This window comes from Enhydra lutris, unplaced genomic scaffold, assembly GCF_002288905.1.
Source record: "Enhydra lutris kenyoni isolate GAN:26980312 unplaced genomic scaffold, ASM228890v2 scaffoldscaffold72, whole genome shotgun sequence".
Classification (NCBI taxonomy): Eukaryota; Metazoa; Chordata; class Mammalia; order Carnivora; family Mustelidae; genus Enhydra; species Enhydra lutris.
The window spans coordinates 927,087-999,175 of NW_019154156.1; positions in this window are offsets into that span (position 1 = coordinate 927,087).

The window sequence follows — 72,089 nt, forward strand, 5'->3', positions numbered from 1 at the left end:
AGTTTTCACTTGATATCGCTACTAAAATAAACTTCCCCTTTAACTCCTCTTCCCCCAGATGCTTTAAAATACTTACACACAGGGAAGGTTTGTTTTTCTCCTGTTTTTCCCTTATCCCACCAATATAGCATCAAAACATAACACCAATTGCTTTGGTGATGTTAAAAAAAAAAAAGTAACGTTTGTATCTAAGTAACCCTGTTGTCTTTCCATCTGAGCTCCTCTTTTAAAGCTGCTTAGTTTTGTATGAGATTTGCTCGTAAGTCAGGTTTTATGAATCAAGAAAACTCTGTATGGTCTTGCTAAAGCAGCATGTACTGCTAATTTCTTTTTACACTGCCACTCTCTGAGACACATGCACACACTTGTGGGTATAAGCACATACCCTATTAGCTTTTTATACTTAATAGGGCCCTTGGCATTTTTGAGTCTTAGACTAATTTGTTTTATTCTGCCTCCCTTCTGTTGTAGTCAGGAAAGTGAGTTGCCTTAAAGTTAAGTGCCCCGTGATCATTCTGCATGAAGGGTAAGACACAAGTCCTACTGTCTGATTGATTAGGTACTCTCCTCCCTGATCTGTTCTCTTGGCCACTGGAATTTAAAGAAGAATGGGACTTGGTTTGTTATTCACAGGATATTTTGGCTGTGCCTTTATCCTCCCCAGCTCATTAAGCTCATAGCTCTTATATTCTTCAACAAATATTTAAAACCAAGGGGGGTAATTCATTCATCAAGGGAGTTTTGCCAAGGTGGTCTGTTGTATCTCTTGTATAGCATTACCACATAACCAAGTATTAAGAGTCTATCTAAATAAATACCTTCCTCGAGATTCTTACATCAATGCTAAAAAGAGGTGGTGCTACTACATCAGATCCTTGGAACTGAAGAATGATTAGATTGTGTTTTTCTCAATAGAATGTGAACTGAGGTCACATTTTGATGACAAGAGTCAATAGTATTTAGTAATCTCCCCACCTGTCAGGTGTTATTTAGAAGTTCTACCTTGGTTCTCCTTGTCATCTTTAGTGGCTTGAAAAAGCTAATTTAGTTCCTAACATAAGGAAAAGTTATGGTTTAATCATCAGAATAAATTAATAATAGAGTTAAACTAGTACAGGATGTGCCTACATTTCTGTCAATGTTGACCCATTGAATTGTGCATTTGTATAATCAATATACAAATGGATTATAATATGTGAATACCACTGTGTGTGTATCAAGGTTTTATTTTTAAAGCACTTCTATATTTATGTATTTTATGTATTTATAACATATTTTAAAAATAATTCATATCAGGTCAATGTGTCATAGTACATAACATATTTATTATTATTGGGACTCATTATTATATTACTAAAATACAGGTTATTTCTGCCTGTACATAATTTTGCTGTTATTTTTATGAAGAAATATGCTTTAGTAGCTTAATAATACTGTGCTTTCAAATCCATAACTAAACAGTGAAAACTTCATTTGTACACCAAGGTCATTTTTTACAATTTGAAAGTAATGTGTATACATGGTTTGGCTATGAGAATCCCAGATCAAAGTGTATTAATTCATTTTTGAAAACACTTGAGTTTCTGTCTTTACAATATTCTCTTTTAAAAACCACCACTGGCTTTCATTGCTCTTTCCCTAAGCCTCATACTTCACATTTTTTACTGTGAGATTCTCCATTCTGTTTCCCCTTTCCCTCCTTTTATTCCAGCCAGCAGTAATTTTATCTGGACCAGTTCTTCAAGTAAAAGATGAGATTATACATCAATTATAACAACCAGCTCATTTCTTCCTAAAGCAAAAATTAGGCATTCCTTGTAAACATGGCACCCTATTAGATATTTTTTAAAAGATAATTAAATAAAGGAATTATTGATTTCGAGGGCTCTAATACATAACTATTACCCTTCCTTCCCAGTAATTTTTAGAACCTAAAGCTCTGAAATAATCTGTACTTGCCATTGTAACAAAGTAGGTCCCTTCTTGAAGAGTAAAGCAACACAGGAATGAAGATGTATCTATCTCGAATCTTCACCATTCTGTAATGTGTGTTCTGTGTTCTGTGTTCTGTAATGTGTAGGCTTCTGTGTTCTAAAAGAGTTAAACTTTGTTGTATTGAAGTGTAGAGGGCCTCTCATCTGCTCAGACTGATCTAAATTTTCTAGACTAGATTTGTCATGATTTCTGGGCTACAGAGAAGGAACCAGAGATAAAGCCAGTGAAATTTTATGAACTTGACTTAGGAGCATCTGGCTAACTACTGAGATCAGGCCTCATAGACTGCTGGGTCCAGAAATGCATAATTATTTGAATACCTGGAGACTATGAGACTCCAACGGACTGAGACACATAAATTAACTTCCACAACATTGATATTAAACAAAAATAAGAATGTCTAGATTTGTTTAACCTTCTAAGAGAACATTGTTACCATAGTGATTTTTTAAAAAAATATGTATTTGAATTCTCAACATGCATTCACAAACAAACTTTGAAACTCTTAACTACTCTGATTTTGGTGTTCCCTTCTTTGGAATGTATATAAATTTAATATCTCCCCTATAGGGTTATGCAAGGATGGTATATTATATATAAAGTTATATATATTTTATTATATTTATATAATCATATATTTAATATACTATATGATATATTCCCTATATGGAGAAAACATATTTATATATAACATATTTACTATATAATGTGTATTATATATAATTTCAGATAGTTATTAATTCAAAATATTTATTAAACTTTTATTCTATATGTTGGATTCTATTCCAGAAGATAGAAATGCAACTGTGTACAAGACAGAAAAGGGCCTTCCTTCTCTGGAGCATATGGTTAAGATATGGAGATGGAAAATCAGCAATTAAATAAATAAGATGATTTCAGACTGTGATAAATATTGCACAGATAACAAAACATGAAAATGTGAAAAGAGAGACTCAAGTGGAATTAAGACTATTTCAGACTGGGTGGTCAGGAAAGGCTTTGGAGATGAGATCTAAATAATATAGAGAAGCTTATCATATGGACATCCTGGGACAGACTGCTGCTACTGGGAGAGAGGACAGGAAGTACAAAGTTCAGAAGTCATATATGAGCGAGGTGTGTCTGGAAGGAGGAAGGGCAAGTGTGACTGGTGTCCAGCAAGTGAGGGGTAGAATAATATTCTACAGCAAGTGAGGGCAAGATAAATTCTTGGAATTTCTATGATGCAAGGGTCTGAAGTCATGGGTTTTCATTCTTACTACAATGGGAAAGCAGTGGAGAGTTAAATAGGGAAGAGATGTTATCTGTTAAAGATCTCAGGGAGGAAGTGGAGGGCTGCAGAAGGGAAATAAGCCTCAGTTATGAGGCCAGTTCAGTCATCCAGGTGACTTGGACTACGGTGTTATTTGAGTAGAGAGAAGTGGACAGATTAAGGATATACCTGTACCTGTGGGAGACAGGGAGGAAGATCAAGAATATTCTTTCGTTTATGACATCGTCACCTACGCAAATGAGGATTCCCATTTACTGAGATAAAGCCAGTTGGGTCTTAACTCACGTGGAGATACATGTCACCCATCTAAGTGGAAATGATAAACAGTTGGATATATAAATCTTTGACTGAGGACTAAAAATGTAATAATGTATGTAATCTGAATATAGATAGTATTTAAAACCATAGGTCTGAATGAGATCGCCTAGAAAGAATATGTAGATAGAGGGGAAAAAAAGAGAACAAAGTAACAAGCCTTAGAGAATCATTTTATTGTGAGATTGAGATTGAGCAGTAAAAAAGTCGGCAAAGGAAAAGGGAATGAAACAGCCAGTGAGACAAAGAAACGCGGAAGGAAATGTGTCACAAAAAAGAGAACGCCTCTAGAGGAAGGAAGTTGAATACTGCTGAGAGTCCAAGTCAAGGTAAGGCATAAAATTGATTTGACAAGACTGAGCTCACTGGTGACTGGAATAAGAGAGCCATCATTGGAGTAGTGGGGATGGAAATCTACTTGGATTTATTTTTCTCATTTCTAAAATATTTCTGCATAAAGAACCAGGATTGAGCAAGTAAATGTCAAGAGCCCTCGCTCCTCTAAAAACAGGAAAAATTCTTAATATCAAAGTATCTACTTTGTCATTCAAAGTGGTGTTAACAAGGTGTTCTAGATTGTTATACAGATTGTGGCTTTCTTCAATATTTTAGTTATGTCTTTCTGACGTGGTATCTTAGTGAGTTAAGGATGATACTCTGGAACCTTAACAGTTAGAAATGGGGAATCCCCTATTCTCATCAGCAGTATATTCAAGATGAGTTACTTCTGCAGATGGCAAAGCTTATCCTTTTTTATGTTGATTCTTATTTGCCTCAATTTCAGATGGTGACATTTGCTGAATTTATTCCCGAATTCTGATGAGCTTTCTATTTGTAGCATGTAGCCTGATTACAATGAAAATAAAGCATTCTTGACTTTTGGGGGCCCTAGTTTGGATGGAAAAGACATTGAGAATTTTTTGAAACTTGCTTGGTATCACCTCTACTCCTGTCACCTTTCTCTCATGCTGTCTTTATATATGAAACAACAACCATAAGTTACCTCCCTCTCTGCAGCCCACATGTTCCTCAAAGCTGTTCCAGTGAGCTGTGTGTTCTTTCTCTGCCAAGTTTTCTGTCCCTTCCCGTGCTCCTGACATAATTCCTTTCTTCAGGATATTTTTAAAAAGGCATTGGAGGAAACAATAAATACTAGGTATTATGGAGTAAGTATTTAGCTGTTGATGAAGATAACGTCAGGTTGAATTTTCCAGAAATAGTGACTGTCTTTTAACAAGAGAACTCTAAAGAACAATCACTTTTCTAATTGACCAAGTTGTGTGCCTCTAACTACTGCATACATTAAGTTGAAAATATAAGCAATTATCAGAAATGCAGATTTCAATATTCTTTATGTACTAAGTTTTCAACTTCTGCTAATTTCTCATAAAGGGAGTAAACAAGGAAATAGATATGTTTAGATGTTAAAGAAAATAATCTTTAGAACCATATTATAATAATTTGAGTTATTTTAGTCTTCATTCAATAATATCTTCAGACAATGCATACACATTTTATTCAAAGTTGTACATATTTTAAAAATTTACTCTACAATACTGTATGGGAGATAATAAAAATATTTAAAGTAAGCAACCCACATTTATGCTTAAAACATAAATTTTGGACAGCATTCTATATGCTGTACTCAGTAATGGTAGATTCAATTAAAGCTGTTTTGCAGAAATCCAGTGACAAAATATAATTGAGCTATGACTATGCAAACTTGTTCATCTGAGTAAGTGTTTCTAATAGTTATTTTAAACTAGAGAGGTAGGAGGTTTATGACCTAAGTTATGCCACTTTGAAAGCCCATTGAGGCAAGGTCAGTTTTTGTCTACATCCTTTTATACATTCCCTGACACAACAGCATATGTTATAAGCTCTTAATAAATTCATAAGTATGGTGATGCTGTGTGAGTAGTAGACGGAGTCAACATGAGATAGATCAGAGCATCCACCAAAGCCTTGCTGTGAGTGATTTCCTTCTGTCCTGTGTTTACATTCCCTCAACCTCAGAGTTGCAATGCCTTACTCACTGTGGAGGCCTCATAAATATATCCTGAATTAGTTGATAGACAGTATGTTTAAAGAAGACTTTTGCCGTATTCAGTAAGTCATAGGGTATCTTTTATATTTAGTTAAATTGAACAACCATTTAATTTTGCTTGTGTTCCTATATGATTAAGACACACAGAGATGTAGTTATTTCTTTCCAAATACTCTAAAAGGCTAGATATTGGAAACTCGACAGCTCAGAACCTGAGATGGTAAACTTTGCTGGGTCTATTAATACTTTTGTTCCTGTTTCCTCATTGATTAAATGAGGGTAAGAATTCTTTCCACATATTTGTTAAAAACAAATAAAATCCCCATTAAAATTAGGGTGAATAGGCCTAAACCATTGTTTCTAGTCATATAAGTGACTTTAAGCTTTCTTTCATGCCTAGAACATTTTTCTCAACTTTAGACTAAATGGGTTGATGATACCCAGCCCACAGTGTCAAGAAACTTAGCTTTGCTGGGTTTCAGAGCAGGCCCTTGATTAACTGTGGAAAACATAACCTCATTTCTGTTTTCACCAAGTTCAATTCTCTTTAAGATTTATTGTCACTGAGAAATAATAGAACCTAGTATTTAAAATATCAGTCTCCAGGCTCTGATGCACATCTCTGTCATTTTTCTGGATGTTTGGCCTTTGACAAGTCTTCAGACCTCTTTGATCCTCTTTCTTGGAATAGAGAGGAAAAATTATGTTCACTGCAAAAATTTGCTCTCAGGATTAAATGACATAATGCAAGTAAAGCACTTAGTGTGATTTCGAGCACATGGGCAATACTCAATAAGTATCAGTCATTGGCATTATTGTAGATTTACTTGGTATTATAAAATAAACTCTTAGGAAGTTTAGCCACCATATTTAAGTAGAAAAAATAATCAGTGAGGTTCTCTTTTTGATACCACCTAGTTCTCAGAGATTTTCAACAAGATTTACCATGAAGAATATCTGAGTCATGGTGTGGAGGGCAGAAAGGTGGTGAGCCTTCTTTATAAAAAAGAATATAAGTGGGGGGATGCCCACAGCAGTGACCACCAGGCTCCAGTTTCTCCTGACCCTACAGTCAGTGATGAAAGCATGGTGGTACAGTTTGGAAAGATTCTGTGGGAAGTGAGATACTAGAGCTTGTAAGAAGTAGATGATCTAATTTATTTATTTATCTATTTTTAAAAATATTTTATTTATTTATTTGTCAGAGAGAGAGAGAGAGAGAGTACAAGCAGGCAGAGTGGCAGGCAGAGGCAGAAAGAGGATAAAAGCATGGTGGTACAGTTTGGAAAGATTCTGTGGGAAGTGAGATACAAGAGCTTGTAAGAAGTAGATGATCTAATTTATTTATTTATCTATTTTTAAAAATATTTTATTTATTTACTTGTCAGAGAGAGAGAGAGAGTACAAGCAGGCAGAGTGGCAGGCAGAGGCAGAGAGAGAAGCAGGCTCCCCGCTGAGCAAGGAGCCCAAAGTGGGACTCGATCCCAGGACCCTGGGATCATGACCTGAGCTGAAGGCAGTGGCTTAACTGAACCGCCCAGGGTAAAATGGAGAAGAAATGCAGAGCCACAGAGAAGACTCAAAATGAAAGAGGATGAATGGTGTGTGAAAGTCCAGAACCAGGGGTAGAACAACATCAATATAAAGCAGGGGGTCAAAACATGTTATTAAGTAAGTTTGACTGTATCAGGTGGTCAGGAAAAAAACATTTACTAAAAAATCCTATTTCCTGTATGGATCCCACGCTCTGGATTTGTTTTTGTTTTTGTTTTTCCACCTTTTGTCAAAATCTTGGGCAGCCCCACTAGCTTTTCTGCCCTCCTTTAGTTGTAAAAACCTATTTCCCTAATTAAAAATTTCCATCCAGTGAATACTTCCATCTTTTATCCAACTTAAATGTTCTTCCTCCCACTGTTCTTGACTTTTCAGGCAAGAAGACCTGCAGTAAGGGGGCATGGTGGGTTTCTTTCCTTCTTGTTTTCTTAGTCTCTCCTCTACCCCATGGTTGTTGTTAGATTCCATCCAAAGTTGGAATGAAAAAGAGGTGAAGTAAGGTCTCACTGGATGGATAGGGTTGTAATGTGGCTGTGTGACCTGAATGCACAGAAATGTGTCCATTCCCTTCATCTCCCCAGACTCGCCTTGGTGTGGGATGTCTCTCTCAGAGCTCTTCTCTTTGAAGGTGGCTTGTGATTTTTCCCTCTGCTTGCTAGATTCTCAGGGACCACTCCAGACTGGTCCATCCCCTCCAGAGAGACTTCTAGGAAAAACTCCTTTTAAGGCAGAACAATCTGATTTTCCTTCCATAGAGTCTATATTTGGTCCATGGGAGATTAGCCCCTTTGCCCTGTCCTAAGTGGCAGAGTAGCCAGTTCTTCATGTAGCCCTCCCTCTCTTTGATCAGTCATCAGAAAGGGACAGCTTCAGTCATACTCTCTCATCTTCAGAATAAACTGTCACGAGTCAGAGACTACTTCCCATGCCTTTCCAACTCTATGCATCACATGTCAAGCCCCCTCACTTAACTTGAAGTGGGGGGACACCACCTCTCCTTTTCCCTGTTGTGGGAGTATGGGGTGGGATGTAATAACACACTGAACAATTCTCCAAAGAAATTCTCACTCTCAATTATTTTATCTCTCCAATGAATTTTTTAAATTCTCCTATAGTTTGAAAATGGGTGGTAGGCTAGTTTTGGCAGAACTAATATCATAATCTCTTCACACATCCTGTGTAGATGGTCTAGCATTTTCGTTGAAAATGGAGGGTTATTTAACCCCTGTTGTTTGTCCTCAGCAGCATCATATCCTTCTTACACATTTCACGTCCTCTCAGCCACACCTGTTTCTATACCAGGGCACTGCTGCAAGCCGGGCTGCGTGAGCTCCAAGAAACTTCATGCAGAAGCAGGTTGCCATGGCCTCAGCACAGGCTGAACTGAAGCCAGGTGCTGGCCCTGCCTAATCGACATGGAGGTGTGAGAAACCGGGGAACCCCATCACCACTCATGCATGTGTTGCCCTACAAGGCAGAAGTCAGTGGGAGATGTTAGACAAACTCTTTCCCCGTTTTTCATCTTCCCCCACTTGAGACAGTCTACCCTGAGATGCAGTTTACCCACCTTAGAGGATAACTTTAAAAAATTGTTTATTTATTTGAAAGAGAGAGAGCACAAGTGGTGGGGAGGGGCAGAGGGAGAAGCAGATTCCCGACTGATCAGGGATTCCCCATGCAGGGCTTGATCCCAGGACTCTGAGTCAAAGGTAGACGCTTAACCAACTGAGTCACCGAGGTGCCCCAACTTAGAGGACAGTTTGAAAGGTGAGATAGTCTGTTGCATTTAGCAATGGCCAGCTTGCACTGGCTCTTTCTCATTTCCTGCTTCACTGCCATTTTCCTTACCTCAGCACCCTAATAAATACCACATAAATCCTCAGCCTGTAGTTCTGCTTCCTGGGGAACACAGACTAGGTCCATGGCCTTCAAAACCTCTGCTGAAATCCTGAGAAGCAGAAGAATTGTATTTAATATGCTGGTGCGCATGCTTTCTGGGCTAGGGGGAGTCATAGCTTTTTCTTAAAGAAGGAGAGACATGTTGTAGGAGAAGATTTAAGTAAAAGTATAGGGGCTTAGGATGAACAAGTCTTTTCTGGTCTTGACTGAAGTTATGGGAAGTCCAGAGAGATGAGGTTTAAGAAATTAAAGGAGGTTAAGTAACCTGCTGAAATGGTACTTAGATTTTTTTTTTAAAAGATTTTATTTATTTATTGACAGAGAGAGATCACAAGTAGGCAGAGAGGCAGGCAGAGAGAGAGGAGGAAGCAGGATCCCTGCTGAGCAGAGAGCCCAATGCAGGACTCAATCTCAGGACCCCAAGACCATGACCTGAGCCAAAGGCAGTGGCTTAACCCACTGAGCCACCCAGGCACCCTGGTACTTAGATGTTAAGTGTGGGTTTGGTTTGACCAGATTTCATTTTCTCTATGTAATGGTGACAGAAACTTTGAGTGAGAAAAGAGCTTGGTGCACAAGTACAGTTTTAGTTTAGAGCCTCAGGGTGGGAAAGAGCGTTGCTGAGATCATGCTATTTGTTAGTGACATCGCTGGTTTATCCTTATGTAGTCTAGTGCCCCTTTCACAGTCTGAACATTACCATACACTTAAATATTTCAGTGAATATATAATTAAATGATTATTATTTAAATTATTCCCAATACCCAGCCATACCTTGAATGATTTCATTTACAAAATATTTAATTATTTTATGTTTGAAAATTTTCATATTGTTCTTTATATACTTTTTTTTGAGAAAGAGAGAGAGCATGTGGTGAGGAGGGACAGAGGGAGAAGGAGAGAATCTCCATGCTCATGCTCATGGGTCTCGATCTCATGACCCTGAGATAATGACCTGAACCAAAATCAAAGAGTCTGTTGCTTAACCAAATGAGCCACCCAGACATCCCTTTATATACTCTTTTTTTTTTTTAAAGTCCTGATGTCTAAGTGATAGGGTACATGATAGACAGATAAGCAAAACAATATGTTTAACAAAATAAATGAAAAATTAGTGCTTAATTGTAATAGTTTAGAGATGACTGGCTATATTGTGGAACAATATTTTTTTTAAAGTCTAATGAGTTGTATGTCTCCCTAATAAATCTTAGGTAAACTGTTAATGATTCAGACTGTCAAGTTATTTGATTGTCTTTTGCACTTAAATAATCTGGGTTTTTTTTCTGGTAGATTTAAATATATACCAATCTATACACACACACACACACACACACACACTTTGTAAAAGTTTATGGTATTATTCAGGTTTGAGCCTATGATTCTCTTAAAATTAATTTTAGTTCTTTAATCAGATATTTCTGCCCAAACCTACTACTTAAAGCTCTATTCTCTTTAGATTAGGAAGAATGGAAGCACAGTTCACTTCTGTATGGCCTTTAATGATGTAACTTTTATTTTTAAGACCGACCCAGCATTCCCTGAAAGGTGTTCAATTAGAAAAAACTGATGTGAAAATAGATGTTCTTGGGACAGGCAACAATTACAGGGAAGGACTATTGTAGATCAGGAACCGTGGTGAATACTTTGCCAGTTCAGGCTTCGAGGAAAATGATTATCACATTTTGCAATGAAAATCCCCTCAATTTACAGTGGGCATAATTTTTTTTCTTAATTTTCTAGCAAACATTCAGAAATTCAGTTGTTTTCAAAGAACCTATTTTCTCACTAAACATTTTTCTAATTCATGAAAAAGAATTACTGAGAATTGCCTGACTATGTAGTAGTAATCATAGACCACCCAAGCATGGTTTTTACAAGGCCAAATTTAGAAAAGAATGCTGCTGCCTGAGGTTATCAGAAGGAAAATAAGTGGCTGTTTATTAAGTTATAACGATGAAAAATAAAAGTGGCCAGTCGTTCTGGATTTCATTGGAATAACTACACTTATCTATGACTCATGATCCTTTTTACCAAAATATTTAATGAGCTTTTCAGTGTTATAAATGAAGACATAGATGGGTGAAAACAAACCAGCTCTGCCTTGACTACAACCCCATATGCTATAGGCAGAAGGAGTTATTCATTTCCACTGAAATGCATAGAAGCTCAACCATAAATCTAACACACATTGCATGTTTTCATAGGTGCAAATTGATAATCGGACATCAAAACAATGAAGTTATCCCATTGCAGAGGTGCAAATTAGCAGTCAGTTTACAGATACCAGCAAGGGAGAAGACAAAGGGAAAGGCGCACATGGTAGAAACTTCTATTGTTGCTGTCTTCCAGAGAGCCTATATTTGAAAAAGGAAACACCATAGAAAAAAACAGAAGACATTCTAAGGATTATATTTCCTATGACTGCTCTCTATGGAAAGCATGTCTTTTGTCTGTAGTGTATGAATTGAAGGTATATCTCAACTCTCCATTTTAAATGGCCCCAAGTAACTACAAAAATTAAAGAATGAAAAGGATAATGTAATGATATTATTGGGTAAGCACTTATACTAAACCCTTCAAAATGAGTGAGACTGAGGTATTAGCTTTGATAATTGCTGCAAGAGTGGGTGCCTATTTTGGAAATAAGTTTTAGAAATTGTGATGTCCTCATGTAGTGTTCACATTCCAAGGAGGCAAGAGTGCTTTGGTAGCTTTATACTGATGTGTTAAAAATTCTACCAGAGACTTAGAAAACTTGGGGTCCAGTCTCATTATGACAGAATTGGTCTTTTCATTAAATTATATATACAAGTAAAACATGAAGATATGGAAAAAAAGAAAAATATATTGGACCCATCTAGAAAAAAAAAAAAGACGACTAACCCTTATACCAACAGGAAGAGGCTGAGCATTACCAGAAAAACAACTATAAAGACACTGTAAATCAAACAGCATAGAGTTTAGAACATCAAAAACTCAGAAATTTTCATCTATTATTAATTATGATAAAAAATTCTATCTCAGAATATTTTACACAGCAACTGTTGCAAAGAAAATCTACATCTTCCTGAGCTGAAGAAAGTTGGAAATAAGAACTAAGGCTCTAAACTTCCAATGAAATTGGATGGCCATTAATAAAATATTTCAATGTCTTTGTACATTTTTCTTTCAATTAAAAAGCCACATTTTAAAAGAAAGACAATTTATTATTTCAATGGCACTTGAATTTTTAATGGAACTACAATTAGAATCACCACATGTAATGCAATAATTTAGTGTAGGTTTCTAAAAAAATTATTTTTGCAGTTAAATTGTATTTTTTCACTTATGTCACATGTAAGTGTACCTATGATAGAAATTCTTTAAAAAAACCTCAGAAAAAAATTGATATTATAGGCTTTATTCTGACTTGAAGATAAAAGACCTTTATTAACCTCTCTATTAATCTTTTTATTAACCTTTTAAGTAAGCTTATTAGCCAACATAGGCAATGGCAGAGTAGACTTCCTCACACTACCTTCAATGGTCTTGGAGGAACTAATTAGTAGAGTGCAGCACAACTAGACTTTCTTTTCTGTATCCCTTCCACATCAACAGACTTTGTATCCACTGAACAGCTGTATTCTAATTAACATCATAACCTTATCTTTCCTGTATCCACATCTGTAACTGAGATTTTTCTGGTAATGGAATGATGAAGGAGCATACATCAGGGCCATCTCAAAAATCCAGGAAAATCTTTCAATCTTTGCTTTGGCTGCAAAGCCCTATGTGGAGTTGAGTTTTCTTATGTGATGTAGATTTGAGATTAGAAGGGGAATGTATACACACACACACACACACACACACACACACAGAGGAATATAGATCTGTTATAGTATAAGTAGTTTTGCCAAGAATTCAATGAGTATGATTCTTCTGGATACAAAATCAGTAGCACCAGGGATTCTAGAGGTAGTAAGTTTATAATAAATGGTTGTTAATGGGGCACCTGGGTGGCATAGTCAATGGGACATCTGACTCTTGATTTCGGCTCAGGTTATGATCTTAGTGTCATGAGATCGAGCCCTGCATGAGCTCTGTGCTCAGCATGGAGTCTGCTTGAGATTCTCTCTCCCCCTGCCTCTCCTGCTTGTGTGCGTGCTCTCTCTCTCAAATAAATAAAATTTTAAAAAATCGTTGTTAACTGGAGGGTAAAATCTTAGTACTCCAACTCAGAGCATAGTTTTTGAGGAACCCTATAAAACTAGAGCTCCCCTGGGCTGACCACACTGTGTTGGGAAAATCACTAAACTTCCTAAATTCACAATTTCCTCATATATAAACAGTGATACAAACACTATTGATAACTACTTAGCTCAACCTTTCAGTTTCAGTGACTTACATGTAAAAATGGGATAAGATTTACTTCATTCAGTTGCTGAGAGAATTAATGAAGTGTCTAATACAGTGTAGAAAAGTCTTAGACATTCAATAAATTATAATTTTATTAAAGTTCCTACAAATAGTTAAAAAGTACTTAAATTGTTAACACCACATTTATAATATATATTTCCTATACTTGGCAAGATCACTACCCTTTTTAAAATTGCTCTCTACAGATTTTATCATGGAAGAATAATGATACTCAAGAGAATATCATCTTCCTAATAAATTAGTGGAATTAAATTTAAAACTGAACTTTACTAAGCAAAAAATGATTGTGGAATACAGGTGGAACTATCTAACCATTTAATAATAACATAAGGCATAATCATTTAATAATGTATTATTATCAATCCTAATAAACATCCATATCAGGATGTAAAAATTTTATTATAATGATTTATCCATATTATGGAAATTATAATAAAAAAGCTAGAAAAATCCATTTTAAATTTACCAGATCAACTGTATAAATGGCTCAATAGTAAGTTTAATGTTACCAGTAAAATGTGAGGCAAATATGATACAAAATAATTTGTTTAAATTGAAAGGAGAGAAATAAGGGCAAGAGTAAAAACTTACCAAAAAAAAAAAAAAAAAAAGAAAAAAGAAAACCTGTTCTGGAAGTATTTTTTCAGTTATTTCACCATTTAAGATTTAAGCTTCATAAAAATATAAGGATATGTACAGAGGTGTACTGGATTTAGGTCTTGGATTTGGGTAATCTCAATGGGCACAATAAAAAAGAATGCAGATAAACAGAGGCTCTTGGGAAAGTCCTGATAGTGTTTCATCCCCCTGAGTTTGATGAGTAATACTGTATGTGTGTATATATGTAGGTGTGTGTGTATTCCATCGTTAGAACAGCCACATACAGGAATGCCTGAGTAGCTCAGTCCGCTGAGTGGCTGACTCTTGATTTCGGCTCCCGTAATGAACTCAGGGTCATGGAATCAAGCCCCATGACAGGCTCCATGCTAAGTGTGGAGTCTGCTTGAGATTATCTCTCCCTCTACCCCTGCTTGTGCTCTGTAAGTATGTAAGTAAGTAAGTAAATAAATAAATAAATAAAATAGGGATTCCTGGCTGGCTCTGTGGAAAGCCTTTGCCTTTGGCTCAGGTCATGATCTCAAGGTCCTGGGATTGAGCCCCGCATCGGGTTCTCTGCTCAGCAGGGAGCCTGCTTCCACCTCTCTCTCTGCCTGCCTCTATGCCTACTTGTGATCTGTCTCTCTGTCAAATGAATAAATAAAATCTTCTTAAAAAAATAGAATATCCATATACAATGTGAGCATTTACATTTATATAGAATCTGTGGTTACAAAAAACGTTAAGTTTACCTCAAAACAATTTGCAGATAAACAGCTAGCCTGTTTGTGGGGGAATTTATTACTTTCACATGTCATCTCAGTTAAGGACTGAGCAGTGAATAGAATCTCCTCAAAGTTGGTCTAATGTGACCCTGAAGGCAACAGTAGTTACTTTCACGGACTAGTTTTAGGTGTTAACCAACTCAGAGGTAATGAGCAGCCACTTCTGGCAATGCACTGGCCCAGACCTTGAGTAATTCTAATTTTTTAGATGACTTTCTGAATGACGATATGGACTCATATATAAAGATAATGCCTTGTCATGTATAACACTTCCAATGTTTAACACATATTTATGTCCATTACCTTATTTAACCCTTGTAACAATCCAGTGTATAGGGAACATAAGTGTCATCAGGTTCACTTTACAGAGAAGGAAATCAACATGTCCACAGATGGAGAGACTCACTTCTAAGAGACCTAGAATTTCAGTTAGAGCTGAGTCCTGGCAACTCCTAACTGTACAAACTGATCAAACTTGTACACTGATCAAACTTGCTTTAATCTCAGCATTTGTAGCTTGGTTACATGTAGGTTTTTATTTATGTAAATTGGTGTGATTCAGCTTATTAAATGACTAAAATATAAGATTTGCAGTTTATTCATTCAGCTTCTCATATGTCTGTCTTAGGACATAAAAATACTCTGAGGGGCTGTTAAAATAAAATTTCAACACTAACACTTTGCCTCAATTTATTTTTCATTGGGCTTACTCTTTTTTTTTTTTTTAATAATTTATTATTTATTTTTTTGACAGACAGCGATCACAAGTAGGCAGAGAGAAGGAGGCAGGCTCCCCACTGAGCAGAGAGTCCGATGTGGGGCTTGATCTCAGGACCTGAGATCATGACCTGAGCCGAAGGCAGAGGCTTTAATCCACTGAGCCACCCAGGCGCCCGCATTGGGCTTACTCTTTAATCATTCCTTCACCCAATTCTTTCTTTTCTTATGCAGTTAGAACATTTATTTCACCCTGTTGTTAACATATTTAACTCTCTGCCAAGATGGCGTCCACCTTCAGAGCACAGGTTACATTTAGCCTTTTTGGGCACATTCAGTGAATGTGTGGAATAAGTTAGTAGCTAGTGCTTACTATGGACCAGTCACCGTACGTAGAAATTCTGAATGTGTTATTTCACCTGATCCTCAAAACAACTCTTTGAGGTAGCTACAGTGATTAAATCCATTTACGGCTCAGTCAGCTGACACATAAAAAGGTTCTCTTCCTTGCCTAAGATCAGTTATAGACAAAGCTATGACACCAAACCAGGCAGTCTGACTCTGGGTCCTCTGATGGTTGAATCAAGGGTAATAATAAGAAGAGCTAATGCTTTTGTAATGCTACTATGCCAGGTACTCTTCTAAGTACTTTACATATATCAACTAATTTTTTCCAAATATGTCCACATTGAAGTGGTTGACATCTTCAAGTGTTATTGAGGCATCATTTTCTCCAATGAGACCAATATGCTTGCAACTTCTGTAACCTCTCCATCCATGACATTGAGTGGGCAGCACTGTTACTGGGCTCTTGGGAGTATTCCTGGACCGTTCCTACGCCAGGATGGCTAGCAGTGCCTTAGATATACAGAAAAGCTCCTGTGAACACTATACAAACATAATCTATTATCTCCAACTCAACTTCCCTTAGTCAGATCCTCAAAATTTCTGAAACCACTCCAAAGCTACTCAAATGATCAGAAAGATATATGGAGGGTGTGAATAGAATAGAAAAAAGATAGCAGTCTTAACCAATTGCTCCTAAATAATTCATAACTTTGCAAACTTTACATATGATAAAGTGAACACATTTCTAGGGTCACTTTCAAGGCCCTGAAGGGTCCAGTGTAAGTGAGAGGTCTTAAAACTCAAAACTCATCTTCATGGTAATTTTGCATCCATACTTTTAGTTAGGTGGACTTTTCTCATCTTATGTTTCTACCTTGTATTCTCTTATGTACCTTCTATAACAAGTAATAATATTTATTTATTTATTTATTTATGATTTAGTTCATTTATTTGACACAGAGAGACACTCAGAAAGAGACACACAGAGATAAGGAACACAAGCAGGGGCAGAGGAAGAGGGAGAAGCAGGCTTCCTGCCAAGCAGGGAGCCTGATGCGGGCGGGACTCGATCCCAGGACTCTGGGATCATGACCTGAGCCAAAGACAATGGGGACTTTTGTAAACATGAGAGCAGCCTTACGAAAGGTGGAGGAAGCAGGCTAAGTTTGGGTGCCAGCTACCCAGTGAAGGTGCATATCACTGTTGATATACCCAAATCCTTTATTCATGTAAAGTAGGAGCACCAAGTCATCCAAGTGGTGTGCAGGACGGGCTTAGGACAGTGCCTGCCACTGGATAAAACACTAATGTAAGTTGAATAAATACATTATTGAGAATTACTATTGTTAAAGTTGACTACAAAGTTTTCATGAGCACGAAGTTGCCAAGATACTGAAAGGCCAAACATAAAACACAAAATAGGGATGCTTGGGTGGCTCAGTCAGTTAAGTGTCTGCCTTCAGCTCATCCCAGGGTCCTGGAATGGAGACCCAGGTTGGGCTCCTTGCTCAGCGGGGAATCTGCTTCTCCATGTCTGCTGCTCCCCATGCCTGCCTCTCCTGCTTGTGTTCTCAATCTCTTTCTTGGGCAAATAAATAAATAAAATCTTTTTTTTTTTTAAAGCCCACAAAATAGGTGGCAACCAGGAAGACTAATGCTGGAACAATGAACAGAAGCAGCAGGAGCTGCAATGAGAAATAAAACACAAAGCACAGGGGGCAAATGGGGAGAAAACATATGAGAGTGAAAAGAAAAAGTCAAAGTTAGGCCTGAAAAAGGAGAAAGGTTTATAAAGTTAGCTTCAAAGTACCCTTTGGATGAGAAAGAAATTACAGCAGACAACATACATATTAATGAAGCTGAAACAATATTGAACAACAACCCATTATCATTACCTAGATTAGAAGAAAAGACAAGATTAACACCTCAGACATCACTGGGATGGAATAAGAATCAGGCTTATCAACAAGCTCTCACCTTCCTCCCACTTTCTGCATCTTCCCTAGAAAGGCTGAGAAAAAGACGTTCAAGAAAATTAACTCTGAAAAACTGTAGCTGTAGTTATAAATTTTGGTAATTGCAGTGAAATGAGTAAGAGCATTAGCTTAGGGTAAGGGATAAAATGTGTGTAAAATCTCAAGGAAGTACTTAAATGCTTCCAGAAAACCGGAAAGCAGGACCGTAAATGGGTAAAGGGTGAGGAGTAAAGGAATTGCAGAGGAAAAGGGCTGTGATCTTTATTCCTTTCCTAAAGAAAAGAGAAAAGAGCCAAATATCTAACGTTCTTTTACTGAAATTCGAATGCTTAATCTTCATTCCTTTCTGTGCCTTTTCTACCAATCTCTTAAATATTTTGTGATAAGCCTAAGAACAGAGATTATATTTTTCATCAGATAACTGTATTCAGCCTTCTCAAATTGCTGTTTCCTTATAGTGCAGTCAAATTTAAATCTTCCCATATTACAGATCTCAGTGGAAAAAAATAAATTCCAGAGGGAAAGACAGGAGGAGAGTCAGTAGAACCAGAGCCCAGCCAGATGAACTGAACCAACTAAGCCCAGCCCAGATCAACTGATTCCTAACTCATCCGCAGACAAGGGACTGAGCTGGACCCCATCACAACAACCCAGCAGAGAGGCCAGCCTAGAGCAGCTGAGCCCAGCCACCATGTCGATGAATGAGCTACACTGGTGCCTTTTGGTGTGTCCCATTTTGTCGTTATGACTAAACTTACCTGGTGTAATACTAAACTATTTCCAAAGTGTTTATATCAGTTTAAACTCTCACCAGCAATGCATGAATGAATGTTGTCATTGCTCTAAATTCTTGACAACATTATCACTATCTGTTTAATTTGAGGCATTTTGGCTTGTAATAATTTTTATTTGGGCTTTATTTTCTATCTTCTATCTGACAACAAAAGAGCACCTTTTCGTACCTGTGTGGCCATTTTGACATCTTTTTTTGTGTGTGAAGTGTTGTTCAAGCCTCTTGCCCATTTTTCTGTTGCGTTGATGGTCTTATGGTTTTTGAAATTCTTTTTTTTTTAATGGTTTTATTCATTTATTTGAGAGAGAGGGAGAGAGAGAGGGATAATAAGTGGAGTGGGGGAGGTGCGGAGGGAGAGGGAGAAGCAGACTCTCTGCTGAGCAGGAAGTCTGATGCAGGACTGCATCCCAGGACCCTGGGATTATGACCTGAGCAGAAGGCAGATGTTTAACTGACTGAGCCATCCAGGCGCCCTGGTTTTTTGAAATTCTTCATATATTCTAGACCTAAGGCTGTTTTAAGTTGTATGTATTAACAAATATCTTCCTTTCTGTGGTTTGCTTTTTCACTCTTGATTTGTGTCTTTTTGTGACCAAAAGTTCTACTCTTACTATAACCTAATTTAATGATCTTTTTGTTTATGGTTAGTATTTTTTAGAATTATTTTACTGTGGTGTGGGAGTAATGGTACTTCTCTGTATTATCTTTAAGAAACTTTGATATCCTTTTATATTTAGGTCTATAAAGCAGCTGGGTTTCATTTTTGCATGTAATTTGAGTGGGAGTTGATGTTCAGTATTTTTTGTCCATTTTCTATCCTATTGTCTTAGCTACATTTTCTTAATATCTCCCACTGCTCTACCTTTCTGTACTCTTTTAATAAATCAGTTGTTCATATATACATAGGTCTGTAATCTGTTCCATCGATCTGTCTATTCTTGCACTAATATCCTATTGTCTTAATTATTTTAGCTTAAATTGACAGCTAGCAGAAGTTCTTCCACTATTTTTTCTTTTTCCATAATGTCTAATTAACCTTGTTTCTTTCAATTCACATACACGTGAGGATCGACTTGTCAAATCACACACACACACATGCACGCACACACAACCATCTTGAGATTTTTACTAGAATTGCATCAAATCAATAGACCAACTGAGTCTTCTAGCCCATGAATATTTATTTAAGTTTTCTTAGATTTTCTCAACAGTATTTTCTAAAGTTCTGCGTAAGGATTTTGTACAACTTTTGTTAGATTTATTCCTAGATATTTTACTTGGTGAAAGTTTATTTTAAGTGGATTGTTAAAAGACATTAGTTTCTAATTATCTTTAGCAATATTATTAAGCTAGCATTGTTTAAAAAAATTATCTATAGGTTTTACTGAATTTTCTCTGTGTTTGATCATTTCATCCGAAAAATGATAACACAATTTTTCCCGTTATAGTCTTTCCCTATATATATTTTTCATTTTGCAGAATAAAAAACATTGTTTAGCTCTTGGTATTTTGATAGGGATTACATTAAATTAAATTTGTAGAATGCTTTGAGTAGCATAGGCCTTTTTTTTTTTTTTTTTTTGAGAGAGAGTGAGAGTGCATGGGTGTGCAAGTAGGCAGGAGGGACATAAGGAGAGAGGGAGAGAGAAAATTCTTTTTTTTTTTTTTTTAAATATTTTATTTATTTATTTGACAGAGAGAGATCACAATTAGGCAGAGAGGCAGGCCGAGAGAGAGAGAGAGAGAGAGGAGAAAGCAGGCTCCCTGACAAGCAGAGAGCCCGATGCGGGACTCGATCCCAGGACCCTGAGATCATGACCTGAGCCGAAGGCAGAGGCTTATTAACCCACTGAGCCACCCAGGCGCCCCGAGAGAGAGAATCCTAAGCAGGCTCCACACTCAGCATGGAGCCTGACATGGGACTCAATCACACAACCTGAGCCAAAATCAAGAGTTGGACGCTTAACCAACTGAGCAGCCCAGGTATCCTGTGGGTAATATAGACCTTTTAACAATATTTGTTTTCCAGTCCATGAGCATGGAATGTCTTTCCATTTCTTTGTGTCATCTTCGATCCCTTTCATCAACGTTTTCTAGTTTTCAGGTACAGGTCTTTCACCTCTTTCATTAAGTTTATTCCTAGGTATTTTGTAATTTTTGGTACAGTTATAAATGGGATTGTTTTCTTAATTTGCCTTTCTACTGCTTCATTATTAATGTGTAGAAATGTAGTGGATTTCTGTACATTGATTTTGTATCCTGTAACTTTACTGAATTCATTTATCATTCTTAGTAGTTTTTTGATGGAGTCTTTAGGATTTTCTATATAGAGTATCATGTCATCTGCAAATAATAAAAGTTTTACTTCTTCCTTACCAATTTGGATGCCTTTTATTTTTTTTTTTTCTTGTCTGAATGCTGTGGCTAGGACTTCCAGTAGTATACTGAATAAAAGTAGTGATAATGGACATCCTTATCTTGTTGCTGAACTTAGAGGGAAGTTCTTGGTATGAGAACTGTGGGTTTTTCATATGAGGCCCTTATTATGTTGAGGTATGATCCCTCTAAACCTACTTTGTTGAACATTTTTATGATGAATGGACGTTGTACTTTGTCAAATGCCTTTTCTACATCTATTGAAATTATTACATGGTTTTTATGCTTTCTCTTATTGGTGTGATGTATCATGTTGATTGATTTACAAATTTTAAATCACCCTAGCATTCCTGGGATAAAGCCCACTTGATCATGATAAATATTTTTAAAATTGTTGGATTTGATTTGATAATATTTTGTTGAAGATTTTTGCTTCTAAGTTCATCAGAGATATTAGCCTTTCTTTTTTGTGTGTGGTGTTTTTATCTGGTTTTGGTATCAGGGCCTCATAGAATGAATTTGGAAGTCTTCCTTCCTCTCTCTCTCTCTCTCTTTTTTTTTTTTTTTGAAAAGTTTGAGAAGATTAAGTATTAACTCCTTTTTAAACATTTGGTAGAATTTACCTGTGAAGCTGTCCTGAACTTTTGTTAATTGGCAGTTTTTGATTATTGACTCGATTTCATTGCTGGTAATTGGTCTGTTTTCTATTTCTTCCTGCTTCACTTTTGGTAAGTTATATGTTTCTAGGAGTTTATCCATTCCTTCTAGCTTATCCAGTTTGTTAGCATATGCTTTTTCATAATGTTCTTCTGCAATAATTTATGTTTTTGTACTACTGGTTGTTATTTCTCCTATTTCATGTTATTTTTGTTTTTATACATTGTTATAACTGAGAATGGTCCCACTTTTTCTATCCATTGAAAGATTTTGTGTGCATTCGACATTATTTCTTACTTAAACATTTGGTAGAATTCACAGGTGATCCTATAATGTCCGGAATTTTTCTTGTGATCAACTTTACAGAGTCTGTTTCACGAATAGTTATAAGAATGTTCATGTTTTCTCCTTCCTCCTGTATAACTTACATTTTGGAGCTGTTTCTTTCAAACTGCATTTTAAAAAATTCAGTCTGAAAACTTTGCCTTTGAATTGAAACATTTAGTTCATTTACATTGAAATCAAATATTTTTTTTTTTGCTTCATTTGTGTCAACTTCTATTTTTTTCCTCACTCCCCTTGCTTTCCTATTTTTACAATGATTGTAAAATTTATTCCTTTCCTTCTTCCCTCTTTTAGTTTGGAAGTTATGTGCTCTTTTACTTTTTTTTCATAGTTACCCTGCTGCAAGGTGCATCTTTTTCTTTTCATAATCTATTGTTATCTGATGCTTTTGACCTTTTCCCAGACAATAAGTAATTTAAAATACCCTATATCAATTTACTTTTTTCTGATTTATGTGATATTTCATCACTTATTTTAATTCTTATGTATATTAAACTGAATAGGGAAGTATATTTTTTATTTTATAGTTAATATTCATTTTATTTACCCTTTACTCTTTTTTGCTTTTCTTTATGTCTGGCTTTATCTTCAGACTTCTTTCTGAGATCATTGTCTTTTTGTTTGAAGACAACATTTAGGGCAGTTCTGCTGGTGAGAAATTCTCTTAGATTTATTTTTGAAAACATGTTTATTTTACCTTTATTCTTAGAGATTTTTTTTTTTCAGTGTATAATTTTAGGATGGGAGGAATATTTATTTCTGGCTTTTGAAAAATACTATTACATTCTTTTCTGGCTTTGTTTCTGTTGCAAAGGCAGTAGTCAATTTAAATGTTATTCTTTTGAAAAAATCTTTGTTATTCCTTTTAACTACTTTTTAAGATTTTCTCCTGTCTGTGATGGACTTGAAAGTGACTTTCTTAGAATATGTCTTGCTTGAGGTGCCTTGTGTTTCTTGAGGCTGTGGCTTGACGTCATTCCTCAGTTTTGTATCAGCCACTAAGTGTTCAAATTATCCTTGTGCTCTATTCTAACCCTAAACCCTGCTCTTCCACCAGTATTTCCTTTTTGAGTAGTAGCACTACTCATCCAGATGAAGCTATTCTTGATTTTTCGGTTTTTTTTTTCTTTTTCTTTTTTTTCTTTTTGTCACACAATATCCAATCTATCAGAAGCTTTGTTAGTGCTATTTAAAAATTACACTTGGGACCAGGTCATGTCTCTCTTGTACACCTCTCCCACCTTAATCTATGATACAGTTGTTTTCACTGGGACAACTGCAGTGGCCCCACCAGTCTCTGCTTTCTCTCCTCCTGCTCTCCAATATTTCAACCCTTACACAGCAGCCAGAGGGAGCCTTGTTAAGTCCAAATCATATTATGTCACTCCTGTGTTCTGTCTTCCACTGGTGTGTGTCCTGTCAAACTTAGATAGTCCTTATCACAGTAAACCACGAGAGCCTTCATAGTTTGTCTTCTGGCTGGTTTCCTTTCCATCCTTCATCCAATCACATCACTCCAGACACGTAGGATTTCTTGCTCCACCTGGAAAGTATCAAAAATGTTCCTGCCTAAGGCTTTTGTAGTATGGCTCCTTCTGCTAAAGCACTCTTCTAAGATTTTTGTGTACCTTAAGGCTTTCATTCATTTCCATGTCTGACCAAATTTCACTTCCTGAGAGATGCCATCATCATCATTCTTTATCCTCTGCTCTGTTTTTCCTCTTGGCACTTTCATTACCTGATGCCTATATTTTGTCATTGGATTATTTCTTTTCCTAAATATTTCCATTAAAATATAAACTCCATGCAGGCAACAATACTATCTGATTTTGTTTTTCTTACTTGCTGCATCCCCCAAGGTCTAGAACTATGCTTGATACATAGTAGGCAAATAAATATCTGTTAAATAAAATAATTAGTGGCTGTTGGCATTTTTCCTCAACAAATATGAACCAATAGGAAGAAAGTATTGGAGTAAGGAGTTGGTTGCAATAAGATAGTTCAATAACTTGGATGGAGTTGGGAAGGCTGTAATTGTGGAAATAATATTGAGAACTTTTAGTTGATTTTTAAATCCTTTACTTAAATTTTTAAATCCTACACTGACATTGAGGGTTTGAATAAATTGGGGATTTAACCATATTAAGTAGAGAACTTTTAATTTTACCATGACACAAAGTATTATTAAAATGATCTGAAATTAAAATTCAATAAGGAATTTCTAATTGCAGAACTTTAATGACTGTGTATGACTTTCTTTCCAAATAATCAACTTATCAACACTCTGTCTTGATGTGTATATGTGCATCACTCATCATTTAAAATAGTTATGCCTGAAATGAAGATATGTGACAGTTGTTTAACAGCCACACAGCAAGTCAATACAATTGATTGAAGATACTGTTGGAAAAAACCAAGAGAGCCCAGAAAGATATAAGATATTATTTTTAAGTGGGCATTTTCAAAGCTCTTATTTTTTTGAAATTTGGCCTAATATTTCATTTAGTTTTTAATGAAATAAATATAGATCAGAAGTTGCTTTAAAGTCATTAATCTATACGAACCAATCCCAGTTTATGCTTTGTTACCACAAGAAGTGAAAAGACAGATAAAGGCATCTTCTTAAAGATTCTGAATAGATATTGGTTATAATTTTATTTGAAGTTATTTATTGATTATTATGAACTTATTTGTAAAAATTATTGTTATCTAATGATTGTTATAGTTTGTTATCTAATGCACACTATTGTGTACTAAGACAGAGAAAAGAATTCTCTTTGGGATTTCTAAGTGGTAGGTTTTCACCATGAGTAAGAGTTTTTACTTCACAAGAATTTCCATTGGTGTAATTTTTTAGAATATAAACATGGTGAATATGAAAGTGTGTTTGTGAATTGCTGTTCAGTCTATAGATAACTTCCCTCAATATTGCATAAAGGAGTTGTCTGAGAGATTACTGCTCACTGTTATTCATTCACGATTTTATTAATCCAACAAACATTAAATGGCCACTCTCTGAGAGGCACTATATTAAGAAGTAGGGGTACCAAAATCATTAGACACCTGTCTTCTGTGAGTTTGTGTCTAGCAGAAGGTGGAAAAAAGACCATAGTCAATTTTATCAATGAAATTGGGTCATTGACCTGGTAACACATGCTAACTGGTTGGGAGTTCATTCTACTACTTTATCTAGGTTGGGAGTTCATTCTACTACTCTACCACACAAAGACCAAGAGTTCCTCAAAACTATAATTCTCTCAGGAATCAACATTTGTTAAGTGTCTACTATTTATAGAGAGTAAAATAAAATACAAATGGAATCTTAAAAGTGTTTAAGAAGTCTATAGACATATGCAAGGAAACACGGATCTTCACTGAAAAGTAGAATCAAACATATAATGAATGAAAAAAAATAGAACAGCTTTACAAACTGGCATTAGAGAGAGATCATGAAAAGAGAACATTTAGATCTGAACAAAGAAGAAATTTGCAAGCCTGTTGTGTCTCTGCCCGGTGTGGACAATATGCAACCAGCTAGTATCATTATAGGTATGCACTCCAGGACTGGTCAGTGACATTTATGTTCACATGGGTGTTTATAAACTGGAGTACAGGTTATAAACTGTGTTGACTGTTCTTTTTATTATAATTCCAAGAACAATTGAGACCACTTGGAAGAGTTGAGAGAGACATGTCAACAACTATATGCTATGTGCTGTGTAAGTTGCTGGGGATACAAAGACAAATTAGACATGTGGTCCTTTCATGAAGATTAAAATCAACTGAGAGAGACAGATATGTAAATAAGAATTCATTTAAAGTTTTCTAAATGCAAAAATATGTTTTTTCATAGGACGTTAAGACAGTGCACCAGAATCACACCTAACCCATGGCAGGGGGTTTGGCAGTACTTCCCACACTTCCCTGCAAGCTAACTACTGAGCTGAGTCCTAAAATGTGACCATAAGTTACTCAAAGAAAGTGAAAGATGAAGAGAGATATCCATGGACAGGAAGAATATGTTCAATGATAGGGGAACAGAGTGAACAGGAGAGGGTGTGACTGTGGGAGTGGAGGAGAGCATCACTGGACATGAGATATTATAGGAAATGAAAGACTAGGATTTGGGATGTGTTCACAAAAATTCTTAAGTTGCCAAAAATGGTGAGCCAGGAGATACCACCTTCAGGGAATGACTAGGAATGACCGGAAGAGACTATACATGACAAAAATAAAGATAAGCAGAGAGTGTGCAGACAAGTAATGTTAGAATAAAAGAGAGAGAGAGAGAGAGAGAAGCAGCACTCTGAACCACACCATGGAGGTGAAATGGTTTGGAAGTAGGTGGCATTGAGAATTAGAGGGGGACAACATTCCCACTTCCCAATCTTGAATTTTATAAAGTATGAGAGAATAAACAAACTGAAAGACTAACCAGAGACATGTTCTCCTCAGAGATTACTTAGGATTCAGATAATTTAGGAAGTTGGAGGGATCCTCAAGGCTGGAATAGATGGAAAGCAGATTGAAAACACGAAGACATCAGTGACTATGTCAGTTAATAGGGAGTATGAATAGAGACAGAGGCGGAGTTGATCAATGGTGGAAAAAAAGAAAAAGAAATGTCACAAAGGCCAGCAGCTATCAGAAAGCACCTTCCTGAGATGTTATTGCATGGAAACCTTTAAGAATTACAATTCATAGCAAGGCTTCAGTCATTGTGCTCAATTAAGATATGTAGAACAGAGAAGTTGAATCTTCAGCTGATTCTATTATGCATTTGAGTTACTTAGCAACTCCTCTGCACTGACTTTATGCTTATTGAACAAACATTTGGTTGTAATTGGACTTCTCATGTGGTTTTCCTATAGGGAGGGTATATCCTGGTCACACTGATGGGAATATTAGAGTTACAATTTAATAAAATGACCTGGTGTACAGGTTTTATACATCAGTTTGATGATAATGGTTTATTGTAAGGCAGCTCCTGAGGAAATAAGCCTTCTGAACCTCTAAGGCCAAAGGGCAGAATTTGGACTCAGGGAAATTCATTAGGCATTACTTACCTGCTATCCTTCCCAGGTGTTACCTCTTCTCTCTTGTTTCTCACTTGCTTTGTTTGTTTGTTTTGTTTTCTTTTGTTTTTTTAGTGTTTACAATGCTAACTATAGAGGATGCAGAAAAAAGAGAAATTTGAGGATGGCAGTGGGTTGAGATTCAGTAATGGATGATTTGATAAGCAGGACAAGAGATGTAACATGCAATTGAAATAGAAGTTGGAGACATGGGCTGGAGACATGGATTTGGAGTCATCAGCACATTGAAGAAAACAATAGGATTAGGGAAGATCCCTCAGAGGGAGTGAGTACAATGGAAAGACAAGAGTCAAGCTTCAAGGATAGCTGACATCTAAAAGAAAGACCAAGGAGGAGATAAAGAGGAAGAAAGAGTGAGCTGACAGGGAGGAGTGGATTTCGGCACCATAAAACAGGAACAAGAATGTTCCAAAAGTGAGGTAGTCCAGAGTATGGAAAATAAGTTAAAGAATATGAAGTTAAAAGACTTCATTGGATTTAACCAAAAAAGTTGTTGATCTTGAAAAGGCTAATTTCAGTAAAGTCATGGGGCAGAGGCCAATGTGTAGGGATTTGAGACATGAATAAAACTTGAATAAATGGGAGAATGAGAGTGTGGAAGTGGATGAAGGAGGTATTAATGCCCTGTGAATCTTGAAAGTTCCAGGCCAGTAAATTAATTAGTGGAATTAATTAATTAATTTCAGAATAGAAATGACTAAGATGTGCTGTCAAAGTGTGAAAGGTATTGAGTGATTTTTATACTTCAATTTCCACTCACAGACAAAGCAGCCTTTCTCAACTTAGATTTGGTAAGAATTCAGCCTTCATGTACTAAGGATTCCCATTGTATGTGATGAACTTCTCTCCTGTATGTTTAGAATGGTCCTATTGTATTCTATCCTTGGAATAATGTAGAGAATAGTCACTCAAATAGCTTTCTGTATTCTGTGTTCTGATGCATTAGTATCACCTGGGAGTGTGCTAGAAATGCAAAATCTCAGGGGCCATCCAGACCTGCTGGATCAAAATCTGTATTTCCAATATATACTCTTGTGATTTCTACCCATATTACAGTTTGAAAGGCACTACTTTAGAGCAATGGTTCTGAATCTTAGCTACACTTTAGGATCATCTAGGAAGTTAAGACAGAGTACCGATGCTTTGGATTCACCATCAGATTTTCTGATTCAGTTGGTCTGAGATGTGGTGTGGGTATGGCTATTTTTCAGTAATTCACCAGGTGATTCTTGAATGAGGCCAGAGTTGAGAACAACTGGACCTGGGAAATAAGAGTCCAATTAACAGGATGTTTGAGCAACATTTGAGACAGAAGTAGATTGACCACTGATCAGTAAAATGAGGGCAATGGTGCTTCCTGATTCCTTGGTTCAGCAGGTAGGAGGAAGATAAATTATATAAAATCCATTAACTGCTTTGAGTTTCATAGAGGAAAGTTAAACTTATAAATGTTATATAATATAATTATATGGTAATGAAGACAAATATGCAAATGCCTAATTGAAACATAGAGAATGAGATACAAAATGAAACAGACCTTGAGAAAGCTTCTTAGAAATTGAAGAGTAATAAAAAATAATAAAGTGCTTGTCAGGGAAAATACATTTAAACTCTAACTCCCAGATGAATTTAAGCAATAAATTTAGTACCTATCCTTCCAATTTTTATTCAAGAGCATAGATACAAAAACTTCTAATGTAAAATATTTTTAATCCTATAGTAGTTTTGGTAATTATTGAAGACCAATGGGTTAAATGAGCTTTTTTAAAGGTTTTTATCTATATTGCAATGGAAATAGAGATTTGCATAATTATCTATCCAGTTAAGGACAATCTATGCATCCACAGGAGCAAGACTTGCCTAGTCCACAGGAAGGTATTTCAGTTGGTGTGAATTACTAGTACAGCTTAGTCATCTTCCATATTCATGGGGGACGTATGTAAACCTGAGGTCATTACTTCCCTCATTCTGAGAATGAGTCACAGCTCAAATCTTTTTCCCAGGGGGAGTCAGACATTGTTTGCTTGGCTGTTATACTTTCCTTTTTCCTAGGTCATAGGCCTCCACAGTTTTGATGATGGGTTGTTCTAGAATCTTTGTTTCCTGTTATATGATTCTCATTTGAGCCTTCAGAAAAATATCCACATGATATTTATATGATGTTTTAACAACCATTTTCTCATTTGAGACTCACTAAAATTATATAATGTATACAGACCAGAGGTTATGTTTTCCTGTAAAGGATGATAAAATTGATTGGTGTTCAAAACCATTGAGTTCGTTCCCTAATGTCTCAGTGCTACTTGAAATCACTATTTATTGCTAGTTATAGTCCTACTTCTGTTGAAAATATCCATGTCTAGAATCTGGATTTTGTTCAGAAATCCAAGTGTTTCTTTTCATTTCCTTTCACTTAACATTTTATCTTATAAGATATATCTTATAAGATATATCCTTATCCCCACCCCCATTTTTCATTCTTTCTCTTCTCTTTTTAACTCTTTGTAATTTGTCAGTTGTTGTCTTATTTCCCCCTTGCTTTATATTTCAAAGTTCTAGTTTCATTCATAGCCTTGTCTACTCTAAATTGTAATTTTATGCATTCTTATCTATTTCATGGTAATAGTTGAGTTAAAAGTTTAAGACTAACTAAACTATTGGTGTTTTGTTATTGGATGAAATAACTGGGGAGTAGAAACATTTTGGGGGCCATTGGCAGTTTTCAAGCAGTGTCTTATATATTACACCTATTGAAAAGGAGATACCAGGCCTGAAATAGTCACTCATGCTAAGCCCTGCATCAGCAAACAAAGACTTAATGCATAACCTAACTGCAGTCCTACCCCCTATTCCTCCAGAAATGTGACCTTTAACCAGCCAACCTGGAATTTCCTGGTCAACATTAGGAAGTAATCCACTTTTAGACCCCTTTTCTTCCCCTTAGGAGGGTGACCTTGCTTGAAACAACACACTTTTTGCTAATAATTTCCTTTTTCCCCCATCCCATCTCTTTCTTTAAAGCCTTCCATCTTCTACATATCCTTGGAGCTCCTTTCCATTTATTATATGGGATGTTGCTGATCATGAATGGTTTAATAAAGCTGATTAAATCTTCAAATGTACTTATTTGAATTTTTGTTTAACGGATTTGGTGGAAGCAATAGGAGACTTCCAATGGAAGGAGACTTCCAAAGACTCTGGGGACAACAAGAAACACAGGTGTGGTACCTCACAAACCCTTTGAGTGCACTGGCTTGCCATTTCTGAGAGCTGTGGGTAAGTTCTTTCTCAGTTCTGAGCTCTGCTATCTTTGCATTGAGCTGCCCATCTAATTGGCTTTCCTTTACAGGGCAGGTTCAGCCTGAGCTGGCAGATGGTTCTGCCTAGAGTTAAGCTCCTAGCCTTTCTGACTGCAGTTCCTATGTTTCTGAGTGCAAAACTCAGCCATTGATTCTGCCCTCAGATTTCTCATTGGGGACTGACTGTTGGTGGTTTAGTATGCAGTTCTCCATTTGTTTGGAATCCTTCCCCAGATTCCACAATGGAAACTGTTAGTTTTCATTTTGTTTGGACTTAGTCCACAGCCCCCATTCCTTGGGTTTTGCTGGTTCAGATCTTTCCCTAGTCCAATGTCCAATTGGAACTGGTGGTGGTATGTATAGGGTGCTCTCTTGGACAGGACACAGTAACATCTATTGGTTACAGCTGATATACTAAGGTGTACAGGTTTGTCTTTTTTTTTTTTTTTAATCTAGATAATGGTTATTTCTAATAGGGATCTTGGAGGTCCAAAAGCTGTGAAAATTGATGGGCATAAGTTGAGCACTTAAGTGTTAGAGTGTCACTTAACCCAAAGACTCTTGTATTATAATAAGTTGGCTATGGAATGGGTCAGATTGATATAAGGTCACTTGTCAACCTCAGGGAAATTTTGTGCAACAAAGTACACTGTAAAAATGCACAATCCCCATGGGGTATCTGGGTGGTTCAGTTGGTTAAGCATCTGCCTTTGGCTCAGGTCACAATCCCAGGGTTCTGGGATTAAGCTCTGTGTTGTGTTCTCTGCTTGGGCAGGGAGCTTGCTTTTCTCTCTCCTCCCTACTCGTGTTCTCTCTTGTTATCTCTGTCACTATCTCTGTCTCTCCTTCTCAAATAAAAGACTTAAATCTTTAACAATCCCCAACTCTATGACACATTAATCTTCGGTATTAGTTTGGCTCTGAGACATCCAAGGCTTAGCTAAATGAATAAATAGATAGGTAGATAGATAGGATCCTTAAAATCCAAAGAGTTAAGCCTGTCACTTTCTAGTACACCTGCTTATTTTGTCTAAAAACGATGGTCCCAGAGCTATAAATATCTACCAAAATGACAAAATCTTACAAGACAATCTAGGATTACAATGGCCATTGTGGGGAACATTCCAGTTAGACAAGGTCATCGATTTAAGAAGTACACTTGAAACTAAGAGTTTCTGAATTAAAAAATGTGATACCTGTTTTAATTGGTATGCAAAATCTTCCAAAAGGCTTCAAAATTCCAATATAGTTTCATTAAAAGACTCCTTACAAAAAACTAATGAAAAATTAGAGAGACCAGAGGTACCTAAGCAAAAGACAGTAATACTGGCATAACTCCTACTCTCTCCTCTATCCTTCTTCTTTTTTTTTTTTAAAGATTTTATTTATTTATTTGACAGACAGAGAACACAAGTAGGCAGAAAGGCAGGCAGAGAGAGAGAGAGAGGAGAAAGCCAGCTCCCCTTGGAGCAGAGAGCCTGATATGGGGCTCGATCCCAGGACCCTGGGACAGTGACTGAGCCAAAGGGCAGAGGCTTTAACCCACTGAGCCACACAGGCACCCCTCCTCTATCCTTCTTTACCTGAGTACCCATGTTTTTACTAATGCTGTGTCTGAATAGCCTTTCCACTCTGAAGTGACTATACACAGTTATCTTTAAAAATAAAACCATCTGAGATTGTAGCAATCTTCCTCAGATAGTTTTTACTCTTTGGTCAAAGATGGAACTAAGGGCTACAGTTAAAGGTTTTTCTAACCTCAGTGAGAATCCTCAAACATTTTTTTTTTTTTTAAAGATTTTATTTACTTGAGGGAGAGAGAGAGTGTGAGAGCAAGCATGACAGGGGAAAGGGCAGAGGGAGAGGGACAAGCTGATTTCCCAGTGAACAGGGAGCCTCACAATTTGGGGCTCTATCCCAAGCCCCTGAGATCATGACCTGAGCCAAAGTTAGATGCTTAACCAATTGAACCACCCAGGCGCCCCTCCTCAGAATTTATTGGAGTTTAGAAACCTTATTGGGACCTATGACTCCAGGCTATCAGATATTTATCATTTTGTGCATGTGATTGTAGGATCTGGGGAAGCCAAAAATGGATTCAGGAGGCAGAATGGCATAATCCCAAAGATGACATGTGAGATCTTTAATCTCCAACAGGATCCCTTAATGGACCAGAAAAAGCTCACAGTATAGCAACTGACATTTTAAAAGCCATTCCTAGGGTCTTCCCTCCCTGTACTGATTAGTCTATTACTGAAACATGCAGACAAAAGAAAGATGAATCTGTGGCTGACTTCAAAGCCTGTTTGGAAGTTCTCCTTCTATGGCATTTTGGATGCTGTACAGTAAACAAGGCCACCCAACCTGCTCTAGTTCCCCTATTTGAAATTGGATTATCTTTTGGGATTACTGTGTTAATAAAAGACAAAAACTAGGATGGGTAGTCATCAGTCTTGCTGAACTCAGGACCATAGCTGAACATTTTGGAAAAACTTTAGAAGATCATAAGCAAAGGTCCACTAAAATATTGGCCTTATAGGTACAAAGGCTCCAAGGCTAAAGACCCAAAAGAAAATAACACCTGGATCTCCCACATAACATCTTCCTAGAGGTCCACCATCAGAATAGTGGCCCAAAGATCAGTGTTTCATTTGTAATCAACTGGGACACTAGGGGAAAAAATGGTCCTCAAAAATCCTATGCAAATTCTTCAAGGGGAGGATCCCCATACTGGGTCTTCCCCCAAACTCATGGGACTTCCAAGGACCCTCCTCTAACTTGCTACCAGAAATAACCTTAAGTAGCCAAGTAGAAACTTTTAAAATTAAAATTAGTGGAAAATCTAAGCAGATTCTGATAGATACTGGGGCTACACATTCTTCTTTAAATCCCCTCTTCATAAGACAACAAATCCTTCAGGGGTATCTATTAAAGTTTAGAGAGAATTTCTTCCTCAACAACTACAAATGATTCTGAGAACTTTTACTGAAAAACATTCATTTTTGCTATATGATATAGCCCCAGTCAATCTATTAGGTAGATAATTCCTTTCTAAAAAAAAAAAAAAAGCTAATATGTTTTTGCTTCAGTGGAAACCTCCACCTTGAAGTTTCCTGGCCATCTCAAACCTGATCTTTTATGTTCTTTACAACCTATACTTGACATAGAAGCAGAAGAATTCCAACAAAAATCTCCCAGTTCGACTGACATGCCCAAAATCTTGAGCTACTTCTAATACTGACATTGGGAGTATAAAAAGTACAGAGCCCATAAAAATTCAAATAGACATAACTAAACCTGTTCCTAAATTGCCTTGATATCCATTAAAGCCTGAGGCCATATAAAGCCTCAAACTAATAATAAAAGAACTAATTGCCCAGGGGTTAATCAGTCCCTGCACCAGCCCCTGTAACACATGAATCTTGCAGGTCCAAAACCTACTTGGTGGGGATAGGGATATGTCTAGGACTTAAGAGCAGTTAACAAGGTAGTTATTCTCCATTTTCCAGTCTTTCCAAATCCAAACAGCACATTCCATCAGACTCAAAACGGTTCACTCTTGGAGACCTTGGTTCAGCTTTTGTCAGCATCGCTGTAGACCCCAACCACCAATATCTGTTTGTTTTTACTTGAAACAATCAATAATGTACTTGGGCAGTTATGCCTCAACGGTTCACTGAGGCCCCTTCTTATTTTTCCTAAGTACTCCACCAAGATTTAAGCACCTCCAGTTCCCCAGAAATTGACCCTTTTACAATACCCTCTTGCTATGCTCAGTTTCCAAAGAGGTGCCCATAAAAGATTCAATTTATTTACAGCAACAATTAGCTGGAAAAGGACCTAGAGTCTCTAAGGAAAAATTACAATCATATCTAGATACTCTTCGTTATCTGGGTCATAATTTAAGTGCCAAAGGAATGCAGTTGTCTTCAAAAAGAGTTAAGCTAATCCAGCCATTTCCCAGGCCCACAACTAAGTGACAGTTTTGTAGATCCTAGTTCTGGCTGGTTATTGTAGTCTGTGGGTTCCTAACTTTTCTCTTCCGGCTTCCCTGCTCTATGAGCTTAACTAAAACTTCAGTCCTTGAACCCCTTCCTTGGGAAGAGAAACATGAGCAGGCCTTTATAAGACTAAAACAAATACTATAAGAACCACATGCCCTAGGGCTGCCTAACTATTCAGAACTTTCCCCCTTATTTGTGCATCAAAAAGATAACTAAGTCTAGGAATACATGGAAGAATCTGGTAGTAAACACAAGTCTATTGCCCCTTATAACATACAACTATAGCATACAGTTGCTCGTGCCTATCTCAACTGTCTTTAGGCTACAGATGCAGCTGCAAAGTTAGTAGACGCCTCAGAGGATTTAATCTTAGGAAATAGCGTTTCTTTACAAACTCCACACTATTCAAAGTCTTCTTAACCCAGATTCACTCAACATTTCTCCTTAAGCATACTAACCTCCTGTGAGACGCTTTTGCTTTCACCACCTAATCTGTATCTTAAATGTTACAATGTTCTTAATCCTGTATATTCCTACCACTGCCCAAGGACCAGAGGAAGGCAAGTCCCATTACTAAGAAGCAATAACATCCTATGTCGTGACACCATGTCCTGATTTATGAGACACTCTTTTGAGTAATCCTGATCTAATTTTGTTTGTTGATGGGTCATGTGGTAAAAACAAGAAAGAGAACTTTCCTTTTTTTTTTTTTTTAAGATTTTATTTATTTATTTGACAGAGAACACAAGTAGGCAGAGAAGCAGGCAGAGAGAGAGGAGGAAGCAGGCTCCCTGCTGAGCAGAGACCCCCGATGTGGGACTCAATCCCAGGACTCTGGGATCATGACCTGAGCCGAAGGCAGAGGCTTTAACCCACCAAGCCACCCAGGCGCCCTAAGAAAAAGAACTTTCAAGCTGGTTATGCTGTTACTACCTACTATGAACTCTAGAGGGGAAATGTCCTCCAAGCTGAATCAGCCCAACAAGCTTTTGTGGTTGTCCCTGATTTTAGGATATTATGGAAACAATGGGGTTTTCTTGTGTCCACTGGGATCCCAGTCAAAAATGGGCAACAAGAAAATGAACTTCTTACTGCTATTCTCTTACCTTCTGAAATTGTTGTTACCAAAATCAAGCTTCACACTAAAAATACTGAACCTGAGTCTTCAGTAGATGCTCTAGCTGACTTTCATGCAAAAGCAGCCAAACAGGGGTGCCTGGGTGGCTTAGTGGGCTAAGCCTCTGCCTTCGGCTCAGGTCATGATCTCAGGGTCCTGGGATGGAGACCTGCATAGGGCTCTCTGCTCAGCAGGGAGCCTTCTCCCCCCCCCCCCCCCCCGCTTGCCTGTCTGCTTGCTTGTGATCTCTCTTTCTGTCAAATAAATAATTAAAATCTTAAAAAAAAAAAAAGCAGCCAAGCAAAATCTATAAAGACTGAGGCGCATGTAGATGAAGTTCAACCTGCTTCTACAAAAAAACGACCTCTTGTAGTCAGATTTTTGCCATCCTGATGTCCTTGTGACATGGCCATGGTCTCCTGAATCAGAAAAACTATGATGGGCAAACAGTGGTTGTAAACTCAGTAACTGTTGGGCTATGGAAAAATCAAGATGGCCATTTAGCTCTTCCTGCCTCCCTGACAAACCCCATTTTTCAGTTTTTGCAGTCTTTGCCCCACCATGGTGCATTCAAGATGACTCAAAATAAGGGTGCCTGCCTGACTCAGTTGGAAGAACATACAACTCTTGATCTCAAGGTTGTGAGTTTGAGCCCCACATTGTGTGTAGAGATTACTAAATAAATAAATAAATAAATAAACTTTAAAAAAAAAAAGATGACTCCAATTATGAATACCATTGGTGAGGAGACCTCTATAAAACTGAAAAAACAGTGCATCTTCAATGTCAGATCCATAAACCAACAAAAACTATTTTTGTTCCCAGAGGCCTCAAACTATCTGGACCCTTGAACACCTACAGTTGAACTTCATTCAGTCACCACCAAGTATGGGTTATCCATATGTTCTTATTTTGTATGTATGTTTTCTGGAGGGGTTGAAGCCTTCCCCTGCTGTGAGGCTGATGCAGTGCAATAGCAAATACACTGTTGTGTTTTCACTTGGGGTGTATTGTTTTCACTTGGGATATACCTTCCATAATCTCCAGAGATGAAAGCACCCACTTCCCTTGGCAAATCATACAAACTTTGAGGAAAGATTTAAAAATTTCTTGGAATTATCACTTTTCCTATCATCCTCAACCATCAGGCAAAGTTGAAAAAAACAAAACAAAACAAAAAAAACCTAATGGGATCCTCAAACATAACATTTCTAAACTTGTTGAAACTACTAGACTCTCCTGGCCTAAGGTGTTGCCCCTGACCTTATGATTCACATTACCTATTGTGGGAAACATTAATCCACTTCACATGAGATAGTCACTGGTAGGCCAATGTCTGCTGGTGTACAACTCTCTGCTAATCCCTGGTTCTCCCAAGCTAATATAACCAGTTACTATACATCTTTAATGTCGTATGCTAAAGCCTAGTATCAACAGCTTAAAGAAGCTTTCCAGGATCCCAGTTCAAAGGATCCTCTTATTCATAGCTTGGAACCTGGTGATTGGGTACTCTGGAAACATTATCAGAGAAAAACAGCCTTTGAACACTGTTGGAAAGGACCTTACCAAGTGCTCCTTACCACTGACACTGCTGCAAAATTAAACGGCTTTAGCCATGGGTACACATCTCATAGTTGAAGAAAACTCCACCTGGCAGCTGGTCCTGTGGATGCTGGAAAACTCCAAATCAAACTGATGGAAAACAAATAGTTGACCTGGAGGTAGACTGCTTCTACCCAAGATGCCAGATCAAGACTTAATATCTTAAACATGAAACACTTTTTTCCCCCTCTCTTTTATTTACTCTGGGACTGGCCTAAAATGATCACATCCTCATCTGTATCTTTCAGACCATTCCTGAGGAGGTAAACTTTTAGGATGCTGGATTTCTCACTAAAGATTCTGATCTTCCATAATGCCAGAGAGCCCCTGATTCTGCCTGTGATCAATATCTCTTTTACTCCCAATGTCACTATAAACCACAGTTCACCCCTCCTCATAAGTTTCTTACTGACTTCAACTCATGGCCCCAGCATCCTATGCCTTGTTCTTAACCTTTCCCTAGTTATATCTGTGTATGCCTAGTTAGACACGAATACCTGTGTAAATCTTAGTTCCTTTGTATTTCCTTGTTTCCATAATTATTTAGATTATATATGACTCCAAAGTGCATTCTAAACATTGGAATATATCCTGCTTGTAGCTATAACATCATATAATATCATAATACAATGTACTCCCTGGTACATTGTATTCTCTCAAAAGTTTAAATGCATGTTCACTGTGTTAGCCCCCAAGCAAATGATCTCCCTAAGACTGAAATGTTGGGAGAGGAATGGAGAGGAGGACCAACTTAAAAATTGTGAATCTGAAGTCATGGCCTGTGACTATCACAGAAATTAAAATGAAAAACTGTCATGACCTGTGAATACCACACAAAGGATCAACAAAATTTTGCAAAGACCATGGGAAATACAGAGTGGTAGCTGAGAGGGGTACTAAGGTCTTAAATTTTGATCACATCTCTCAATTAAGCTGAAAGTCTAACCAAAAGATGGAGGGTTATTAAAAAGGAGATAGCAATCCCAGAATGGAGTCACTTGGGCTAAGCCCCACATCAGCAAACTAAGATTTAATACCTCACCTAAGTGTAGTCTTAGCTTCCCTGGAATGTGATCTTTAACCAGCCAACATGGAATTTCCTGGTCAGCCCTAGGAAGTATCTGCTGATAGACCCCTTCTCTTCTCCTAGGAGGGTGACTTTGTCTGAGACAATATGTTCTTTGCTAATAATTTCCATTTCTGTGGCCCCTCTGCCTTTAAAAACCTTCCATTTTGTATATCTCCTTGGAGCTCCTTGCTAGATGGGATGCTGCCTGATTCATGAATTGTTAATAAAGCCAATTAGAACTTCAGATTTACTCAATGATATTTTTATTATTTGAAATATCTTACTAAACATAACTAGTCAATGCTCGTTGACTTCTGGTTTCTTTCCCCAACAGGAGTGAAAATCAGATATTTTATCAAAGTGACAGTGTGGTATTCATTTTTCATATTTCTACTTCTTGGAAGGGTGCCTTCAAAAGCCACAAAGTTCTTTAATTGTCCAGAGCACCTGCTTCAAAATACCTCAGTGTTAAACTATTTGTTTTTTCCCTTTAGAAGACCATAGTACAAGTTCTGTTAACACTCTGACACCATGCCAAAATATACAACATTCATTTAAGATTGAGTATTAAAGGCCCTATTCACCATTTTTTTAAGAGAAGGGAAAAAAGGAATAAAGGCCTTTCACACATTCCCTCTGTAATTATAAATGTAAAACTATTCTGGATTCATCTACCTAGCACATGGAAATACTGTGAGAGTTTACTGTATAGTTCACTCGTATTTTCCAGAAAAAAAAAAAAATATATATATATATATATTTCATTTATTTTGGATTTCTCTTGCCCTTTTTTTCCCTGGTACTCAAGGTGCAAAAATAAGAACTTTTTATATTGTTAAATCAGTCATGCATATAGGAAGGTGCCTCTATGCCCAGAATAAATGCCACTGGGCATCTAACCACAGCTCTGGCCAGCTGCACATAGCTGCTCTTGTTCTACCAGGCCCTACCCCTCTCCTCCTCAATGCTCCCACAGTCCCTGGATCCTGGACATACTTGAAAGAAAGGTGTGCTTGCTTTGTGTGTTTGCTGACGGGTAATTCCTATGCCTCATAGGCTCAAAGTACCCTGCTACTCTTTCCCCTGGCTTTTCCAGTGGAAAGATATTGGTGAGTAGCTTTGGCAAGTAGTTAAAAGGTATTTCCAATGAGTTTTTTACTTGGTTAAATTAAGATAGATATACATGAATGTATATGGAGAAATGGCATATGATATAATCACACCCACACACTGTTAGAAGGTGGAAGAGGGACAGTAAAGTATGCTCCAGCCTGAGGAGGAATTTCGAGACCAAAAAATGAAGCAGGCCACTTCATACTGTTTATACAGAGTTTTACTCAGGGTAACTTACAGACAGGAGATTGGGCAGACAAATAATCCCACACTAAGCAACTATTCTCCACCTCTGTCCTGATGGTAACACAGCTTCTATAGAGCATGGGGCATTGTGGTGAGGCCAAGAAGTAGTTATCTAAAGTAGCACCATCTGTGAGCCAGAGGATCGCTACTAGTTAGCTAAAGTGGTGACTTCTGTGTGTCACTTTAGGGAAGATCAGAACAAGTCTTCCTGCTTTCTGGTAAGGCACATATTAACCTCTATGGGGGCTGGGAGACATAGCCCCGAGGGAGGTCATTTTGTGGGCATGAACAAGATGGAGGGCCAAGGATGGAGTCAGTGTCGTCAGCACTCCTACACACACACAATACTTATTGTATTCACCCCATGCACATGTTCCTTCTGAGAACCTTGCACATTTCTTCGTATTTTATTTTTTCCCCAAAGATTTTATTTATTTATTTGACAGAGAGAGAGAGAAAGAGCACAATAGGGGGAGAAACATGCAGAGGAAGAGGGAAAAGCAGGCTTCCAGCTGAGTGGAGAGCAGGAGGCAGGCCTTGATTCCAGGACCCTGGGATCATCACCTGAGCTGAAGGCAGATGCTTAACTGACTGAGCCACCCAGATACCCCAATATTTTCTATAATTTAAACTGGACAAACTAGGCAAGGGTTAATTCAAAGACCACCTCTGTAGACTAGGCAGAGACCTAAACCATGAAAAGCTCTGAGAATCCCAAGAGAGAACCTCCAACTGGATGATAACTGACTAAATTAAACAGATTCTCTTTAAAAAAAATCTAAACCCAGAGAATGTGTCAATAGTGGCAGAAGAACTAGAAGCAGAGATATAATCCCCATAGTAAAAGAGTAATCAAGTCCAATCTTTGACTTACATGATTGAAATGGCTCCTGTAATCCAGTAGGCCAGTAAACCCATGAACTTCCCATTTCCTTGAGTTCCTCTTCCACCATACTTTAATTATCCCTTCATTTGATCCAAATCACTAATTTATGTCATTGCCTATAACTATTTTATCTCTCAAATCACTGAACAATCAGTTTTGGCCACCATCATCATTCTGTGACCTCAGTGAGACCCTCCAGTCTCATTAATTCCCCACCTTTTCTCAAGTCATAAATTCTCTCTTTATTCATGTGTCTGTTATCCAGGTTAGATTCCCTTTTACATCATTAAGTAAGAATATTCCCCAAAACCTGAATTCCTTTGCCCCTCTGTCTTTTTGTCACACACATACAGAAAATCCTAAAAAAAGGATAGCATTCCTTTCTTCAGACCTGCACCTTGCTGTAGAATTTCACAGCATAGGATAGATTGGTTTCACTAGAAATTCATGATTACCAAGAAGAAAATCCCATTGCTTGGCAGCTTTGCAATACTTCTTTAGTCAATTTACACGTACTCCCTGAAATTATTTTTTGAAACATTTGCTGTTGTCTTCAAACTTACTTTCCATATTTCTTGCTAATCCTTGAATGTAGGAATTCCCTTGTCATTCTAAAATCAAACAAATATCCTACCCAAATATGTCCCAACATAAGAATTTTACCTTTTTTTTTTTTTCCTCCTGCATCCCATTCCTTTCTTGCATTTGAGAAAATCTATGTTTAGTTCTCACTTCTGTTGTTTCCACTCTTTCACCTGGGTTCTTTCCATTGACTTTTTTGTTTCTTTGTTTACTTAAAAAATGTAAAGTATTCAAGTGAATAACATTACAAATGCTTATTTAACCAATTTTCCAGAATTAATAAGTAGTTAATGCTTTCCAATGTATGGCTTAAACTTGCATTTATGGGACAAAATACACAGAAATTATAAGACAGGGCACCTGGGTGCTCAGTGGGTTAAGCTTCTGCCTTCAGCTCAGGTCATGATCTCAGGGTCCTGGGATTACAGCCCCCCCCCCCCAACTGCATTGGGCTCTCTGCTCAGCAGGGAGCCTGCTTCCCGCCCTCTCTCTGCCTGCCTCTCTGCCTGTGAACTCTCTCTGTCAAATAAATAAATAAATTCTTTAAAAAAAGAAATTATAAAACAAATACATTTTTATTTCTTTCTCAATCTCAGTTCATCACTTTCTTTTTTTAACCAAAAGCATTAATTTAAAGAATAGTCTTTCTCTCCAATCTTTATATGTTTACAACAAATCTGGGTACACATCATATATATGACTACTTTTTCAGTTTAAAATATTTTCTTAGATAATATCATGCTATGTGTGTCATTCTGATATTTTATTCAATATTATATAGTGAAATCTATTCATATTGATACATGTAGTTTTAGTCAATTCTAGTTTTCCTCTACATATTATTTTATCATATGAATGTACTTAAGTAACTCTCTATTTTTTTTTCTTTTTTTCTCTTTTTGTTCTTACAAATGATTCTGCAGTGAGCTTCTTAACTGGCTTCTTAATATACTGAGTCTGGTCCTATTTCTCACCAGATATCACTTTCTTTCTCTAACTACAGAACCAGTTTGTCAGTGTTAACTATACATGATGCCACTTTTTCTCATCCTCCCTTGTTCTTCAAATTGCTTCATTTTCTTATGGCCTTAGAATTCCACCAAATCGGCTCTTGCTTAATAAACAGGCAATGAGTAAGCTGAACATAATAAATGTGATGCAAGGCACATAAACTCTATCATTCCTATCTCTTATTCTAAATCACTAGATCCAATGTTCATTGGCACTTGAGGCCACAAAATCAAGTACAAGGTGACAATGGACATAATAGCAATGATGAGACATTTCTAGGGGTCTGTATTTAAAGTTTTAAAGCATTATGACCTCTCACAGATGAGGAGAGGAAAAGTATTTTTCAGAAGGAGACTAAACCAAAGAAGTGATTTAGTGAATTGTCTGAAGTTCAATGTAATATCCAATGTGTGGAAAACATAACCTGGTTCTCAGTCACATATTTACTTATTCCTCAAATAAAAAATAATATTAAACTATGTGCTCAGTAAAGTTTTACCAAGTTCAGTGAGTGACATGAAGAAGAAGCATCACTCTTGCATTCCCAGAACTCACAGATGAGAACAACAGATGTGAAAAGCTTTGGATTAGGAGTGGAGGGGAAGCCTGACTGCCTGTGGGCTTTTGGGAAACCTTTACAGAGGGGGACCTTTTCCGTGATATTTAAAGCTGAGGATGAATTCAGTTGAGAAAGAAGAATGTGGGAAAGATGCTTTTGGGCAGAGGGGGACAACAGAGCCTGACAGCACATGCAGTTTGACACAGAGCAGGCACTCAATAAATATTTGGTAACTGTGTATTAAATGAATGAAAAGAGGGAAATGGACACTTGCTGCTGAGAGGGTGATAAGAAAGCTAAGGAATTTTTCTCTCATTTAGTTGCACTGTTCTGATCCACGCAGAAAGAAGAAAAAAAGAGGACCAAAGAGTGATTTCTGTCTTCCATGTCACTTCACATAACATGATCTAAAAGTAGTTACAATAGTTCATTTACTGTTAGAACTTGTCATAAACACTTTTAGGTGGGTGTGTTTGATAGTGATGGAGTACATGTCTAAATCATTGGTAATCCTGGGAATGGTCGTCAAAGTAATGTGATTGATACAAAAGGCACTGACAGACAAAGCAAGGGACGAACTTGTTTTAAAGTAGGTAAGGTGACCCAACTTACACAGATGGCCACATAGTGCAAGGGACTCTCTAGAAGCACTCCAGGTTACATGCACAAACTTCTATAGTCTTCATATTTCCCCAGAAGTGTTCACCTGTCAACGAAGCCACCTGATTCAAAGAAGAGACGGCTAGGCTTTTTGAGAAGCTTCTATTTTCTGCTCTCTCAAAAAATTAAAAAATTTTCTGGGGCTCTGAAGAAGACTCTGGTTATATGCCTGTCTGATCACCAAGAAGAATAAGAAAAAAAGAGTTCCAGTAGCTTCTTAGGTACTTTCTATAAATCAGAAGTGTACCCCCACACAGTGTGTGCAGATTCAAACCTTTAGTCTATTTCAGTTTTATCCTGGCATGCCCTAAAATAGATCCACTCTTCCAGACATAATGGTCTTATGACATGAATGCATCAACAAGTAGAACAAGTATCCTAAAAGTTTCTTTAATGCAACTCGCTGTTTTTATGTCCATTAGTATAAGCAGGACAAACGAAAAGGGGTGAGAACCTTTGTGACATAGTCATACAAAAACATACAAGAGGTGAGTGCTATTGTGATAATTTCAATTAACAAATACTTGGACCATAAGGAAAAATAAAAATTTGGGTTAGATTCTGATTTCTTGAATGTATGTCTAGTATGACACCCTCTGTGTTAATTTATTTTTTGTTATTCAGTGCTTTTTACCTGCAAATGTAATAACAGTATGTATTTTATGATTATTTTTATAATCTATTTATACATCATTTGAAGAAAACTAAGAGGGGATAGAGAAGGAATGGGGAAAGTATACTGAATGGAACTGTTCCTGTAGTTTGAAGCCTAGAGATTACCCTTGTTATTTATTATCTCTAATATTACAAAGGCCCTAGAACTCATTTGTGTCCACACTTTTGGTTTCTGCTAGGAGAAAGAGAATAAATAGGAAAATGGTTGTCCTCCATCTCAGCTTAACCAGAGTGAATCTTACAAATTTCATGACTTAATTAACGGAGAGAATGACATATTAAACTGGAGAGAATCTTTGAAACCATTACCTAACTCCTTCAAATAAAGGGTGTAAACTGAGAGTTGGAGCCATAACAGAACTATACATGATAATGTCTATGGACTAGTGGTTCGTTACTGGATAGATTCATAGGGAACTAATTAATATTTACAAGTGTCCCCCCTTCTCTTTGGTAATTCACATTTACTTCATCAGTGAAAAAAGACTTTTTATGTTAGTTAACTTACTTCTGTAAAACAACTTGCTTTCCTACATTAGGAGCTGAACTGAGGCTTAAATTTAAAAATTAAGTTTATGCAGTCACCTAGTACAAGCTCCCTAAAATGGTGGCTGTCATGGTCTTCAGCAGCAGCGGCGGCATCAGTTATTCACATTAAACCTAGCATTTTAAGGTATTTGTAGTTTTCAGTAAAAGACTCAACTTCATTAAAGCTATTAAAATAGAAATGAGTTTTTTAAAAAGTATTAAATTTCATTCTGAGATTTTTGGCAGCCTGGGCAAAAATTTATGCACAATCAATTTATAAGAATTATTAACTGATAAAAGGAAAAATGTCAGTATTTCAGAAAGATTTTTTTGGCATTAAAGTGTGAACGTCATTTCTTCTAAGATAATAGTTTATCAGTGATACTAAATCCTGCAGTCGACAATGTAACTCATCAATGGTTTTATAACAAATCCCAAAGCTAACTTTGTCAATTTAATAAAAATAAAGGGTATAGCATTATGCAATCACTTAGTGAAAATATTTACAAGTGAATTACTTAACTTCTAGTTATAGAATTAAAAATGAGGATGTAAGTTAGATTTTCTAGAAAAAGAAAAGGATCTCAAGTCAGTAGTCCCCAAAGATGACTGCATATCAAAATTACTCAGGAAACTTCTTAAAAAAATTTGGGGACCCTCCCCAATTCTACTGAAACTGATTTTCCTGGGGTGGGATTCAGGCATATATTTTTTAAAAAGCAAACAACTCTTCAGATAATTCCGATGAGCAGCCAGATCTAAGAATCACCACCTTAAGCTGTTGTCTAGTCCACCTCTTGTTTTAAGTGAATAAAATAAATAGAAATTTTAAATCATGAATCATTTTAAATTTTTAAAAGATTTTGTTTATTTATTTACTTATTTGTTTGAGAGAGAGAGAGCACACAAGCAGGGAGAGGGGCAGAGAGTGAAGCCGAGGGAGAAGAAGACTCCTCACCAAATGGGACACCTAACCTGTGGCTTGATCCCAGGACCTTGGGATCGTGACCTGAGACAAAGGCAGATGCTTAACCTACTGAGCCATCCAGGCACCCAAATCATGAGCTATTTTAAACAAAATATAACAGACACCTGGTACCATGAAATTTAATAATAATGAATATTTTTGACATATTTGCTTAGAATATTTTTAAAATTTTCTCCTAAGATATACGTGGTTTTAAAAACAGCTTAACCCTCAGTCTGATTCTATCCCTTCCTGTTCAGAAATAACCAAGATTCTGAAGTTTGTATGTATGGTATCTTTCCATGCATATTTTTGTAATATTACTACATATGCAGGTACTATAAATAATACATCATTATTTAGTATTGACTTAGTACTGTGGTCTGTTTCATAAAGCTTTGTTAAGATGGGTGTAGATTATCATTTACTTCAGGACTACTTTAGTTCTACTGTTAAGACATGGCTTTTCTGTGATCTCTACTGAAAATCCCAAGTGTTTAATAAAGTCTCTTTGGCTAGATAATTTTTTTTAAGATTTTATTTATTTATTTGACAGACAGAGATGACAAGTAGGCAGAGAGGCAGGCAGAGAGAGAGAGGGGGAAATGGGCTCCCTGCAGAGCAGAGAGCCCGATACAGGGCTTGATCCCAGGACCCTGGGATCATGACCTGAGCTGAAGGCAGAGGCTTAACCCACTGAACCACCCCGGACTAGATAAATTTTTAAAAATATTTTATTTATTTATTTATGTGAGAGAGAATGTGACAGAGATAGAGAGAGCATGAACACGGAGGAGAGGAAGAAGGGAGCCTGACAGGGTATTCTATCCCAAGACCCTGGGATCATGAGCTGAGCCGATAAAGGCAGACGCTTAACTGACTGAGTCACCCAGGTACCCCTGGCTAAATAAATCTTAAATACTTCCCCGTTGTGTGTGCACTCTAGGATTCTTTTGTTCACTTTCAAATAGATTCAATTTTTTTGATTTTGTGGACTTCATATATACAGTTATGGCTTAGTATTCAGAAACATTTCAACGCCAATCCCATGTAGACTTCTGAATTTTTTAAAAATTTTCTAATTTTAATTTTATTAAAAACTCCAGCCAGCTCAACCTCCTTGATCATTAGTTGCTATCTGCTCAACTCAGCATGACTGCCGGACTCTGCTCAAGTTTCTCCTCCATGCATATGGTCCAGAGATTAATGTTAGCCAGAAAAATAGGCTAATCTTATTTGTTTCTCTTCTCTCATGGATCATAATACTACAATGTCTGTTATCTAATATATGCAAGAAATGATTTTCTTTGCCAGGTGAACAAGTATGATACAAGGTACTCCACTATCGCCATGAGATCAAATCTCATTTTTGTCTGTTCCTGTAAATAGATTTTTAAAAAAGTGATCCATATTTTTCCTAGTTATAGGATTATCCAGTTTTTTATTCATTGTTGAGTTTAACTATTATAAATTATAATCTTCTATGAAATTATCAATTTCTTTAGTTTTAATACACATTCCTGAAGGGTATTCATAGTATATTTATAGTGTTTTTAAAATGTATTAAAATTTTAGATCTTCAAAATAAATCCCCATTTCTTAGGATTCATATTTGTACCTTCCTTTTTATTCATCAATCTTGTAAGAAAGTTTTCTTCATTACGTTTTCCTCAAAAGCAGCTCTTAGATTTTATATTTTTTGTAATTTTCTGTTATTTTACTTTTTTTGGTTTTCTATTCATTTTTCACTTCTGTTTCATCTTCATAATTTCTTTGTTTTTACTGTTTTGGGGTTTGAGATGTTATTGATTTATTAATTTCTTTATTTAAATATTTAACTCATTAATCTTTACCTTTCAAAATATTTGCATTGAAGGCTATACATTTTCTTATAACTGCAATTAAGCTGTTTTCCTCAAGTGAAAACCTGATCTCTTAATTCTAAGTATATTCAAATTTCCATGACTTACTTTCATCCATAAGTTATTTCAAAGTGTGTCTAAATTTCTCAATTATATAGTTTCTTCACTTACTTTCCTATTTTATTTATTTATTTTTTGACAGAGAGAACATGCAAGGGGATCATTGGGGGTGGGAGGAGAGGCAGAGAGCGAATCTTAAGCAGGCTCCATGCCCAGTGTGGAGGATGAGGTGAGACTCAATCCCATGACACTGAAATTAAGACCTTGGTCAAAATCAAGAGTCAGCTGCTTAACTGACTGAGCCACCTAGTTGCCCCAAACTTTTCTGATTTTTAAATTACAGTGTGATGTATATACCACTAAATTCATTCTTTTAAAATATACAATTTAGTGATTTTTAATAAATCCACAAGGCTATGCAACTCACCAATATCTAATTTCAGAACATTTTCATCACCTCTAAAATAAGCCCTGTACCTGGTTCGTGTTAACTCCCCCTCTTCCCCTCCTTCTGGTCTTAGGCTACCACTAATCTACTTTCGGTCTCCATGGATTTGCCTGTTCTGGATATATCATATAAATGGGATCATAAACTATGTGACCTCTTGGTACCTACCTTCTTTTAGTTTGCATGTTTTCAAGATTTATCCATATTGTACCATATATCAGTAGTTCATTCCTTTTATGGCTGGATAATATTACATTGTATGGATATACAGCATTTATTTATCTATTTGTCAGTTGATGGACATTAAGTTGTTTTCACTTTCTGGCGATTATATATAATGCTGCTATAAATATTTATTCACACATTTTTGTGTTAATATATGTCTTCAGTCTCTTGTGTATGTAAGAGTGGCATTGTTGTCAAATGATAATTCTGTGTTTGCCTTTTTGAGGAACTACCAAACTGTTGTCCAAAATGGCTTTAACATTATACATTTCACCAGCAACATATGAGGTTTTTGATTTTCCACATGTTTTTCAGCACTTGTTATTGTCCTCTTTCAAAATTTATTATAGCTATCCTAGTGGGTATGAAGTGTTATCTAATCGTGGTTTTAATTTGCATTTCCTTAATGACTAATGATGTTGAATACCTTTTCATGTAGTTACTGGCCATTTGTTTATCTTTTGTTTTGAGAAATATTTATTCATATCTTTTGCCTAGTTTTTCATTCAGATTTTGTTGTTTCCATTGTTGAGTTGTAAGAGTGCTTTATGTAATCTAGATATTAATCTCTTATCACATTATGGTTTGTAAATATTTTTTCCATTCTATGGTTGTCTCTCATTTCTTGATAGTATCCTTTGAAACACAAAGTTTACTTTTCATGAAATCCAATTCATCTCTGTGTGTGTTTTTCTTGTGGTCCTTATGCTTCAGGTGTCATACCTAAGAAACTGTTGCATAACCAAACTGTTGCCTAACCTAAGGTCAAGAAAATTGGCAACTATGTTGTATTCTAAAAGTTTTTACAGTTTGAGCTCTTACACTGAAGTATCTGATTCATTTTGAATTAATTTTTATATGCAGTAAGTCAGGAATCCACTGTCATTCTTTTGCATGTGGATATTTGTTTGTCTTAGCACCGTTTATTTGAAGACTACCCTCTCCCCACTGAGTAGTCTAGGCACCCTTGTCAGAACTGGTTGATCATAAGTTTAAGAGTTTATCTCTGAACTCTTAATTCTTTTACCTTTGTCTATATGTTTATCCTAATACTAGTATAATAGGGTCTTGATTTGTGTAACCATTTAGTAAGTATTGAAATCAGAATATGTGAATTCTCTTTGTTCTTCCTTAGGATTACTTAGGTTATTTTGGCTTCCTTCTATGTTCATATGAATTTTAGGATCACCTTGTCAAATTCTGAAAAAAAAAAAAAAAAAAAAAAAAAAGGCAGCTGGGATTCTAGTAGGGAAACTTGAACCAGAGTATTGCCATTTAACATTAAATCTTTAAGGCATTAAAATGAATTTTTTTTTCCATTTCCTTATGTCTTCTTTCATTTCTTTCAACGTTGTTAAAGTTTTCATTGTACAAGATTTGTACTTCTTTTGCTAAACTTATTCCTCGGCATTTTATTCTTTTTGATATTAATGTAACAAAATTTTTAAAGTTTTATTTTTGTTTGCTCTTTGCCAATATAGAGAAATAAAATTGATAATGCGCATTGCTCTTCTATCTTGCAACCTTGCTCATTTTGCTTATTGCTTTTAATATTTTTATTGGATTCCTCATATTCCTTAATATTGTATATTTCCTATATACAAGATCATGTTATCTGCAAATAGAGGAAGTTTTACTTCTTCCTTTCCAATCAAGACACCTTACATTTATTTTTTTTTTCTTTGCCCAATTGCACTGGCTTGATCCTTAAGCATAATATTAAATACAAGTGGCTAGTATGGATATCTTCATCTTGTTCCTGATTTTAGGGGTAAAGTATAGTTCTTTCACCATTAATTATGGTAAATTTTAGATTTTTCATAAATTCTCGTTATCATATTTTAAAAGTTCTCATCCTGCTCCTAGATTTTTTAGTGTTTTTATCATGACAGGGTGTTGGATTTTGTCAAATGCTTTTTCTGAATCTATTGAGATAATTGAGGTTTTTTTTGTCTTTTATTCTCTTATTGGGATGTGTTACATAGATTGATTTTTATAAAGTATTTTTTTGTTTGTCAGAGAGAGAGAGAGAGAGGGAGCACAAACGGGGGAAGCAACAAGCAGAGGGAGAAGCAGGCTTCCTGCTGAGCAAGGAGCCTGATGCAGGACTCAATTCTAGGACCCTGGGCTCATGACCTGAGCCAAAGGCAAACACTTGACTGACTGAGCCACCCAGGCATCCCTATATAGATTGATTTCTGTATGTTGAACAAACCTTGCATTTCTGGGGTAAATTGCATTTGGTCATCATATAATTCTTTTTATATGTTGCTGGGTTCAGTTTGATAGTATTTTTTTTTTTTTAGGATTTTTTCCTTCTATATTCATAAGGGATATTTATTTATAGTTTTATTTTCTTGCAGTGTTTTTATCTACTTTTGGTATCTCGTTAATTCTCACCTCATAGAATGATTTGTAAAGCGGTCCTCTTCTTTCATTATTTGGAAGAGTTTGTGAAGTATCAGTGTTAATTCTTCTTTAAATTTTAGGTAGAATTCACAAGTGAAGTCAGCTGGTCTTGGGTTAACTTTTGTTGTTCTTGTTGTTGAAAGGTTGGCAGTAATGTACCCTCAAATTTATTATTTATAATACATGCTCACTTATTTTTAATTTCACTAAAAGAATAAGATCTACATTATAGTGATTTTTGACTTCATGAAATATTTATTTTTTGTACCTTTGTGTTCAATTTTCATAGAGCTCCATGTATATTTGAAAATATTAATAATATTTTAAGTTATATTCTCTAACTTTGTGGATACGATTCTCTATATGTCTTTTAGACCAAAATTGTTAATTCAGTTGTCTGTACATTTGGTATTCTTATTAACTTTTTTATTTTCTTGGTTTGTTAATGAGAAAGATGTGTTAAAATAAGCATAATGTAAGCTTATAACTTAATTTCCATATGATTTTTGAAATTATATATTTTGATGTTTATGTGTATGGAGTATATAGGCTCAGGATTACATAGTACTAGTCAATTTCCCTGTGATAATTATAAAAGTTTCCTTTTTGTCACTCTTATTTCTTTCTCAAAATGTGTATTGTTTTTATTGATGTGACTATCCTAAGCTTTTTAGACATCATTTGTCTGGGAGTATTCATACTTCTTTTCTCTCAGCCTAGCTGTATTATTATTTATGTATGACTCTCAGTGAAAAGAATACAGTTAGACTTTTAAAACACCGCTTTTCTGGGAAACACCTTTTTTTTACTTGGCAAAATTAATGTATTAATAATTGCATTTATTATGATTTCTGATACATCTAAATACATTTTACAATCTTATTCAGTTTTCCTATTTTCTTTTGTTTGCTTCTTTATTAAACTCTCTTCTTGCTTTTCATTGATTGATCAAGTTTTATTTTATTCCCTTTTCTTCTCTATTGATGTATATATGTTAAATATCTATTCTTTTTCTATTATCACAGCAGTTTCTGAATTTTGATTTATACACTTGACTCAGAAAGTCTAAGGTTGATCAATAGCTTTATCCTCTTCCCAATCAATACAAGAATCTTAGAATGGTTTAACTCCATCACAACCATCACAAGTAATACCCACCACTTTTGGCATCTTAGACTATATTCTTTACCAGGAATTTAGCTCTGAGTGACATCAGCAAGATAGCTGAATAGGATGTCCCTCCCTCACCTCTTCCTCTCAACAACAACTTGGTGTCCGTGACACACATCAGTATCTTTGTGTGTAGTGTGGGATCCAACACCATATGCCTAGGGACCTGGGAAAAGACTTGCCCACCCATTCATCAGGTAACAGGCATACATATTTCAGACCCAGATGTGGACCCCTCAGTGCCCATGGATTGGCTTCAGCCCCTCTTGGCTGTAGTCTAGGAGCCCCTAGAGAACATTGTCTTAGGTAACTATGCATGGATGAGAGAGTGTTTGTAGAAGTCCAGTAGTACAGCAGAGAAGTTCTGGCATACCACTGGAACAACAGAAATAAGAGAAAGGGTAAGAGGAAATCAACCTTCCTTTCAGTTCATTGCATTCATAAGGGAGATTTTAAAAAAGATAGAAAGAAAGAAAGAGAGGGAGAAAGAAAGAATCAAAGACTGCTTTTATTAGTGCACAAATAGACTGACCTGTGATTTGAAAGGGAGGGTAAATTAATATAGTAATCACCATCAAAGCAAATTAAAATACAAAGGTATGTGAAATAGTTTTACAATAACATAGTAAGCTAAGGAAATGGATTGTTCATCAACTACTTTCTCATTTTATGTTCTTTATAGTATCTTTTCCTTTCTTGACTGAGGCTTTTTTTTGTTGTTGTTTAAGATTTTATTTATCTATTTGAGAGAGAGAGAGAGAGAGAGAGAGCAAACTTAAGTGGGGTGGGGAGGGGCAGAGGGAAAGGGAGAAGGAGAAGCAGACACTTCACTGAGCAGGAGCCTGATGTCAGCCTGATCCCAGGACCCCAAGATCATGACCTGAGCCAAAGGCAGACACTTAACCAACTGAGCCACCCAGACACACATTGATTGAGGCTTTTAGATCAGGAATGGTCTTAGTTATTATCTTCTCTTTGAAAGGGAAAATTTTGCATAAGCCTGGATTCCTCATGATGCCTCTTTTCCCCAGTAATAAAATGGTATAGAGAAATAGGGTCAGTCCATTTCTTGGGACTTAACAAAGGAACATTTAACACCTCCTTCCTTTCCATTCATAGCATTTGCAAGGGAGATTATACTATTATTATTATCCAAATTGGAAAGGAAGAAGTAAAATAGTTTCTGTTTGCAGATTATATAATCTTATATATGGAAAATCCTTAAGACTCCATCAAAAAACTGTTAGAACTAATCATCAAATCTGTAAAATTGCAGGGTGCAAAACCAAAATGCAGAAATTAGTTGTGTTTCTATACATTAACAACAAAATGTCTGAAAATGAAAACGTTTCCACTCTCAATAGCATAAAAAAGTAACTTGGAATAAATTTAACCAAGCTGGTGAAAGTTCTGAACACTGAGAACTATGACTTTGCTTAATGCAACTAAAGATGACACAAGTAAATGGAGAGATTTCCTGTGTTTCTGGATCAGAAATATTAATATTATTAAATTACCCATACTATCCAAAGCCATCTATAGATCCAGTACAATCCTTATAAAAATTCTAATGGCATTTTTCATAGAAATAGAAAAACATATTAAAATTCATTTAAAACCACAGACCCAAATAGCTAAAGTAGTCCTGAGAAAGAACAAAAACAAAGAAACAAACAAACAAAAAAACTGGAGGCAATATTCTTCCTGATTTTAAACTGCATTATAAAGCTGTAATAATCCAAACATATGCTACTTGTGTAAAAAGAGACACATAGACCAATGAAACAGGATACACAGCCCAGAAATGAGCCCTTGCATATACAGTCAACTAACATTTGTAAAGGGAGGCAAAAATACTCAATGGGGAAAGATCAGTCTCTTTAATAAATGGTGCTAGGGAAACTGAATAATCACATGCAGAAGAATGAAATTGGACCCCTCTCTTACATCACTTATAAAATTAACTTGAAGTGGATTAATAGGTTAAGCATAAGACCTGAAACAATAAAATTCCTAGAAGAAAACATAGGGAAAAAGCTCCTTGCATTGGTCTTGGCAATGATTGTTGGATATGACACTAAAAGCAAAAGCAACAAAAGTAAAAATAAATAAACAAGACTACATCAAATTGAAGAGCTTCTGAACAGCAAGAGAAACAGTCAATGAAAGAAAAGGCAACGTATGAAATGGGAGAGCATATTTGCAAATCCTCTATATGATAAAGGGTAATATCCAAAATATATAAGGAATTCATATAACTCAATAGCGAAAAAAGTCACTTAAAAATGGGCGAAGAACCTAAATGGACATTTTTCTCAAAAAAGACATACAAGTGACCAATAGGTACATGAAAAGATGCTCAACATCACTAATCATCAGAGAAATGTGAATCAACACTGTAATGAGGTATCACCTAATATCTGTTAGGATGGTTATTATTAAAAAGACAAGATAAAAAGTATTTTAGAATGTGTAGTAAAGGGAACTCTTGCCAAAAAGATGCAGATGTTAGAGTTGGAAGTGAGGACACACCTGGAGCCAATACTGAAAAGAAGGGAGAAGGAAAAGATCCAGGGAGTATGAACAGAGCATCTATGGGGTCTTGTCCAGGAGGGAATGGCTGTTATAGTTCTTCTCTTTAGTCATCATGATTGTTAAATCTGAAGATATATGCCATTTGGGGAAGATCTCTATTAATTTGTTTTTTCTTTGTGAAAATTGTTTTGTTACCATTTTCTCTAATCTGTCCCAGTTTTCCTATTAGGTACCTTTTATTTTACCTTAACTTATTCTCCATATCTCTTAACATTTTGCAATTTCTACCTTTTTATATATCTGTGCATATTTTGCATAAGATTGTCAGATCTATTTTTTATTTTACTAATTACTTGATGTATCTAATCTGCTTTCTAATGTGTCCGTTGAGTTTTTAATTTCAATAACTGTATATATCATTTCTTGATGTTAGTTGTTCTTTTACAATTTTTGATAGTGTAATTCTTGCCTTATGGTTTCTACTCCTTTTGTTATTTTAAGCATATTTATTTATTATTTTTTACTTTCTTCAGATTTTAAAAATAATCTTAAACTTGGAGTATTTAATCTTGCAAATGGAGGATTGTTTTTAAAAAATTTTATTGTGAAATCATCAGCACCAGGATTTTGTGTGTGTGCGTGTGTGAGAGAGAGAGAGAGAGAGAGAGCATGCTAAATGAGCTTTAGTTGTGGAAGTATTTCTCCAAAAGAGTTTTGAATTTGCATTTGCTTGTACAAAGTGCCTGGCATCAGCTTTCTTCCTGTGTACTTTTTGGTTGATAATTCTTGCATCCCTTGTCAAAATGTGCAAATCAAGCCCTATTTGCTTATGGCTCATGGTATCAATTTTCCATGGTGATTTTTTGAAATTTTAGAGAAAGCACAAAGGGGAAGGGCAGAGGGAAAGGGAGAGAGAATCTTAAGTTCCATGTTGAGCATGGAGCCTGATGAAGGGCTCAATCTCACGACCTTGAGATCATGACCTGAGCCGATGACCTGAGTCTGATGCTTAACCAGCTAAGCCACCCAGGCACCACAGTGTGATTTTTTTTTTTTTTTTAAATTCTTGACCCAGATCTTCACGCAGAGGCAAGGTTTCCTGTTATTTTCCTGGCCCAATGTGTGTGTGTGCATGTGTGTATCTGTGTGTATGTTTGTTTCTAGTATCTCTTTTCACTGAGGTAGAAGCCATTGATGGCTCTTGTTTATTGGGGTCTCACTTCTACCATCCTGAGCATGGATCCCACTTAAAATTCTCTCCCGCTCTCCCTCTGCCTTTCCCCCTCCTTCCCTTTGTTTCTCCTTCTCTAAAAAAAGGAAAAATAAATACTCTGGAATAACTTAGTGCATCATGCAGCTAGGATGGGCTCCTTTTGAAAGGAATTGGAAGTTGACAATCCAAAGTATTTTGTCTGAAAGGATGGGAGTGTTTTATTATGTTACTAGTTGGAAAATGTCCCTATGCTTAGGTAAGGAGGTAGGGTAAACATTTTATTGTTGTTTTTAACCTAATCTTCTTGGATTGAGTCACAGTCTCTTCATTTTTTCATAATGTTAAGCAAATACATACATATGTAGCACATGGTACTCTTTACTCCCAAGAAATACATATACATAAACATTCATTTGATTGGACTTTCCAAAACATTGACTATAGCCACTTAGAAATCTCAGAGGGTCTGGTTTCCTGCATAAAACTTGGTAGTGGTATCTACAAGTATTTGGTTAGTTGAATCCAGATTGACAGAGGTATGTGCTTTTGAAGATATATACAATATTGTCCCAGAGTCATTTGTTTTCCTCATAAAATGTGATGTTGATTAGGTTAGTAGGAAATACTATGACAGAAACTGAATGTTCAAATTTAAACACTGAAGAGGGTACCAACTTTTATCAAGTGCTTACATCAGTGTTCTAGGCTAACTTTTGTTATCTCATTTTATCCTTATCTTAACCATGCATTTAAATGTTATTGCTCGTTTTGTAAGATGAGGACACTGAGGCTTAGACAAATGCATACATTTATCCGAGGTGGCATAACTAAAGATGATGTGCATGACTCTAAACTCATAGTTCTTTGCACTATGATGCTGACTGTAAAGCCAAAAATTTTTGAAACACTTGTAAAAACAAATGATCAACCAGATTGAGTTTGCAATTAAAAAATTACTCCTTTTAAATCAGAAAGTGTTTTGGTATAGGAAATAAGGAAGTATTAGAAGAGCAGGTTCTGGATCAGAACTCCAAGAGCAACTCTCAGAGAAATAACAGAACTGGCCCAGCAGGAGAAAACAGTTAGAAAGACAGGAAAAACCAGGAAGCTACCACTTATACTGAAAGCTCCTGTGGAACACTTTTCAGGTGCGATTCAGGTTAGAGACCCGCATCCACAACTGTTGGCTTTGTGGTCATGCTGTGCCTATTAGCTCTCTCTACACCAAGCAATTAGTGTCCCTCACCTTGCCACTTGATACATGGACATCTGATAACACTACTACAGCAAACCCCAGTGCTTCCAGGGCTGTGCTTGCCAACAGTCAATAGAGATGGTAAAATAGTAGCCTTTGCCTCACTTATACTTTCCAGATCTTTCACAGATATATCTGACAGGACTGATGCCTATCTGGAACCCTAGCTGCAAGGGAGTCTAGGAAATGTGCTTTTTAACTTTGTGGCCGCTTCAGCAGAGAAAGATACACTGTAAGAAGGATGGAATGAGTACCAGTTCACTGTATTCACTTTTCTGGGAATAATAATGGAAAGCTTCATGAGGATATTCCTTCAGAGATCTGGATTTGGAAAAATTGGAAAAAAAATTGGAAAAATTGGAATCCATGTAAGACATCAAGGAAAACTTCCCAGGAAAACAGCTGAAAAATTATTTTCCTGAGAAATATATCATAGAGAATTTCCATGGGGGTGCCTGTGTGGTTTATCTTTCCAGAACAAAACCAGAAATATACATTTCAAACTAATTTTTTCTGCATGCTTTATGGCCCCTAAAATTTTTGTTATTTTTATCAGTTGAAGTCAAATTTACTTAATATTTTTTCTAATTAAAAATTAAATGCACTAAGCTTCTGTAAATAAGTTGCAATATTATTGTTTATAATATGAGTTAATCTTTGTATTATACCTGAGAGAGAAAATACAAAATTTTTTAAGACCCCTAGTCAGAAAAAGGATTTCATTTCCTCTGTTTAATGACAATAGCATTCATCGCAATAGCATTTAATATCTATATCTATATCTATATCTATATCTATATCTATATAGCTACTGGTTTTTTATTCTTTAGGATTTCTACATCATTTCACTATATCCCATATTATTAGCCTAAGGAAATAAATGCATATTCCTATAGGAGCAACTGAATTCCTTGCAAATATTTTCATGAAATCAAACCAAAATGGGAGGTGGGTTGTGAAGTTGTGTTAAGCCTGCTGCCTGATTCTCATTAGACTCATTCTATATTCTTTTAAGTCCTAGGCACCTGGTCTTCAGTTATTTTCATGACTGCTGTAATGGAATTACCATTTCAAGTTTGTAGGATTTGCAGGAGAAACATGATAGGAATAGCAGGAAGGAATGGTTCTCTCATAAACAATCTACTAAAATTTTGAACTGATTAGGTTTGAATGGCTAAAAGAGAGAGTGGGGAAATGTACCCTAGTTTTCTTTTCCTTCAGTTTCCTGTTGCATTATGAGGCTTCTTGAATGTTGCATAATATAAATCATCTTACAACTAAAAGACGAGTTTGAGCTTGCAAACTCAGCAGATTTACTTAATTTCATTTTTCCAGTTGGATATCTGCACCAATTCTAGCCAAGAGAGTATCTCATGTCACCTAATGCAACAAATAGGTCCTGGAGCTTTTGCGGCAATATCCACAATGTTGGCAGACACATATTTTCTTTCCTCTGCCAAGCACCATCAACATTATTTTTGGGTGGATCTGAATCTGAACAGTCCAGAGTTTCCATTACATCGTCCTAATTGTTAAAAAGGGGACCTGCTATAATTCTTGAAAACTAGTCTGTTTAGTCATCGTTGTTGCCATAACATCAGATTGAAATATTGCTTCTCTCCGTTGGTTTGGCCACAGCATAGCAGCCAGCCTAGTAGCGTCAAGGCATTAGGAAGGCAAAGCAACCCACAGTCAACAGTATGAATGGAACAATTCACACTGTTGTACATAGATATAGAGGTTAAACCCAAACACATGAAAAAGTGATGCTGGAAGCACTTGGGAACAGCTGGGCAAGATGAATAACTCAATTGGATGCCATGAGGAACAAATTAAACAACTGACTGGAGACCAGGCTGCTCCTGTGACAGACACTTTAATCAGGAAGTCAAAAGCTGATTGACAAGATGAAAAGCTGGGTGACATGAAAAATGGAAACAGAAGGAACAACACAAGAAAAGGGCACCCCGGGTCAGCATGCTGACAAAAATAATCAAGTACGACAGGCCATAATCCAATCTTCGAATGTTTGGCATCGTGCTAGTTATGAGAATCTGCAGCCAAGAGGAAAGAAAACTATTATTAAGCAAAGAAATTATCTGGCTTTCTAGAACTCACTATTACATGTTCACTAGAGGATTTTCTTTGCCCTTTTAAAAAAAAGAAACAAGCATAATAGCTTTTGTTGCGTGTCAAAAGATCAATTAAAAAGTGCTAATATATCTGGATATAAAGCCTTAAAAAGACAATGTATAATGGAGTTTTAAATTCATAGTTAAACAGGTAATATGCACATCAATTGCCTCAAATCACAAAGTATAGGACTTTCGCATGTTCTTCTATTCAAAGTGTAGAGGAAGAAGAGGTAGCAATTATTGAGAGGAGGTTTTTGTGGCCCACTTAATAACTCTTATACTGGATTCTTACTGCCGAATTACTGTTGGAATCCAAGGCCCAGCTTCATGCCAGATAAGACATTTATCTGTGCTAGTTGAATTATTTCTGATATGTCTCAGGATACCACCTGCATCGCCAAAGAGACATTGGGAGATACACTATCTAAAGAATGGAATAAGGATCAGGTTTTTAAAAAAGACAGACAACGTGAGAGTTTGTCATTCTTGAGATAAAGGTATACTTGCATGTCATGTGGCTTCAGCTTGTATTTCAACAGCATGTAGTTTACCAGAAGAAGGTCCAGAAGTATAAGCACTTTGCAGAGTGTGGAGAACAAAACTTCATGCCTTTTTGATAAACTCATCTGCCCTTCAGAAAAATGGAAAACTTGCTGTAAGCAGTTAAAGACCAGTTGGTACTGTCTCCTTTATTTTCCTACAGTGGAGCTAAACCTACATCTCAAGAGAAAAGAGGAGATGTTTTAATTCATTGTCTTAGTCCACTGGTTTTCAAACTGTGTTTCAAATCCCTAGGGATTTTTGAAAGAAAAGGATGGTCATGAAGGACATGTTTCATGTGTATCTACTCCATTACCTTCAGCTCCCACAGGTTTAGGAGTTCTGGGGCATTAAAAAAAAACAAAACAAAACAAAAAAACCCAAAACACCAAACAGTGGAAAGGTTTCCGGGTTCAAAACTGTGTAAAAGAAGAAAATACCACTTTCAAGATACCACTGTCAGCTCAGATGGGGGGACCCAGCTGGCATATGTCACATGGATAATTCACCTCATAGAAAGTCAGACTGAATATCTTACCTACAGAACTCTACATGTGCCAGGGTCCTAACTGATGACTTTTCATTTTGCGGAAATTTCTTGAATGTGTCATTGCGAATCTAAAACCTTGACTCTGTCTTCTGCCATGTACGTAAATTCACCCGGGTCACAGATCTCCAAGAGGCTAAGTGGCTTCTTCTCATTGCCTTCATGACCATGTATCCAAGCTGTCAAATAAATACCTGAGAAGGTCTTTAATTTTGTTATGAGCTCAGGGCTGACCTTTGAATGTTACTGATGTAAAGGCATCTTAAAGGATGATACAGAAATTTTAGTTAAGTTCTCAAAGCTTAAAGTCACACAACATCAAGCATTGTAGGAGAAAAGTGTATCCAGTAAATTTCTATTCTGGTTCACTTTGATCTTTTTGAAGGTCTGACTTATGCTCCGCCTATCTGCTATAAAAGGGAGCTGCATATATTAATCTAAAACAACCCCGGGCTGACTTGGCTTCTTACACCTGCTTTTGTTTCCATCATACTCCCACCTGCCTGTAAACTTCTAACTCTGTGATCCCAGTGTTGCCTTACCCGCAGATCTCAGGAACCAGCTGTTACATAGGCTCTCCCCAGACTTTGTGTATTTTCCCTGGATCTTTGGCTTTACTGTTCCCTGACTCTTACTACTGTCATCTCCACCCTCCAGGTCCTTTCTGATCCTGATCTTGTGGAACTGACTCCCTGACCCCAGCTAGTCAGTCTTTCCTGGCCTCATGGAGGGTTAGGGACAGAGTGTGACAGAGGTTAGTAATGAGGTGGAGAGCTTTGGTAGATTCAGATAATTGCATCACTAATGGCAATATTTATTATTTATTATTATTATTATTTTAATTTTAGGCATTTTCTTCAAAGATTCCATGATAAAATGGGATGTAATGTTTAAAATAGACTTAGTGCTAAAAATACAAAGCATCCAAAGAAGAGAAAATTGATATGTAATATGTTGTAAGATAGAGTATGTACAAATAAGTTGAAGTATTTAATTTATTTGACCTAGCATAGGTGATTTGGGTGTTGTATATATATTTATTGAATGGTGATTATAGTGAGGTCTTTGGCTTTTCCTTTGCCATGGATCTTTGCAGTTTACCAGCAACCAAGATTTATCAGTTATTCTTCTTAGGAAATGTGTTTCATATTTAGTCTCCATTTTATTTCTAGTAACACTATTCTAAGCCTCAGATTTTACATGGTATGAGAAGGAAAGGCTGGATCAGAAACATGAAATACTGAGAAGACTATAGTACCTTCTACACTATGAATTTTAAAATAAAAACAACACAGAAACTTGAAGAATATGGGTGTAAGAAAGTCTGATGAAGTTTGAGGTGTTTACTTGGGAACTATTTCATAGCCCCTTTTAAAATAATCAAATATTGGCTATCACAATTTTCTAATTTTATTCAATACCTTAATTTTTGTGTCTTAAACATATCTTTGAGGATTAATTGGATAAGCCATTGCTGGATGGGGATTATAGTAACATATTTCTTCACAAAATCTGAAAGAGATATACACACACACACACACACTCACACATATATGTAATGCAAAATACTGTACAAAACAGTATAATATAGAAGTCATACGTAGCTGAGATTTTAATTCTCTAACCCCTTATATTTTTGTAACTTCCTAGTTTACAAAATATCAACATCTAACTGTTCCCTATAAATCTCCAGCCCCAGTCTCGTATCTAGTGATATAAAGGAAGAAAACTGGCATTCAGTAACTTAGCACTATGTGCTAGGATTTAATTAATTCTGCCATTTAATCCACAAATCTGATGAGCAGACATTTTAAATAATTTAAATAACCTGCTCAAGGCCACACAATGAATAAATGGTAAAGCCAAAATTCAAAACCAGACCTATCTGGTTTCTCCAGACCAGTCTAGAATATGACATAGAGACTAGCAGAGATAGGATATTTGAGGCCCTGCTGTTGACAAGGATTAAGGAATCAGGAAAATAAAGAATTAATTTGGGAAACTCATATCGAGTCTGATATCAGAGCCCAGCAGTAACATCACCATGGAGTTGGAGCCAGCATCAAAAAGTAGAGATCAGGGATGAAGGTCATATTCACACTCTAAAATGAAAATTAAGCATTCACTCATTCAGTAGATTGTAGTCTGGTGAACTGTTTATTGGCCACAGATTCCTCCGATTCCAGTCTGCATATCCTTTGCATTGAGATTACTATTCTTCTGATTGAGAGATTGGTCAATTTCTTCACCTGCTTACATCTGGACCAACCCTGTGAGTCTCTAATCTACAGAATATGACAGAAGTGACATTTCCTACCAAACGGCAGAACTATATAGGAAGTAAGAAATCACTGTTGTTTAAAACCACTAGGTTGTAGGTTGGTTACACAGGAATAATTAACTAAAACAGAAACTGGTATGTAGAGGTGAGGTGCTATCATAATGAAAATCTAAAACGTGTGGCATTGGCTCCAGTAATAGGGAAGATTGGTGTCTAGGAATGCACTGAGGAGATAGTTAGTAGAAGCTGGATTAATAAGGAAATTGCTACTGGAGGCTGGGGAAAGGATCCTCCTGGTTACATATATGGTGACCAAACTATTGGCAAACTGTTACCTGCTACACTTGGAATATAGGCATAATGAACTCATGGATCTGACTAGAAGAGTTCCAGGCAGAATGTTACAAGTATGAGTTGTTGTTGTTGTTGTTGTTTTGTAGCTATGTATAATAAAATGCAGGAAGAGGGAGATTAATTAAAGAAAGTACTGTTCAGGGACACCTGGGTGGCTCAGTGGGTTAAGCCTCTGCCTTCGGCTCAGGTCGTGATCTCAGGGTCTTGGGATCGAGCCCCGCATCGGGCTCTCTGCTCAGCAGGGAGCCTGCTTCCCCCTCTGTCTCTCTGCCTGCCTCTCTGCCTACTTGTGATCTCTCTCCCTGTCAAATAAATAAATAAAATCTTAAAAAAAAAAAAAAAGAAAGAAAGGACTGTTCAGTTTACAAGTAGAACTTAGAGAAAATGAAGACCCAGGATGTGCTGGGTTGGAAAAGATTATCAAAGAATTAAAATGTGGGTGAAAAATTAATTCCAGGCACATTAATAAAATGAGGCCTCAGCGGCAAGGTCAAATGAAGGATGTGGCCGTAAGATCCTTTTATAAAACCTCAGAATAATATAAGGTGGTGCCTGATAGACTGCTTATGTAAACAATTCAGCTTCTGTGAATCTAGGCACATCACCCAAGTATGACACATTTCTAAAATTAGAAGCCTGTCTTGACAAGAATAGCGAGCATGGATACTGTCTAAGGCTTTGAGCTGATACATAGAAATCCCGTAAAGAAGTTTAAAGGAGCTGTATCAAGTTGGAATAAGAGAGAAGGAGACAGTTTAAGAAGTCTCCTAGTCATTAGCTTCCGACAGGCACAGAGCAGACTGAAAGAGTTATTTAGATACAGGCATGGTTTATTTTTTATAAAAAGAGAAGGACCTCTCAAAGTGCGAAGCAAATGGTCCATGTTGAAACAAAACGGATTAGAGAACCACTCTAAAGGAGAAGAAATAGGCCCGAATCAGGGCATATTTCCTGTCCCTGGATATTTGTCTGTTTGGATCTTACAGTTGCTGTGGACCAGTGACCACTGTGTGCTTCCAGTTCTTTCTCTTTTTAAAAAAGGAATGTTTAGTATGGTTATCTCTTCATTGTTTCACCTTTGTATTATAGATGTTTGGGTGGAGAGGGCAGATACCTTATAGTTTTAGTTCACAGGTCTCTGGAAAGCTGAGGGCTCCACAGAAATCCTCATCTGTATTTGGACCAGAAGTGAATCACAAGCTGGAGAATTTTAAGCCTGTTACAATATTTGGGTGAGACTTTTGCAGGTAGTGGGATAGGAGTAATCATATTTTACATGTGAAAGCCCAGTGAGAAGTTTGTGGCCAGAAGGCAGAAGGTGGTAAATTGTTTTACAGACAAAAATTCCACCCCCAGTATGCATGCCCCTTTGCTGGCCCTTTCATCATGGGTGGGTTCTATTTCTCCATTCTTTTCAATCTGGACTTGCCTTGTGACTCACTTTGACCAACGAATGGAATGTGCTGGAAATGGTAAGGTGTGCATTCTAAAACCTGTGCCTCAAAAGGGCCTTGAAGCCTCTGTTGTCTCTCTGCTGAAAGCATGAGACCTCCATGCAAGGAAGCCAATCTAGTCAGCATCCAGCACCAACCACCAAATGTGTCAAATGTGTCAGTGTGACCATCTTGGACCTTCTAGTTCAGATGACCATGAGCTGAATAAGTGAGCTCAAGTGAAGCCTGCAGAGGAGCTGCCTAACTCATAGGATTGTGAAAACTTCCTGGGAAGGGCATGGGATTGTGAAAATAATATTTTGTTTGCCTTCTTAAGCAATTACATTTGGGAATGGTGTATTACTAAGTAGCAATAATTAACTGAAACCTGTTATTATGCTGCAGAAACCATGGTGACTAAAATAGACATCGTCTTTACCTCATGGGTGGTGGGATGTATAGTGGAGAGAACAGCATTAGACAAAGAAACAAAAATGTAATGACAAATGCTGTCAGTGCTTTGAGGGGAAAGGACAAGGTACTGTGAGGGGCTCAGAAATCCCACAGAGCCACATCAGACCTCCTATAGGTGCTATTGGAGTTATTTGACAACATTAGCGCCAAAGTCTTAAGAAGATTCACTGACAATGATCATCAGGAATCAAGAGGAATGCAAGCATGTGTCATTGGTATTTGTCATAAGGTGTCAGGGTTTAGGACCAGCTATATGTTACTAAGAGAAAACAAATCTAACTAAAGTTTTTAGCACAAGATCTAGCATATAATAAGCACTTGATGTTAGCTATCATTATTACTGTGGGGTTTTTTTGGGAAGATATGGAAATGTGCAATTAAGAGCAAGTTTAAGAATAGAAACACAATTCTATTTTTGGAAAGGGTCAATAAAAATAATTATAATGAAATCCTTCTTCTAAATCCAAAATCAGACTTCAGGGGGAAAAGTAGAATATGTTTAGTTATATAATCCCTTATCTGAAGACTCTGAAGCTGGATAGGCTTCAGAATTCATGAAGTTGAGTGTTTTAGAAAGGTAATTTGGTACATGTACCATATTATATGCAATACCTCTAGCAGTGTCTTGGGTAGCACCTAGTCATCAAATTTCAGCAGCAGAATGTGTGAATATTCATAGTAAATGAGACAAAAGTTGGAAGTAGCTTTATGCCTGTTCAAGTATCAGATTTATAAAAAAATTAAAAATTTGGATCTCCAGAAGATTCTGAACTTCAGAATTGTGGATAGAATTGTGGACCTAGAGAAACATGGCACACATGATTGGTCATTGACATCTTAATGAGCTCAGTGGATCTCTGCTTGTCCAATGCAGCTGCAGAAATCTGTCTCAGCTTTACAAGTTGACAGAAATAAATCACACACTATATTTTCCATACTATGGTTCGTTTCACTGGCTCTGTGTTGGTACAGCTGGAGTATAGCAGATTCAGATCCTTGTGAACACATGTGTAACCCTTGTTTCCCTGAACCATGCCAGCAGTTTCAGTGAATACCCGTGAGTGTGAAGGATAATAATTTTCTCTGCGTCTTCACCCATTATTGCATTGTTATTCCTGGATTCCTCCCTTCTCCTTCCTCATCTCCATGTGTTCTCCCACCTTGGGGATGCCAGTGGCTCACAAGCTACCTTGAAAATTTGTTTTGTGACTTGACGGCTGCCCAAGGTTCTGCTGCTGCTCTGCCTCCTGGATTTCATCATTTGTGTCTGTCACTAAGTCACTCCTTAGCTGCTGTTTTCATTTCCAGCCGTTTCTTCAGGGGCAACCACTGCCATCAGTGCTGAGTAGGCTCTGAGTTGGAATGAGGTTCCACTGTTCACCTCGTTCCTTAGCTGTTGAGTCTAAATAAATCAAATCTCTCTCTCTTTCAATATGTATACCTATATATATTTATATATAGTTATGCGTATATATAAGATATAATTGCCATACTTCTCTCTCTCTTTCTTTATACACACACACACACACACACACGTACACACACAGAGCTGCACTTCTTTTAGGTTGCTGTGTTTTGCGTTTATAATCCCTTTTGTAGAAAATGGAACATATTCCCCAGGAATTGAGCCAGAGGATATTTACCTGTCAACACCCAGTAGGATAGTGTCATCCTCTCATTTGGCAAATATTTAATGCCTGCAAGTGTCCAGGCACTAGTTTAGGCAATGAGGACCAGTGGACCAGACAGACCAAATTTCTGATGTCATGGAGTTTACATTCTAGTCTCTGTCAAAACTGTTTCTGCTGTTGGACAGTCAGTTGGGTCACAGGCTGAGCCATATGCCCAGAGGGCTCTTAGTTCAGAGGAAGCTGACTTTTTGAAATGTGCCCCAACCCCAAAAGGTCAGGAAGAGCCTTGGTCTCACCCTCTTTGCTCAAAGTAGTAATTTTGTGAGCCAAAGCCTGGTTGTTCGACCTAAATATTCTCTTTTATCCCAACAGGAGGTCTCTTTACAAAAATCAGTTCTGTGGTCCTGCTCTGATATCCCAGGGTCTCTGTGTCTCTAAGACAAATTCCTGCCACACAGAATATGAGTTCTGTTCAACAGAATGACAGGAAGAGACCTCAAGTGTGACCCAGTTGAGAAATAGCTGGTCTTTACCCTCTCTTCTCTTGGCCATTGTAATAGCCTCTGGGGTCAGCTTCTTACCTCTGACGAATCCTGCTGCCACCACTTTCCTACCGAACATTTCCAGGGGCTCGCTGCTGCCTAGAATACCTGCTCTTTAGCTTGGTGATTCACACCCTTTTCCTCCCCATGACAGGTACAGAAGATGATCATATTTCCAGAGTGCATTTTGACAAATGGAAGAGGCCATTCTTGGCTAGATGTAATGGCCCCAGGATCTCTGACCACCCAGACTCTGTTGGCTGACCCAAGGAGGGCTTAAGAGACCAATATCTCTGCACATCTGTAAGCCATCTACTTCCCACACAAGGAGTAAAAAACTGATATATAATAGTCTTTACGATGAAGCCCAAACCATATTTTGCTGTCATCTTTTAAACTGCTCTATCCCGACTGATTACCAAAAAATTTAAGTGGCTCTTTTCTAATTCAGCGTCCTTTCCCTTTCACCTGAAATACCCTCGGCTAATTAGTTCTCCACATTCAATTATCATTCAGTCTTCCATGATTCTGCTGTTCTCGGTACCTGGAATGTCCTTTTTGCAACCTTGTTTCGTAAACTCCTGCTCATACTGCAGGTCCCATTTCAAATGCCACTGTCCGAGGACATTCCTGACTCCTCTAGGCCAATTTAGGTTGTTCTCTCCTCTGGCTGTCAGAGCACCAACATGCGTATTACTGTACTTACTACATTATTACCTGCCTTAGCTGGGATCAGAGGCTGTGTTTTCTATAATATTGTACCCTTCACTAGGGCTCACCATAGTCCCTGCTAGCTCATAGCTCAATACACTTTTTGCTTAATGGGTGAATGATTAAATCAATAAATGCAGAGCTGGAGAAATTGCTCCTGCATTGAATTTGCATGAGTCTCTGGATAAGATTTGGAATACTACTGCTTTTTATTCCCCGTATGCTGAGATGACAACATTTGTCTTTTCTTCTCTGAAATATAATGCCTTAAAACTCAAAACATCAAGCTATTGGAGCTTTGTTGTTATTATGTCCATGGTCACCCTGCCATTAAACCTTGGCTGCCCTGGAAATGTATATTGAATCTATAAATTTAGATCTAGAAATGTTATCAACAGAGTTTTGACACATATTATGTTGTCAGTTTAATAATCTAACCATGCTAGAACTAAGAACAAAATCATGGAAAGTGCTCATTTGGCAAGGCTGTGAATGACTTTCCTGAATTTGTGTTGGATAAAGAATCTTGTTAAGAAACTGGTGTCACTTAAGTTCTGACTTGGGGATGCTCTTGGGTCAAAAATTTTGAGGAAATGCGAGCTCAACATCATGTGATAGGCTGGTCCACCCACAATTTCATATTGTGTAATCCTTAAAATAGGCAGAAGTACAGCAAACTATTAGAAGATCTTTCCATTGCATTTGTGTTAGCCATCCCTCCCACCCCACCCCAGGTAGCTGATAGAATTCTCATTTCATCATAATTTCTGACTTTTCCTCTTTCAAGTGTTTCAAGAATTTGCCATTGTAGAATTTACTGTAGCCTATAGCCTGTACTTTATGGATATATGAAAATATATGAATGTCAAGGAATGCTACCTGTGAATTAGACTGCCATGTTTGCATTTCTAAACAGGATGACTTTTAAAAAATCATTTAATCATACACGAAAAACTATCAGTAATGAGGGTCAATGTATTTGATCTCTCTTCTCTGGTATTCCTGGAGTGACACAAAAGGTTGAAATTTTTCTCTGACTTACATCATGGCATTCAAGTAATTTCAGAGGTCAGACGAATAAAAGAACATGAAAAATCTGCATCAGTTTTAATCTACAAGGAGATGTTTTAATTATGATTATGGGTGGTATTTTGGTCTGGTAAATGTGTTTCCTATAAGACTATGTACGCTCAAGTATATTGCATATAGTTTATAGAATATGTTTTTCTATCTATCTGCCTATCTACCTAGTTATCTATCCATGTATCCATCTTTCCTTCCATCTGCCTATACACACACACACACACACCCATTTTGAATATATAACATATTCAAAATATTACTAAAAGTAACTTTATAGTCATTTAGGGTATTTATGCTTGGTTGTTCTTGATAGGTTTTTTTTTTTTTTAAAGGAGAGAGATGAATGTCTCTGTATCAAAGGGATATTTAAGAGATGGATAGTAAACATACAAAAACTTTACTTCATTGGGAGGTGCCATCTTTTAAAAGTATCATCACTTATCTATGTAAAAATGTGAACTTTTTATATAAAGATAATACAATACTTCCTTCCTAGCAGTATATTATTCCTTTTGCCTAGGCCTACCTATTCCATTTAAGATCCTATACATCTATAACTGACTACATGAATCAATTTATTTTGAAATTAAACAAAAATTCTTATTTTGGACATATAGGTCATGTGGATGCCAAATGGAAATTACACCAGTTAGTGATCTAACATGTGCTTTTAAATATTCTCTGGGAGCAACAGTTCAAATTCCATCAGGCCTTTTGAGAAATACAAATTGAACCATGTTTATTCTGCAAAGGTCTTTCAGATGAAGCCTTACAAACCGTGAAGTCTCCCTGAAATTTTCTCTGAGAGCATGTATGCATTAGCATTTCAATAATTCAACTTCTGGTGGTTCCTTTGAAATTTCTTTAATCTCTGGCATTGAAACACCTAAGATGTATATCACGGGATTGTGAATCTTTGTTCAACAGTATTACTATAACACTGAGGAGATCTGAGGCAAGGCTGGGGACCTTTCCTAGCAATGATGATTACTAATTTGCTATAAAAATGATCAATTAAAGGCCACTTATAAGTAAGAAACAGCTTCATTTTTTTCCCACAGGGAAACATGAAATAGTTAATTACATACCTTTACTATAAACACACTTAAAAATTAGGTGAATAATTAGTGTTTATTCAAAAGTAAAAAATGTAAAAAGTAAAAAAAGTAAAAAGTAAAGAGAGGAAAAACTTAGGTAGTAATGTCGTAGCCTAGCAATAGTGGCTATATTAGACTTTTTCCTATAATATAAGTAAGAAATATAAATAAATTTTCATTTAATTAAGAAGGAAGAATATGCTAATTTATCCTTATGTAACTTAAATGTCCCTTGGCCATCACCAGTTTGTACATCCTAAGAAGATCACCTGAAGAGTTTGTACTGCTATGGACACCTGATCAGTTGTCTGGTCTTCTAAATAGAAGAAACAAACCTTAAAACTTTTCAGGGATCTCTGCTATTGGAGGTGGGAGATTAGGGGAGGGGCAGAGGAGGAAGCTTGGGGGTATAATCCCTGTGACTCTGAATCTCTCTGCCCTTGCTGTTGCTCTCTAGGTTTCCAACAGCTGTGTCCTGTTTCATACTGATGTCCTCTGCAACACTCTGGGACACACTGTTGCTGGTGGTGGCCTGTCTTCATCTCCCCCATGAGCTACTCTGTCATCTCTTGCAACTTTGTCATCACCTGTCTTCTAGTGTCCTCAGGATATGTTTTCAGTATCTCCACTAGCAACCAGAAAGAAGTTTTATAACAGAGGTGTTCAAGTGACTAGAGACATATTATTATTTTATTTTAACTAATTTGGTAAAGTCGTCCTCAAGTATGGCTGCCAATTATTACTGCCATTCCTCTTCATGGATGCTGCTCCCAACATTAAGAGGTGACTTTATGTCCCCTTCTCTGGGTTGTGTTTCTCAGTTGTGCTTGTGACTTATTTTGACTCTGGAATGTTCGTAGAATTTATATTCTAGGATTTTGAGAACAGGTTTAAGAGATCTAGCAGCATTTTTTGCTTCTTCTTGAGATGGAACTAGTATTCAGGAAGTCCAAGCAAAATTACTGTATGCCTAGAGGCCACATAGAGAGAGGTCCTGGAGACTGAAAGGCCATCTTGAATGTTCCCAACCTCACCAAGCTCTGAGATGAATGCTGAGAATGGTCCAGCTATATACTGCCCAAATTCTTGACCCATAGAATCATGAGAAATAATAAATTATCCTTGTCCACAGTAGATAACTGAGTCAAACATGCAATGGTGAATCAAGATTAGGTTTAGTTTCATATTTTAGAAATTATCCTCCATGCAGCAAACAGAAGAGACCACAAAAAAACCAAAACATTACGTCCATAACATAAAAGTGTGTCTCTTACTCATATAACATTAATGTCAAGGTAAGCAGTTCAAGGACTAGTGTGGAAATTTTTTTTATCATCAGGCCCCAAAGTTGTTTCTTTCTGATTCACTTTCTTAACATATGCTTTTATTCTGCGATCATCTCCTGATCTAATAAAGCTGCTGGAGCTCCAGCTGTCAGTCACATCCCAGCTAGCAGGAGTAAAGATGAAGAAAGGGCAAAAGAGGCATACTTCCTGGCTGAGTCAGCTCCCTTTAAGGTGTCTCTCTGAAAGGCCTATACAACACTATCATGTGTCCAGAATTAGACACATGGTCACACCTCAGTGCAAAGGGGACTGAGATATTTAGTCATTTGTTGGGTGCAACACCACTCCAAGAAGAATTGAGGTTTCATACTAAGGTAGAAGCAGACAATGGATATCGATTGGTGAGACAACAAGCTATCTCTGAAGCCAGTCTTGTCCTCCCAGGGTGGAGAGGCATCACAGATATGTGATTTAGAGCAAGTTCTATACAGTCTCATACTTTACATAAGCCACAATTTTCTCTAGCATTCAGGTTGTACATTGAGGTAATGGATTCATCCTTCTCTTTTGTTGGTTTCCTTGCAGAAGCTCCATTTTTCCTCTTTGCAGTATGGCATCTATCAAAATGCTCTGTTTATCAGACCTGTCAGTAGATCCTGTGTTCATTAATGAGTGGGTTTATCTCTTTGCCCATGAGGTTCTGGAACTTAAAATCAGCAGATTTCCTTTACCCACAGTGGTACCTAAAGGCCTACATCATACAGATACTTCAAGAAGTGTTGCCTAACTTCGAAATAGCACATACAGGTTGGAACTCTGTCCCTTATTCCCTGAAACTTTTTGGTTTATGCAGAACTTAATTAATAGAGAAATAGTAGCAATGAAAATAATATGATAGAAAGTACAGTAATAAGGGAAAAATAGAAATAATGAAAGATAAGGAAAGAGAGGGAGAAGGAGAAAGGGAGAGGCAAAAGTGGGGAGAGACAAGAAGACCGAGGGAGAGAGGCTCTGTTTCTTAGTATGTTGTTCTTACCAGCGTCTCTTCCCCCCACTATCCCCAGGGCCTTTGCACCTCCTGTTTCCTCTGCTGGTAATACCCTTTCCCACAAACCTCTTTACTCAACTAGTTCCTGTTAATACTTGAGGTTTTAGCTATAACATCACTTCTTCAAAGAGATTTTCCCCTGATCAATTTATCTCGAGTAGGTATACCCTGCAGAACTCTCTCTTAATCATCTCATTTCTTTTCTCTCATAGCACTTACCATAATTTCTAATTCTATATTCAT